This window comes from Eubalaena glacialis, chromosome 1 (genome assembly GCF_028564815.1).
Source record: "Eubalaena glacialis isolate mEubGla1 chromosome 1, mEubGla1.1.hap2.+ XY, whole genome shotgun sequence".
In the NCBI taxonomy this organism is placed as follows: domain Eukaryota; kingdom Metazoa; phylum Chordata; class Mammalia; order Artiodactyla; family Balaenidae; genus Eubalaena; species Eubalaena glacialis.
The window spans coordinates 137,764,094-137,836,182 of NC_083716.1; positions in this window are offsets into that span (position 1 = coordinate 137,764,094).

Consider the following 72,089-nt stretch of genomic DNA (forward strand, 5'->3'; position numbering starts at 1 on the left):
ATCATATTGGGTATGCCTTTTTCCACTAACCTGTCAGCATTCATTGTTTGTAGAATTTTACGGATGGCATTTTGAATATTGGGTGGCGAAATCTGTAGTTTGGATTTGCATCCAAGCAATAATTCCTGATATTGAGCTTTTATCCATGTTCTTCTGTTTTTCAAATCACAGAGTGAGTAACACTTACCTCTTCAAACTGTTTTCTTGAAAAGTTTTCCGTGTTGTGAACTTTCTTGGCCATTCCCTACCCCAGGACATTTTTTGAGGGCAGGAGTCATTTACAGCCCTGCAGTCCTTGTGAATATTAGTGACCATTAGCAGTAGATTTAAAGCTGCTGTTTGATGAAACGGCCTTAGGGTGGCAGCATTTCTACGTTGCCAAGTCTGCTTGCTAGGGAAACAGAACCTTGCAGCAAGTTGTGCTTTTAGGTTGCAGATTAGAGTGGAATGTGCCAGGACAGACCCCCATAAGTTTTAGCCTCCTTAATTCTTGTTTGTGTCTTTAAGTTGTAGTTTTTATCAGAGCAAGTTTGATTGAAAAATGTCTTTTGTTCTAGGTGTAAAGAATCTTGTTCATTTACACATATACATATATCTATTGATCTTTGGGTCCTTTTCCATGTAGGTTATTACAGAGTGTTGAGTGACCACTCTTGGTATTCCGTAGGTCTTTGGGGATGATATATTTTATATGTATTAGTATATGTTTGTTAACCCCAATATCCTAATTTATCCATTCCTCACACCTTTTCTTTGTCTTAACCATAAGTTTGTCTTCTCAATCTGAGATTGTCTTTCTCTGGGGAAATATGTTCATTTTTACGAATTTTCAGATAACATAAGTGATATCCTAGGATATTTGTCCTTCGCATTCTGACTTACTTCACGTTGTGTGATTATCTCTAGGCTCATGTGTGGTGCTGCCTGTGCCATTCTTTTATTTTTTTTCGTGAGTAATATTCCATTCTGTCCATATACCACTTCTTCTTTGTCCATTCATGTGTTTATGGACCTTTGTTTTGCTTCCATGTCTTGGCTATTTCAATATTGCTGCAGTGCACATTTGCCTGCCTCTGTCTTTCCGATTCTGGTGGTCTTAGATTATAGGCCCAAAAGGTGCCCTGCCGCATCATATGGTAGCTCAGTTTTTCCCTGTTAAAGCAGCTCCATTCAGTGTTCGTTAGTGCTGTTACCACTTTACATCCCAGCAGCAGCTAGAAGGTACACAGTTGTCTAAAATCCCTTCAGCATTTATAGTTTGTAGACTTTTTGCTGATGGTCATTTGACTGGTGTGAGCTGAAAGCTTTTTGGAGGTTGGAGTTGCATGTGGCTACTAATTCCTTATACTGAGCTTTAGGCATGTCATGTTTTTTTCTTTACCTTTTTTTTTAAAAGAGTGAGTACAACTTCCCTCTTCACATTGACTTCTTGAAAAATTTGTCATGTGTTGAATTTTCTTGCCTATTCCCTACCCCAGGGCATTTCTTGAGGGCAGGTGTTATTTACCGCCCTGCAGTCCTTGTGACTCTTCAGCAACCATTAGCACTGGACTTAAAGCTGCTGTTGTGGGAAACAGCCACAAGGCGGCAGCATTATTACGTTCTCAACTCTTGTTACTAGGGCAACAGAGTCTTCCTGGAGGTAGTGTTCCGAGGTTGTAAATTAGAGTGGAACGTGCTGGGACAAGCCCCCGGAAGTTTATGTCTCCTTACTTAGGTTTGTTTTTTAAAGTTAATTTCTATTTCTTATCGGAGTAAATTTGATTAGAGTGCTGTGATTGTCTGGCTGTACAGAATCTGCTCAATGATTCATACATATGTCTGTTCATCTTCGGATCCTGTTACCATGTATGTTATTACAGAATGTTGAGTAGACCTCCCTTGCTATTTGGTAGGTGTTTTTCATTATATATTTTATATGTACTGGTGATTATATAATTCATATAATTTATATGTTATATGTTTATATACATTTCACATACATTAGTATATGTATGTTAGCCGCATAATCCTAATTTATCCATCCTCCCACCTTTCGTTTTGGTGAACCATTAGCTTGTTTTATAAGTCTGTGAGTGTCTTTTTCGGTGGAAATATGTTCATTGGTAGCAATCTTAGGATAACATGTATAAATGATATCATAGGATATTTGTCATTCCCTTTTGACTTACTTAACAGAATATGATTATTTCTAGGCTCATCTCTAGTCCTGAAAATGGCATTGTTCATTTTTTTCCCGAAGCTACTATTCCATTCGGTACGTATACCTCTTCTTCTTTGTCCATTTTTCTGTTGATGGACATTTTGTTTGCTTGCATGTCTTGGCTATTGTAAATATTGCAGCAGTGCATGTTTGCCTGTGTGTGCCTTTCCGATTCTGGTCTTCTTAGGGTATAGGCCCATTAGGGGATCGGCCGCATCCTATGGTAGCTCAGTTTTTACCTTTTAAATGCAGCTCCATTCTGTTCTCATGACTAGCTCTTACCAGTTTACATCCAACCAACATCATATTGGGTATGCCTTTTTCCACTAACCTGTCAGCATTCATTGTTTGTAGAATTTTACGGATGGCATTTTGAATATTGGGTGGTGAAATCTATAGTTTGGATTTGCATCCAAGCAATAATTCCTGATATTGAGCTTTTATCCATGTTCTTCTGTTTTTCAAATCACAGAGTGAGTAACACTTACCTCTTCAAACTGTTTTCTTGAAAAGTTTTCCGTGTTGTGAACTTTCTTGGCCATTCCCTACCCCAGGACAATTTTTGAGGGCAGGAGTCATTTACAGCCCTGCAGTCCTTGTGAATATTAGTGACCATTAGCAGTAGATTTAAAGCTGCTGTTTGATGAAACGGCCTTAGGGTGGCAGCATTTCTACGTTGCCAAGTCTGCTTGCTAGGGAAACAGAACCTTGCAGCAAGTTGTGCTTTTAGGTTGCAGATTAGAGTGGAATGTGCCAGGACAGACCCCCATAAGTTTTAGCCTCCTTAATTCTTGTTTGTGTCTTTAAGTTGTAGTTTTTATCAGAGCAAGTTTGATTGAAAAATGTCTTTTGTTCTAGGTGTAAAGAATCTTGTTCATTTACACATATACATATATCTATTGATCTTTGGGTCCTTTTCCATGTAGGTTATTACAGAGTGTTGAGTGACCACTCTTGGTATTCCGTAGGTCTTTGGGGATGATATATTTTATATGTATTAGTATATGTTTGTTAACCCCAATATCCTAATTTATCCATTCCTCACACCTTTTCTTTGTCTTAACCATAAGTTTGTCTTCTCAATCTGAGATTGTCTTTCTCTGGGGAAATATGTTCATTTTTACGAATTTTCAGATAACATAAGTGATATCCTAGGATATTTGTCCTTCGCATTCTGACTTACTTCACGTTGTGTGATTATCTCTAGGCTCATGTGTGGTGCTGCCTGTGCCATTCTTTTATTTTTTTTCGTGAGTAATATTCCATTCTGTCCATATACCACTTCTTCTTTGTCCATTCATGTGTTTATGGACCTTTGTTTTGCTTCCATGTCTTGGCTATTTCAATATTGCTGCAGTGCACATTTGCCTGCCTCTGTCTTTCCGATTCTGGTGGTCTTAGATTATAGGCCCAGAAGGTGCCCTGCCGCATCATATGGTAGCTCAGTTATTCCCTGTTAAAGCAGCTCCATTCAGTGTTCGTTAGTGGTGTTACCACTTTACATCCCAGCAGCAGCTAGAAGGTACAGAGTTGTCTAAAATCCCTTCCGAATTTATAGTTTGTAGACTTTTTGCTGATGGTCATTTGACTGGTGTGAGCTGAAAGCTTTTTGGAGGTTGGAGTTGCATGTGGTTACTAATTCCTTATACTGAGCTTTAGGCCTGTCTTGTTTTTTTCTTTACCTTTTTTTGTAAAAGTGTGAGTACAACTTCACTCTTCACATTGACTTCCTGAAAAATTTGTCATGTGTTGAATTTTCTTACCTATTCCCTACCCCAGTGCATTTTTTGAGGGCAGGTGTTATTTACTGCCCTGCAGTCCTTGTGGCTCTTAAGCAACCATTAGCACTGGATTTAAAGCTGCTGTTGTGGGAAACAGCCACAAGGCAGCAGCATTATTACGTTCTCAACTCTTGTTACTAGGGCAACAGAATCTTCCTGGAGGTAGTGTTCCGAGGTTGTAAATTAGAGTGGAATGTGCTGAGACGAGTCCCCAGAAATTTATGTCTCCTTACTTAGGTTTGTTATTTAAAGTTAATTTCTATTTCTTATCGGAGTAAATTTGATTAGAGTGTTGTGATTGGCTGGCTGTACAGAATCGCTCAATGATTCATACATATGTGTGTTCATCTTCGGATCCTGTTACCATGTATGTTATTACAGAATATTGAATAGACCTCCCTTCCTATTTGGTAGGTGTTTTGTCATTATATATTTTATGTGTATTGGTGATTATATAATTCATATAGTTTATATGTTATATGATTATATATATTTCACATACGTTAGTATATGTATGTTAGCCCCATAATCCTAATTTATCCATCCTCCCACCTTTCGTTTTGGTGAACCATTAGTTTGTTTTATAAGTCTGTGAGTGTCTTTTTCTGTGGAAATATGTTCATTGGTACCAATCTTAAGATAACATGTATAAATGATATCATAGGATATTTGTCATTCCCTTTTGACTTACTTAACCAAATATGATTATTTCTAGGGTCATCTGTAGTCCTGAAAACGGCATTGTTCATTTTTTCCCCGAGGCTACCATTCCATTCGGTACGTATACCACGTCTTCTTTGTCCATTTATCTGTTGATGGACATTTTGTTTGCTTGCATGTCTTGGCTATTGTAAATATTGCTGCAGTGCATGTTTGCCTGTCTGTGCCTTTCCTATTCTGGTCTCCTGAGGGTATAGGCCCATTAGGGGATATGCCGCATCATATGGTAGCTCAGTTTTTACCTTTTAAATGCAGCTCCATTCTGTTCTCATGACTAGCTCTTACCAGTTTACATCCAACCAACAGCATATTGGGTATGCCTTTCTCCACTAACCCGTCAGCATTCATTGTTTGTAGACTTTTTACGGATGGCATTTTGAATATTGGGTGGCGAAAACTGTTTGTAGTTTGCATTTGCATGCAACCAATAATTCCTGGTTTTGAGCTTTTATCCATGTTCTTCTGTTTTTTAAATCACCGAGTGAGTAACACTTACCTCTTCAAACTGTTTTCTTGAAAAGTTTTCCGTGTTGTGAACTTTCTTGGCCATTCCCTACCCCAGGACATTTTTTGAGGGCAGGAGTCATTTACAGCCCTGCAGTCCTTGTGAATATTAGTGACCATTAGCAGTAGATTTAAAGCTGCTGTTTGATGAAACGGCCGTAGGGTGGCAGCATTTCTACGTGGCCAAGTCTGCTTGCTAGGGAGACAGAACCTTGCAGCAAGTTGTGCTTTTAGGTTGCAGATTAGAGTGGAATGAGCCAGGACAAACCCCCATAAGTTTTAGCCTCCTTAATTCTTGTTTGTGTCTGTAAGTTGTAGTTTTTATCAGAGCAAGTTTGATTGAAAAATGTCTTTGGTTCTAGGTGTACAGAATCTTGTTCATTTACACATATACATATATCTATTGATCTTTGGGTCCTTTTCCATGTAGGTTATTACAGAGTGTTGAGTAGACCACTCTTGGTATTCCATAGGTCTTTGGGGATGATATATTTTATATGTATTAGTATATGTTTGTTAACCCCAATATCCTAATTTATCCATTCCTCACACCTTTTCTTTGGCTTAACCATAAGTTTGTCTTCTCAATCTGAGATTGTGTTTCTCTGGGGAAATATGTTCATTTTTAAGAATTTTCAGATAACATAATTGATATCCTAGGATATTTGTCTTTCGCATTCTGACTTACTACACGTTGTGTGATTATCTCTAGGCTCATATGTGGTGCTGCCTGTGCCATTCTTTTATTTTTTTTCCTGAGTAATATTCCATTCTGTCCATATACCACTTCTTCTTTGTCCATTCATGTGTTCATGGACCTTTGTTTTGCTTCCATGTCTTGGCTATTTCAATATTGCTGCAGTGCACATTTGCCTGCCTCTGTCTTTCCGATTCTGGTGGTCTTAGATTATAGGCCCAAAAGGTGCCCTGCCGCATCATATGGTAGCTCAGTTTTTCCCTGTTAAAGCAGCTCCATTCAGTGTTCGTTAGTGCTGTTACCACTTTACATCCCAGCAGCAGCTAGAAGGTACACAGTTGTCTAAAATCCCTTCAGCATTTATAGTTTGTAGACTTTTTGCTGATGGTCATTTGACTGGTGTGAGCTGAAAGCTTTTTGGAGGTTGGAGTTGCATGTGGCTACTAATTCCTTATACTGAGCTTTAGGCATGTCATGTTTTTTTCTTTACCTTTTTTTTTAAACGAGTGAGTACAACTTCCCTCTTCACATTGACTTCTTGAAAAATTTGTCATGTGTTGAATTTTCTTGCCTATTCCCTACCCCAGGGCATTTCTTGAGGGCAGGTGTTATTTACCGCCCTGCAGTCCTTGTGACTCTTAAGCAACCATTAGCACTGGACTTAAAGCTGCTGTTGTGGGAAACAGCCACAAGGCGGCAGCATTATTACGTTCTCAACTCTTGTTACTAGGGCAACAGAGTCTTCCTGGAGGTAGTGTTCCGAGGTTGTAAATTAGAGTGGAACGTGCTGGGACAAGCCCCCGGAAGTTTATGTCTCCTTACTTAGGTTTGTTTTTTAAAGTTAATTTCTATTTCTTATCGGAGTAAATTTGATTAGAGTGCTGTGATTGTCTGGCTGTACATAATCTGCTCAATGATTCATACATATGTCTGTTCATCTTCGGATCCTGTTACCATGTATGTTATTACAGAATGTTGAGTAGACCTCCCTTGCTATTTGGTAGGTGTTTTGTCATTATATATTTTATATGTACTGGTGATTATATAATTCATATAATTTATATGTTATATGTTTATATACATTTCACATACATTAGTATATGTATGTTAGCCACATAATCCTAATTTATCCATCCTCCCACCTTTCGTTTTGGTGAACCATTAGCTTGTTTTATAAGTCTGTGAGTGTCTTTTTCGGTGGAAATATGTTCATTGGTAGCAATCTTAGGATAACATGTATAAATGATATCATAGGATATTTGTCATTCCCTTTTGACTTACTTAACCTAATATGATTATTTCTAGGCTCATCTGTAGTCCTGCAAACGGCATTGTTCATTTTTTTCCCGAAGCTACTATTCCATTCGGTACGTATACCTCTTCTTCTTTGTCCATTTTTCTGTTGATGGACATTTTGTTTGCTTGCATGTCTTGGCTATTGTAAATATTGCAGCAGTGCATGTTTGCCTGTGTGTGCCTTTCCGATTCTGGTCTTCTTAGGGTATAGGCCCATTAGGGGATCGGCTGCATCCTATGGTAGCTCAGTTTTTACCTTTTAAATGCAGCTCCATTCTGTTCTCATGACTAGCTCTTACCAGTTTACATCCAACCAACATCATATTGGGTATGCCTTTTTCCACTAACCTGTCAGCATTCATTGTTTGTAGAATTTTACGGATGGCATTTTGAATATTGGGTGGCGAAATCTGTAGTTTGGATTTGCATCCAAGCAATAATTCCTGATATTGAGCTTTTATCCATGTTCTTCTGTTTTTCAAATCACAGAGTGAGTAACACTTACCTCTTCAAACTGTTTTCTTGAAAAGTTTTCCGTGTTGTGAACTTTCTTGGCCATTCCCTACCCCAGGACATTTTTTGAGGGCAGGAGTCATTTACAGCCCTGCAGTCCTTGTGAATATTAGTGACCATTAGCAGTAGATTTAAAGCTGCTGTTTGATGAAACGGCCTTAGGGTGGCAGCATTTCTACGTTGCCAAGTCTGCTTGCTAGGGAAACAGAACCTTGCAGCAAGTTGTGCTTTTAGGTTGCAGATTAGAGTGGAATGTGCCAGGACAGACCCCCATAAGTTTTAGCCTCCTTAATTCTTGTTTGTGTCTTTAAGTTGTAGTTTTTATCAGAGCAAGGTTGATTGAAAAATGTCTTTGGTTCTAGGTGTAAAGAATCTTGTTCATTTACACATATACATATATCTATTGATCTTTGGGTCCTTTTCCATGTAGGTTATTACAGAGTGTTGAGTGACCACTCTTGGTATTCCGTAGGTCTTTGGGGATGATATATTTTATATGTATTAGTATATGTTTGTTAACCCCAATATCCTAATTTATCCATTCCTCACACCTTTTCTTTGGCTTAACCATAAGTTTGTCTTCTCAATCTGAGATTGTCTTTCTCTGGGGAAATATGTTCATTTTTACGAATTTTCAGATAACATAAGTGATATCCTAGGATATTTGTCCTTCGCATTCTGACTTACTTCACGTTGTGTGATTATCTCTAGGCTCATGTGTGGTGCTGCCTGTGCCATTCTTTTATTTTTTTTCGTGAGTAATATTCCATTCTGTCCATATACCACTTCTTCTTTGTCCATTCATGTGTTTATGGACCTTTGTTTTGCTTCCATGTCTTGGCTATTTCAATATTGCTGCAGTGCACATTTGCCTGCCTCTGTCTTTCCGATTCTGGTGGTCTTAGATTATAGGCCCAAAAGGTGCCCTGCCGCATCATATGGTAGCTCAGTTATTCCCTGTTAAAGCAGCTCCATTCAGTGTTCGTTAGTGCTGTTACCACTTTACATCCCAGCAGCAGCTAGAAGGTACAGAGTTGTCTAAAATCCCTTCAGCATTTATAGTTTGTAGACTTTTTGCTGATGGTCATTTGACTGGTGTGAGCTGAAAGCTTTTTGGAGGTTGGAGTTGCATGTGGTTACTAATTCCTTATACTGAGCTTTAGGCATGTCTTGTTTTTTTCTTTACCTTTTTTTGTAAAAGTGTGAGTACAACTTCACTCTTCACATTGACTTCCTGAAAAATTTGTCATGTGTTGAATTTTCTTACCTATTCCCTACCCCAGTGCATTTTTTGAGGGCAGGTGTTATTTACCGCCCTGCAGTCCTTGTGGCTCTTAAGCAACCATTAGCACTGGATTTAAAGCTGCTGTTGTGGGAAACAGCCACAAGGCGGCAGCATTATTACGTTCTCAACTCTTGTTACTAGGGCAACAGAGTCTTCCTGGAGGTAGTGTTCCGAGGTTGTAAATTAGAGTGGAACGTGCTGGGACAAGCCCCCGGAAGTTTATGTCTCCTTACTTAGGTTTGTTTTTTAAAGTTAATTTCTATTTCTTATCGGAGTAAATTTGATTAGAGTGCTGTGATTGTCTGGCTGTACAGAATCTGCTCAATGATTCATACATATGTCTGTTCATCTTCGGATCCTGTTACCATGTATGTTATTACAGAATGTTGAGTAGACCTCCCTTGCTATTTGGTAGGTGTTTTGTCATTATATATTTTATATGTACTGGTGATTATATAATTCATATAATTTATATGTTATATGTTTATATACATTTCACATACATTAGTATATGTATGTTAGCCACATAATCCTAATTTATCCATCCTCCCACCTTTCGTTTTGGTGAACCATTAGCTTGTTTTATAAGTCTGTGAGTGTCTTTTTCGGTGGAAATATGTTCATTGGTAGCAATCTTAGGATAACATGTATAAATGATATCATAGGATATTTGTCATTCCCTTTTGACTTACTTAACCTAATATGATTATTTCTAGGCTCATCTGTAGTCCTGCAAACGGCATTGTTCATTTTTTTCCCGAAGCTACTATTCCATTCGGTACGTATACCTCTTCTTCTTTGTCCATTTTTCTGTTGATGGACATTTTGTTTGCTTGCATGTCTTGGCTATTGTAAATATTGCAGCAGTGCATGTTTGCCTGTGTGTGCCTTTCCGATTCTGGTCTTCTTAGGGTATAGGCCCATTAGGGGATCGGCCGCATCCTATGGTAGCTCAGTTTTTACCTTTTAAATGCAGCTCCATTCTGTTCTCATGACTAGCTCTTACCAGTTTACATCCAACCAACATCATATTGGGTATGCCTTTTTCCACTAACCTGTCAGCATTCATTGTTTGTAGAATTTTACGGATGGCATTTTGAATATTGGGTGGCGAAATCTGTAGTTTGGATTTGCATCCAAGCAATAATTCCTGATATTGAGCTTTTATCCATGTTCTTCTGTTTTTCAAATCACAGAGTGAGTAACACTTACCTCTTCAAACTGTTTTCTTGAAAAGTTTTCCGTGTTGTGAACTTTCTTGGCCATTCCCTACCCCAGGACATTTTTTGAGGGCAGGAGTCATTTACAGCCCTGCAGTCCTTGTGAATATTAGTGACCATTAGCAGTAGATTTAAAGCTGCTGTTTGATGAAACGGCCTTAGGGTGGCAGCATTTCTACGTTGCCAAGTCTGCTTGCTAGGGAAACAGAACCTTGCAGCAAGTTGTGCTTTTAGGTTGCAGATTAGAGTGGAATGTGCCAGGACAGACCCCCATAAGTTTTAGCCTCCTTAATTCTTGTTTGTGTCTTTAAGTTGTAGTTTTTATCAGAGCAAGTTTGATTGAAAAATGTCTTTTGTTCTAGGTGTAAAGAATCTTGTTCATTTACACATATACATATATCTATTGATCTTTGGGTCCTTTTCCATGTAGGTTATTACAGAGTGTTGAGTGACCACTCTTGGTATTCCGTAGGTCTTTGGGGATGATATATTTTATATGTATTAGTATATGTTTGTTAACCCCAATATCCTAATTTATCCATTCCTCACACCTTTTCTTTGGCTTAACCATAAGTTTGTCTTCTCAATCTGAGATTGTCTTTCTCTGGGGAAATATGTTCATTTTTACGAATTTTCAGATAACATAAGTGATATCCTAGGATATTTGTCCTTCGCATTCTGACTTACTTCACGTTGTGTGATTATCTCTAGGCTCATGTGTGGTGCTGCCTGTGCCATTCTTTTATTTTTTTTCGTGAGTAATATTCCATTCTGTCCATATACCACTTCTTCTTTGTCCATTCATGTGTTTATGGACCTTTGTTTTGCTTCCATGTCTTGGCTATTTCAATATTGCTGCAGTGCACATTTGCCTGCCTCTGTCTTTCCGATTCTGGTGGTCTTAGATTATAGGCCCAGAAGGTGCCCTGCCGCATCATATGGTAGCTCAGTTATTCCCTGTTAAAGCAGCTCCATTCAGTGTTCGTTAGTGGTGTTACCACTTTACATCCCAGCAGCAGCTAGAAGGTACAGAGTTGTCTAAAATCCCTTCCGAATTTATAGTTTGTAGACTTTTTGCTGATGGTCATTTGACTGGTGTGAGCTGAAAGCTTTTTGGAGGTTGGAGTTGCATGTGGTTACTAATTCCTTATACTGAGCTTTAGGCCTGTCTTGTTTTTTTCTTTACCTTTTTTTGTAAAAGTGTGAGTACAACTTCACTCTTCACATTGACTTCCTGAAAAATTTGTCATGTGTTGAATTTTCTTACCTATTCCCTACCCCAGTGCATTTTTTGAGGGCAGGTGTTATTTACTGCCCTGCAGTCCTTGTGGCTCTTAAGCAACCATTAGCACTGGATTTAAAGCTGCTGTTGTGGGAAACAGCCACAAGGCGGCAGCATTATTACGTTCTCAACTCTTGTTACTAGGGCAACAGAATCTTCCTGGAGGTAGTGTTCCGAGGTTGTAAATTAGAGTGGAATGTGCTGAGACGAGTCCCCAGAAATTTATGTCTCCTTACTTAGGTTTGTTATTTAAAGTTAATTTCTATTTCTTATCGGAGTAAATTTGATTAGAGTGTTGTGATTGTCTGGCTGTACAGAATCGCTCAATGATTCATACATATGTGTGTTCATCTTCGGATCCTGTTACCATGTATGTTATTACAGAATATTGAGTAGACCTCCCTTCCTATTTGGTAGGTGTTTTGTCATTATATATTTTATGTGTATTGGTGATTATATAATTCATATAGTTTATATGTTATATGATTATATATATTTCACATACGTTAGTATATGTATGTTAGCCCCATAATCCTAATTTATCCATCCTCCCACCTTTCGTTTTGGTGAACCATTAGTTTGTTTTATAAGTCTGTGAGTGTCTTTTTCTGTGGAAATATGTTCATTGGTACCAATCTTAAGATAACATGTATAAATGATATCATAGGATATTTGTCATTCCCTTTTGACTTACTTAACCAAATATGATTATTTCTAGGGTCATCTGTAGTCCTGAAAACGGCATTGTTCATTTTTTCCCCGAGGCTACCATTCCATTCGGTACGTATACCACGTCTTCTTTGTCCATTTATCTGTTGATGGACATTTTGTTTGCTTGCATGTCTTGGCTATTGTAAATATTGCAGCAGTGCATGTTTGCCTGTGTGTGCCTTTCCTATTCTGGTCTTCTTAGGGTATAGGCCCATTAGGGGATCGGCCGCATCCTATGGTAGCTCAGTTTTTACCTTTTAAATGCAGCTCCATTCTGTTCTCATGACTAGCTCTTACCAGTTTACATCCAACCAACATCATATTGGGTATGCCTTTTTCCACTAACCTGTCAGCATTCATTGTTTGTAGAATTTTACGGATGGCATTTTGAATATTGGGTGGCGAAATCTGTAGTTTGGATTTGCATCCAAGCAATAATTCCTGATATTGAGCTTTTATCCATGTTCTTCTGTTTTTCAAATCACAGAGTGAGTAACACTTACCTCTTCAAACTGTTTTCTTGAAAAGTTTTCCGTGTTGTGAACTTTCTTGGCCATTCCCTACCCCAGGACATTTTTTGAGGGCAGGAGTCATTTACAGCCCTGCAGTCCTTGTGAATATTAGTGACCATTAGCAGTAGATTTAAAGCTGCTGTTTGATGAAACGGCCTTAGGGTGGCAGCATTTCTACGTTGCCAAGTCTGCTTGCTAGGGAAACAGAACCTTGCAGCAAGTTGTGCTTTTAGGTTGCAGATTAGAGTGGAATGTGCCAGGACAGACCCCCATAAGTTTTAGCCTCCTTAATTCTTGTTTGTGTCTTTAAGTTGTAGTTTTTATCAGAGCAAGTTTGATTGAAAAATGTCTTTTGTTCTAGGTGTAAAGAATCTTGTTCATTTACACATATACATATATCTATTGATCTTTGGGTCCTTTTCCATGTAGGTTATTACAGAGTGTTGAGTGACCACTCTTGGTATTCCGTAGGTCTTTGGGGATGATATATTTTATATGTATTAGTATATGTTTGTTAACCCCAATATCCTAATTTATCCATTCCTCACACCTTTTCTTTGTCTTAACCATAAGTTTGTCTTCTCAATCTGAGATTGTCTTTCTCTGGGGAAATATGTTCATTTTTACGAATTTTCAGATAACATAAGTGATATCCTAGGATATTTGTCCTTCGCATTCTGACTTACTTCACGTTGTGTGATTATCTCTAGGCTCATGTGTGGTGCTGCCTGTGCCATTCTTTTATTTTTTTTCGTGAGTAATATTCCATTCTGTCCATATACCACTTCTTCTTTGTCCATTCATGTGTTTATGGACCTTTGTTTTGCTTCCATGTCTTGGCTATTTCAATATTGCTGCAGTGCACATTTGCCTGCCTCTGTCTTTCCGATTCTGGTGGTCTTAGATTATAGGCCCAAAAGGTGCCCTGCCGCATCATATGGTAGCTCAGTTTTTCCCTGTTAAAGCAGCTCCATTCAGTGTTCGTTAGTGCTGTTACCACTTTACATCCCAGCAGCAGCTAGAAGGTACACAGTTGTCTAAAATCCCTTCAGCATTTATAGTTTGTAGACTTTTTGCTGATGGTCATTTGACTGGTGTGAGCTGAAAGCTTTTTGGAGGTTGGAGTTGCATGTGGCTACTAATTCCTTATACTGAGCTTTAGGCATGTCATGTTTTTTTCTTTACCTTTTTTTTTAAAAGAGTGAGTACAACTTCCCTCTTCACATTGACTTCTTGAAAAATTTGTCATGTGTTGAATTTTCTTGCCTATTCCCTACCCCAGGGCATTTCTTGAGGGCAGGTGTTATTTACCGCCCTGCAGTCCTTGTGACTCTTCAGCAACCATTAGCACTGGACTTAAAGCTGCTGTTGTGGGAAACAGCCACAAGGCGGCAGCATTATTACGTTCTCAACTCTTGTTACTAGGGCAACAGAGTCTTCCTGGAGGTAGTGTTCCGAGGTTGTAAATTAGAGTGGAACGTGCTGGGACAAGCCCCCGGAAGTTTATGTCTCCTTACTTAGGTTTGTTTTTTAAAGTTAATTTCTATTTCTTATCGGAGTAAATTTGATTAGAGTGCTGTGATTGTCTGGCTGTACAGAATCTGCTCAATGATTCATACATATGTCTGTTCATCTTCGGATCCTGTTACCATGTATGTTATTACAGAATGTTGAGTAGACCTCCCTTGCTATTTGGTAGGTGTTTTTCATTATATATTTTATATGTACTGGTGATTATATAATTCATATAATTTATATGTTATATGTTTATATACATTTCACATACATTAGTATATGTATGTTAGCCGCATAATCCTAATTTATCCATCCTCCCACCTTTCGTTTTGGTGAACCATTAGCTTGTTTTATAAGTCTGTGAGTGTCTTTTTCGGTGGAAATATGTTCATTGGTAGCAATCTTAGGATAACATGTATAAATGATATCATAGGATATTTGTCATTCCCTTTTGACTTACTTAACAGAATATGATTATTTCTAGGCTCATCTGTAGTCCTGCAAACGGCATTGTTCATTTTTTTCCCGAAGCTACTATTCCATTCGGTACGTATACCTCTTCTTCTTTGTCCATTTTTCTGTTGATGGACATTTTGTTTGCTTGCATGTCTTGGCTATTGTAAATATTGCAGCAGTGCATGTTTGCCTGTGTGTGCCTTTCCGATTCTGCTCTTCTTAGGGTATAGGCCCATTAGGGGATCGGCCGCATCCTATGGTAGCTCAGTTTTTACCTTTTAAATGCAGCTCCATTCTGTTCTCATGACTAGCTCTTACCAGTTTACATCCAACCAACATCATATTGGGTATGCCTTTTTCCACTAACCTGTCAGCATTCATTGTTTGTAGAATTTTACGGATGGCATTTTGAATATTGGGTGGCGAAATCTGTAGTTTGGATTTGCATCCAAGCAATAATTCCTGATATTGAGCTTTTATCCATGTTCTTCTGTTTTTCAAATCACAGAGTGAGTAACACTTACCTCTTCAAACTGTTTTCTTGAAAAGTTTTCCGTGTTGTGAACTTTCTTGGCCATTCCCTACCCCAGGACATTTTTTGAGGGCAGGAGTCATTTACAGCCCTGCAGTCCTTGTGAATATTAGTGACCATTAGCAGTAGATTTAAAGCTGCTGTTTGATGAAACGGCCTTAGGGTGGCAGCATTTCTACGTTGCCAAGTCTGCTTGCTAGGGAAACAGAACCTTGCAGCAAGTTGTGCTTTTAGGTTGCAGATTAGAGTGGAATGTGCCAGGAGAGACCCCCATAAGTTTTAGCCTCCTTAATTCTTGTTTGTGTCTTTAAGTTGTAGTTTTTATCAGAGCAAGTTTGATTGAAAAATGTCTTTTGTTCTAGGTGTAAAGAATCTTGTTCATTTACACATATACATATATCTATTGATCTTTGGGTCCTTTTCCATGTAGGTTATTACAGAGTGTTGAGTGACCACTCTTGGTATTCCGTAGGTCTTTGGGGATGATATATTTTATATGTATTAGTATATGTTTGTTAACCCCAATATCCTAATTTATCCATTCCTCACACCTTTTCTTTGGCTTAACCATAAGTTTGTCTTCTCAATCTGAGATTGTCTTTCTCTGGGGAAATATGTTCATTTTTACGAATTTTCAGATAACATAAGTGATATCCTAGGATATTTGTCCTTCGCATTCTGACTTACTTCACGTTGTGTGATTATCTCTAGGCTCATGTGTGGTGCTGCCTGTGCCATTCTTTTATTTTTTTTCGTGAGTAATATTCCATTCTGTCCATATACCACTTCTTCTTTGTCCATTCATGTGTTTATGGACCTTTGTTTTGCTTCCATGTCTTGGCTATTTCAATATTGCTGCAGTGCACATTTGCCTGCCTCTGTCTTTCCGATTCTGGTGGTCTTAGATTATAGGCCCAGAAGGTGCCCTGCCGCATCATATGGTAGCTCAGTTATTCCCTGTTAAAGCAGCTCCATTCAGTGTTCGTTAGTGGTGTTACCACTTTACATCCCAGCAGCAGCTAGAAGGTACAGAGTTGTCTAAAATCCCTTCCGAATTTATAGTTTGTAGACTTTTTGCTGATGGTCATTTGACTGGTGTGAGCTGAAAGCTTTTTGGAGGTTGGAGTTGCATGTGGTTACTAATTCCTTATACTGAGCTTTAGGCCTGTCTTGTTTTTTTCTTTACCTTTTTTTGTAAAAGTGTGAGTACAACTTCACTCTTCACATTGACTTCCTGAAAAATTTGTCATGTGTTGAATTTTCTTACCTATTCCCTACCCCAGTGCATTTTTTGAGGGCAGGTGTTATTTACTGCCCTGCAGTCCTTGTGGCTCTTAAGCAACCATTAGCACTGGATTTAAAGCTGCTGTTGTGGGAAACAGCCACAAGGCAGCAGCATTATTACGTTCTCAACTCTTGTTACTAGGGCAACAGAATCTTCCTGGAGGTAGTGTTCCGAGGTTGTAAATTAGAGTGGAATGTGCTGAGACGAATCCCCAGAAATTTATGTCTCCTTACTTAGGTTTGTTATTTAAAGTTAATTTCTATTTCTTATCGGAGTAAATTTGATTAGAGTGTTGTGATTGTCTGGCTGTACAGAATCGCTCAATGATTCATACATATGTGTGTTCATCTTCGGATCCTGTTACCATGTATGTTATTACAGAATATTGAGTAGACCTCCCTTCCTATTTGGTAGGTGTTTTGTCATTATATATTTTATGTGTATTGGTGATTATATAATTCATATAGTTTATATGTTATATGATTATATATATTTCACATACGTTAGTATATGTATGTTAGCCCCATAATCCTAATTTATCCATCCTCCCACCTTTCGTTTTGGTGAACCATTAGTTTGTTTTATAAGTCTGTGAGTGTCTTTTTCTGTGGAAATATGTTCATTGGTACCAATCTTAAGATAACATGTATAAATGATATCATAGGATATTTGTCATTCCCTTTTGACTTACTTAACCAAATATGATTATTTCTAGGGTCATCTGTAGTCCTGAAAACGGCATTGTTCATTTTTTCCCCGAGGCTACCATTCCATTCGGTACGTATACCACGTCTTCTTTGTCCATTTATCTGTTGATGGACATTTTGTTTGCTTGCATGTCTTGGCTATTGTAAATATTGCTGCAGTGCATGTTTGCCTGTGTGTGCCTTTCCTATTCTGGTCTTCTTAGGGTATAGGCCCATTAGGGGATCGGCCGCATCCTATGGTAGCTCAGTTTTTACCTTTTAAATGCAGCTCCATTCTGTTCTCATGACTAGCTCTTACCAGTTTACATCCAACCAACATCATATTGGGTATGCCTTTTTCCACTAACCTGTCAGCATTCATTGTTTGTAGAATTTTACGGATGGCATTTTGAATATTGGGTGGCGAAATCTGTAGTTTGGATTTGCATCCAAGCAATAATTCCTGATATTGAGCTTTTATCCATGTTCTTCTGTTTTTCAAATCACAGAGTGAGTAACACTTACCTCTTCAAACTGTTTTCTTGAAAAGTTTTCCGTGTTGTGAACTTTCTTGGCCATTCCCTACCCCAGGACATTTTTTGAGGGCAGGAGTCATTTACAGCCCTGCAGTCCTTGTGAATATTAGTGACCATTAGCAGTAGATTTAAAGCTGCTGTTTGATGAAACGGCCTTAGGGTGGCAGCATTTCTACGTTGCCAAGTCTGCTTGCTAGGGAAACAGAACCTTGCAGCAAGTTGTGCTTTTAGGTTGCAGATTAGAGTGGAATGTGCCAGGACAGACCCCCATAAGTTTTAGCCTCCTTAATTCTTGTTTGTGTCTTTAAGTTGTAGTTTTTATCAGAGCAAGTTTGATTGAAAAATGTCTTTTGTTCTAGGTGTAAAGAATCTTGTTCATTTACACATATACATATATCTATTGATCTTTGGGTCCTTTTCCATGTAGGTTATTACAGAGTGTTGAGTGACCACTCTTGGTATTCCGTAGGTCTTTGGGGATGATATATTTTATATGTATTAGTATATGTTTGTTAACCCCAATATCCTAATTTATCCATTCCTCACACCTTTTCTTTGGCTTAACCATAAGTTTGTCTTCTCAATCTGAGATTGTCTTTCTCTGGGGAAATATGTTCATTTTTACGAATTTTCAGATAACATAAGTGATATCCTAGGATATTTGTCCTTCGCATTCTGACTTACTTCACGTTGTGTGATTATCTCTAGGCTCATGTGTGGTGCTGCCTGTGCCATTCTTTTATTTTTTTTCGTGAGTAATATTCCATTCTGTCCATATACCACTTCTTCTTTGTCCATTCATGTGTTTATGGACCTTTGTTTTGCTTCCATGTCTTGGCTATTTCAATATTGCTGCAGTGCACATTTGCCTGCCTCTGTCTTTCCGATTCTGGTGGTCTTAGATTATAGGCCCAGAAGGTGCCCTGCCGCATCATATGGTAGCTCAGTTATTCCCTGTTAAAGCAGCTCCATTCAGTGTTCGTTAGTGGTGTTACCACTTTACATCCCAGCAGCAGCTAGAAGGTACAGAGTTGTCTAAAATCCCTTCCGAATTTATAGTTTGTAGACTTTTTGCTGATGGTCATTTGACTGGTGTGAGCTGAAAGCTTTTTGGAGGTTGGAGTTGCATGTGGTTACTAATTCCTTATACTGAGCTTTAGGCCTGTCTTGTTTTTTTCTTTACCTTTTTTTGTAAAAGTGTGAGTACAACTTCACTCTTCACATTGACTTCCTGAAAAATTTGTCATGTGTTGAATTTTCTTACCTATTCCCTACCCCAGTGCATTTTTTGAGGGCAGGTGTTATTTACTGCCCTGCAGTCCTTGTGGCTCTTAAGCAACCATTAGCACTGGATTTAAAGCTGCTGTTGTGGGAAACAGCCACAAGGCGGCAGCATTATTACGTTCTCAACTCTTGTTACTAGGGCAACAGAATCTTCCTGGAGGTAGTGTTCCGAGGTTGTAAATTAGAGTGGAATGTGCTGAGACGAGTCCCCAGAAATTTATGTCTCCTTACTTAGGTTTGTTATTTAAAGTTAATTTCTATTTCTTATCGGAGTAAATTTGATTAGAGTGTTGTGATTGTCTGGCTGTACAGAATCGCTCAATGATTCATACATATGTGTGTTCATCTTCGGATCCTGTTACCATGTATGTTATTACAGAATATTGAGTAGACCTCCCTTCCTATTTGGTAGGTGTTTTGTCATTATATATTTTATGTGTATTGGTGATTATATAATTCATATAGTTTATATGTTATATGATTATATATATTTCACATACGTTAGTATATGTATGTTAGCCCCATAATCCTAATTTATCCATCCTCCCACCTTTCGTTTTGGTGAACCATTAGTTTGTTTTATAAGTCTGTGAGTGTCTTTTTCTGTGGAAATATGTTCATTGGTACCAATCTTAAGATAACATGTATAAATGATATCATAGGATATTTGTCATTCCCTTTTGACTTACTTAACCAAATATGATTATTTCTAGGGTCATCTGTAGTCCTGAAAACGGCATTGTTCATTTTTTCCCCGAGGCTACCATTCCATTCGGTACGTATACCACGTCTTCTTTGTCCATTTATCTGTTGATGGACATTTTGTTTGCTTGCATGTCTTGGCTATTGTAAATATTGCAGCAGTGCATGTTTGCCTGTGTGTGCCTTTCCTATTCTGGTCTTCTTAGGGTATAGGCCCATTAGGGGATCGGCCGCATCCTATGGTAGCTCAGTTTTTACCTTTTAAATGCAGCTCCATTCTGTTCTCATGACTAGCTCTTACCAGTTTACATCCAACCAACATCATATTGGGTATGCCTTTTTCCACTAACCTGTCAGCATTCATTGTTTGTAGAATTTTACGGATGGCATTTTGAATATTGGGTGGCGAAATCTGTAGTTTGGATTTGCATCCAAGCAATAATTCCTGATATTGAGCTTTTATCCATGTTCTTCTGTTTTTCAAATCACAGAGTGAGTAACACTTACCTCTTCAAACTGTTTTCTTGAAAAGTTTTCCGTGTTGTGAACTTTCTTGGCCATTCCCTACCCCAGGACATTTTTTGAGGGCAGGAGTCATTTACAGCCCTGCAGTCCTTGTGAATATTAGTGACCATTAGCAGTAGATTTAAAGCTGCTGTTTGATGAAACGGCCTTAGGGTGGCAGCATTTCTACGTTGCCAAGTCTGCTTGCTAGGGAAACAGAACCTTGCAGCAAGTTGTGCTTTTAGGTTGCAGATTAGAGTGGAATGTGCCAGGACAGACCCCCATAAGTTTTAGCCTCCTTAATTCTTGTTTGTGTCTTTAAGTTGTAGTTTTTATCAGAGCAAGTTTGATTGAAAAATGTCTTTTGTTCTAGGTGTAAAGAATCTTGTTCATTTACACATATACATATATCTATTGATCTTTGGGTCCTTTTCCATGTAGGTTATTACAGAGTGTTGAGTGACCACTCTTGGTATTCCGTAGGTCTTTGGGGATGATATATTTTATATGTATTAGTATATGTTTGTTAACCCCAATATCCTAATTTATCCATTCCTCACACCTTTTCTTTGTCTTAACCATAAGTTTGTCTTCTCAATCTGAGATTGTCTTTCTCTGGGGAAATATGTTCATTTTTACGAATTTTCAGATAACATAAGTGATATCCTAGGATATTTGTCCTTCGCATTCTGACTTACTTCACGTTGTGTGATTATCTCTAGGCTCATGTGTGGTGCTGCCTGTGCCATTCTTTTATTTTTTTTCGTGAGTAATATTCCATTCTGTCCATATACCACTTCTTCTTTGTCCATTCATGTGTTTATGGACCTTTGTTTTGCTTCCATGTCTTGGCTATTTCAATATTGCTGCAGTGCACATTTGCCTGCCTCTGTCTTTCCGATTCTGGTGGTCTTAGATTATAGGCCCAAAAGGTGCCCTGCCGCATCATATGGTAGCTCAGTTTTTCCCTGTTAAAGCAGCTCCATTCAGTGTTCGTTAGTGCTGTTACCACTTTACATCCCAGCAGCAGCTAGAAGGTACACAGTTGTCTAAAATCCCTTCAGCATTTATAGTTTGTAGACTTTTTGCTGATGGTCATTTGACTGGTGTGAGCTGAAAGCTTTTTGGAGGTTGGAGTTGCATGTGGCTACTAATTCCTTATACTGAGCTTTAGGCATGTCATGTTTTTTTCTTTACCTTTTTTTTTAAAAGAGTGAGTACAACTTCCCTCTTCACATTGACTTCTTGAAAAATTTGTCATGTGTTGAATTTTCTTGCCTATTCCCTACCCCAGGGCATTTCTTGAGGGCAGGTGTTATTTACCGCCCTGCAGTCCTTGTGACTCTTCAGCAACCATTAGCACTGGACTTAAAGCTGCTGTTGTGGGAAACAGCCACAAGGCGGCAGCATTATTACGTTCTCAACTCTTGTTACTAGGGCAACAGAGTCTTCCTGGAGGTAGTGTTCCGAGGTTGTAAATTAGAGTGGAACGTGCTGGGACAAGCCCCCGGAAGTTTATGTCTCCTTACTTAGGTTTGTTTTTTAAAGTTAATTTCTATTTCTTATCGGAGTAAATTTGATTAGAGTGCTGTGATTGTCTGGCTGTACAGAATCTGCTCAATGATTCATACATATGTCTGTTCATCTTCGGATCCTGTTACCATGTATGTTATTACAGAATGTTGAGTAGACCTCCCTTGCTATTTGGTAGGTGTTTTTCATTATATATTTTATATGTACTGGTGATTATATAATTCATATAATTTATATGTTATATGTTTATATACATTTCACATACATTAGTATATGTATGTTAGCCGCATAATCCTAATTTATCCATCCTCCCACCTTTCGTTTTGGTGAACCATTAGCTTGTTTTATAAGTCTGTGAGTGTCTTTTTCGGTGGAAATATGTTCATTGGTAGCAATCTTAGGATAACATGTATAAATGATATCATAGGATATTTGTCATTCCCTTTTGACTTACTTAACAGAATATGATTATTTCTAGGCTCATCTGTAGTCCTGCAAACGGCATTGTTCATTTTTTTCCCGAAGCTACTATTCCATTCGGTACGTATACCTCTTCTTCTTTGTCCATTTTTCTGTTGATGGACATTTTGTTTGCTTGCATGTCTTGGCTATTGTAAATATTGCAGCAGTGCATGTTTGCCTGTGTGTGCCTTTCCGATTCTGCTCTTCTTAGGGTATAGGCCCATTAGGGGATCGGCCGCATCCTATGGTAGCTCAGTTTTTACCTTTTAAATGCAGCTCCATTCTGTTCTCATGACTAGCTCTTACCAGTTTACATCCAACCAACATCATATTGGGTATGCCTTTTTCCACTAACCTGTCAGCATTCATTGTTTGTAGAATTTTACGGATGGCATTTTGAATATTGGGTGGCGAAATCTGTAGTTTGGATTTGCATCCAAGCAATAATTCCTGATATTGAGCTTTTATCCATGTTCTTCTGTTTTTCAAATCACAGAGTGAGTAACACTTACCTCTTCAAACTGTTTTCTTGAAAAGTTTTCCGTGTTGTGAACTTTCTTGGCCATTCCCTACCCCAGGACATTTTTTGAGGGCAGGAGTCATTTACAGCCCTGCAGTCCTTGTGAATATTAGTGACCATTAGCAGTAGATTTAAAGCTGCTGTTTGATGAAACGGCCTTAGGGTGGCAGCATTTCTACGTTGCCAAGTCTGCTTGCTAGGGAAACAGAACCTTGCAGCAAGTTGTGCTTTTAGGTTGCAGATTAGAGTGGAATGTGCCAGGAGAGACCCCCATAAGTTTTAGCCTCCTTAATTCTTGTTTGTGTCTTTAAGTTGTAGTTTTTATCAGAGCAAGTTTGATTGAAAAATGTCTTTTGTTCTAGGTGTAAAGAATCTTGTTCATTTACACATATACATATATCTATTGATCTTTGGGTCCTTTTCCATGTAGGTTATTACAGAGTGTTGAGTGACCACTCTTGGTATTCCGTAGGTCTTTGGGGATGATATATTTTATATGTATTAGTATATGTTTGTTAACCCCAATATCCTAATTTATCCATTCCTCACACCTTTTCTTTGGCTTAACCATAAGTTTGTCTTCTCAATCTGAGATTGTCTTTCTCTGGGGAAATATGTTCATTTTTACGAATTTTCAGATAACATAAGTGATATCCTAGGATATTTGTCCTTCGCATTCTGACTTACTTCACGTTGTGTGATTATCTCTAGGCTCATGTGTGGTGCTGCCTGTGCCATTCTTTTATTTTTTTTCGTGAGTAATATTCCATTCTGTCCATATACCACTTCTTCTTTGTCCATTCATGTGTTTATGGACCTTTGTTTTGCTTCCATGTCTTGGCTATTTCAATATTGCTGCAGTGCACATTTGCCTGCCTCTGTCTTTCCGATTCTGGTGGTCTTAGATTATAGGCCCAGAAGGTGCCCTGCCGCATCATATGGTAGCTCAGTTATTCCCTGTTAAAGCAGCTCCATTCAGTGTTCGTTAGTGGTGTTACCACTTTACATCCCAGCAGCAGCTAGAAGGTACAGAGTTGTCTAAAATCCCTTCCGAATTTATAGTTTGTAGACTTTTTGCTGATGGTCATTTGACTGGTGTGAGCTGAAAGCTTTTTGGAGGTTGGAGTTGCATGTGGTTACTAATTCCTTATACTGAGCTTTAGGCCTGTCTTGTTTTTTTCTTTACCTTTTTTTGTAAAAGTGTGAGTACAACTTCACTCTTCACATTGACTTCCTGAAAAATTTGTCATGTGTTGAATTTTCTTACCTATTCCCTACCCCAGTGCATTTTTTGAGGGCAGGTGTTATTTACTGCCCTGCAGTCCTTGTGGCTCTTAAGCAACCATTAGCACTGGATTTAAAGCTGCTGTTGTGGGAAACAGCCACAAGGCAGCAGCATTATTACGTTCTCAACTCTTGTTACTAGGGCAACAGAATCTTCCTGGAGGTAGTGTTCCGAGGTTGTAAATTAGAGTGGAATGTGCTGAGACGAGTCCCCAGAAATTTATGTCTCCTTACTTAGGTTTGTTATTTAAAGTTAATTTCTATTTCTTATCGGAGTAAATTTGATTAGAGTGTTGTGATTGTCTGGCTGTACAGAATCGCTCAATGATTCATACATATGTGTGTTCATCTTCGGATCCTGTTACCATGTATGTTATTACAGAATATTGAGTAGACCTCCCTTCCTATTTGGTAGGTGTTTTGTCATTATATATTTTATGTGTATTGGTGATTATATAATTCATATAGTTTATATGTTATATGATTATATATATTTCACATACGTTAGTATATGTATGTTAGCCCCATAATCCTAATTTATCCATCCTCCCACCTTTCGTTTTGGTGAACCATTAGTTTGTTTTATAAGTCTGTGAGTGTCTTTTTCTGTGGAAATATGTTCATTGGTACCAATCTTAAGATAACATGTATAAATGATATCATAGGATATTTGTCATTCCCTTTTGACTTACTTAACCAAATATGATTATTTCTAGGGTCATCTGTAGTCCTGAAAACGGCATTGTTCATTTTTTCCCCGAGGCTACCATTCCATTCGGTACGTATACCACGTCTTCTTTGTCCATTTATCTGTTGATGGACATTTTGTTTGCTTGCATGTCTTGGCTATTGTAAATATTGCTGCAGTGCATGTTTGCCTGTGTGTGCCTTTCCTATTCTGGTCTTCTTAGGGTATAGGCCCATTAGGGGATCGGCCGCATCCTATGGTAGCTCAGTTTTTACCTTTTAAATGCAGCTCCATTCTGTTCTCATGACTAGCTCTTACCAGTTTACATCCAACCAACATCATATTGGGTATGCCTTTTTCCACTAACCTGTCAGCATTCATTGTTTGTAGAATTTTACGGATGGCATTTTGAATATTGGGTGGCGAAATCTGTAGTTTGGATTTGCATCCAAGCAATAATTCCTGATATTGAGCTTTTATCCATGTTCTTCTGTTTTTCAAATCACAGAGTGAGTAACACTTACCTCTTCAAACTGTTTTCTTGAAAAGTTTTCCGTGTTGTGAACTTTCTTGGCCATTCCCTACCCCAGGACATTTTTTGAGGGCAGGAGTCATTTACAGCCCTGCAGTCCTTGTGAATATTAGTGACCATTAGCAGTAGATTTAAAGCTGCTGTTTGATGAAACGGCCTTAGGGTGGCAGCATTTCTACGTTGCCAAGTCTGCTTGCTAGGGAAACAGAACCTTGCAGCAAGTTGTGCTTTTAGGTTGCAGATTAGAGTGGAATGTGCCAGGACAGACCCCCATAAGTTTTAGCCTCCTTAATTCTTGTTTGTGTCTTTAAGTTGTAGTTTTTATCAGAGCAAGTTTGATTGAAAAATGTCTTTTGTTCTAGGTGTAAAGAATCTTGTTCATTTACACATATACATATATCTATTGATCTTTGGGTCCTTTTCCATGTAGGTTATTACAGAGTGTTGAGTGACCACTCTTGGTATTCCGTAGGTCTTTGGGGATGATATATTTTATATGTATTAGTATATGTTTGTTAACCCCAATATCCTAATTTATCCATTCCTCATACCTTTTCTTTGTCTTAACCATAAGTTTGTCTTCTCAATCTGAGATTGTCTTTCTCTGGGGAAATATGTTCATTTTTACGAATTTTCAGATAACATAAGTGATATCCTAGGATATTTGTCCTTCGCATTCTGACTTACTTCACGTTGTGTGATTATCTCTAGGCTCATGTGTGGTGCTGCCTGTGCCATTCTTTTATTTTTTTTCGTGAGTAATATTCCATTCTGTCCATATACCACTTCTTCTTTGTCCATTCATGTGTTTATGGACCTTTGTTTTGCTTCCATGTCTTGGCTATTTCAATATTGCTGCAGTGCACATTTGCCTGCCTCTGTCTTTCCGATTCTGGTGGTCTTAGATTATAGGCCCAAAAGGTGCCCTGCCGCATCATATGGTAGCTCAGTTTTTCCCTGTTAAAGCAGCTCCATTCAGTGTTCGTTAGTGCTGTTACCACTTTACATCCCAGCAGCAGCTAGAAGGTACACAGTTGTCTAAAATCCCTTCAGCATTTATAGTTTGTAGACTTTTTGCTGATGGTCATTTGACTGGTGTGAGCTGAAAGCTTTTTGGAGGTTGGAGTTGCATGTGGCTACTAATTCCTTATACTGAGCTTTAGGCATGTCATGTTTTTTTCTTTACCTTTTTTTTTAAAAGAGTGAGTACAACTTCCCTCTTCACATTGACTTCTTGAAAAATTTGTCATGTGTTGAATTTTCTTGCCTATTCCCTACCCCAGGGCATTTCTTGAGGGCAGGTGTTATTTACCGCCCTGCAGTCCTTGTGACTCTTAAGCAACCATTAGCACTGGACTTAAAGCTGCTGTTGTGGGAAACAGCCACAAGGCGGCAGCATTATTACGTTCTCAACTCTTGTTACTAGGGCAACAGAGTCTTCCTGGAGGTAGTGTTCCGAGGTTGTAAATTAGAGTGGAACGTGCTGGGACAAGCCCCCGGAAGTTTATGTCTCCTTACTTAGGTTTGTTTTTTAAAGTTAATTTCTATTTCTTATCGGAGTAAATTTGATTAGAGTGCTGTGATTGTCTGGCTGTACAGAATCTGCTCAATGATTCATACATATGTCTGTTCATCTTCGGATCCTGTTACCATGTATGTTATTACAGAATGTTGAGTAGACCTCCCTTGCTATTTGGTAGGTGTTTTTCATTATATATTTTATATGTACTGGTGATTATATAATTCATATAATTTATATGTTATATGTTTATATACATTTCACATACATTAGTATATGTATGTTAGCCGCATAATCCTAATTTATCCATCCTCCCACCTTTCGTTTTGGTGAACCATTAGCTTGTTTTATAAGTCTGTGAGTGTCTTTTTCGGTGGAAATATGTTCATTGGTAGCAATCTTAGGATAACATGTATAAATGATATCATAGGATATTTGTCATTCCCTTTTGACTTACTTAACAGAATATGATTATTTCTAGGCTCATCTCTACTCCTGAAAACGGCATTGTTCATTTTTTTCCCAAAGCTACTATTCCATTCGGTACGTATACCTCTTCTTCTTTGTCCATTTTTCTGTTGATGGACATTTTGTTTGCTTGCATGTCTTGGCTATTGTAAATATTGCAGCAGTGCATGTTTGCCTGTGTGTGCCTTTCCGATTCTGGTCTTCTTAGGGTATAGGCCCATTAGGGGATCGGCCGCATCCTATGGTAGCTCAGTTTTTACCTTTTAAATGCAGCTCCATTCTGTTCTCATGACTAGCTCTTACCAGTTTACATCCAACCAACATCATATTGGGTATGCCTTTTTCCACTAACCTGTCAGCATTCATTGTTTGTAGAATTTTACGGATGGCATTTTGAATATTGGGTGGCGAAATCTGTAGTTTGGATTTGCATCCAAGCAATAATTCCTGATATTGAGCTTTTATCCATGTTCTTCTGTTTTTCAAATCACAGAGTGAGTAACACTTACCTCTTCAAACTGTTTTCTTGAAAAGTTTTCCGTGTTGTGAACTTTCTTGGCCATTCCCTACCCCAGGACATTTTTTGAGGGCAGGAGTCATTTACAGCCCTGCAGTCCTTGTGAATATTAGTGACCATTAGCAGTAGATTTAAAGCTGCTGTTTGATGAAACGGCCTTAGGGTGGCAGCATTTCTACGTTGCCAAGTCTGCTTGCTAGGGAAACAGAACCTTGCAGCAAGTTGTGCTTTTAGGTTGCAGATTAGAGTGGAATGTGCCAGGAGAGACCCCCATAAGTTTTAGCCTCCTTAATTCTTGTTTGTGTCTTTAAGTTGTAGTTTTTATCAGAGCAAGTTTGATTGAAAAATGTCTTTTGTTCTAGGTGTAAAGAATCTTGTTCATTTACACATATACATATATCTATTGATCTTTGGGTCCTTTTCCATGTAGGTTATTACAGAGTGTTGAGTGACCACTCTTGGTATTCCGTAGGTCTTTGGGGATGATATATTTTATATGTATTAGTATATGTTTGTTAACCCCAATATCCTAATTTATCCATTCCTCACACCTTTTCTTTGGCTTAACCATAAGTTTGTCTTCTCAATCTGAGATTGTCTTTCTCTGGGGAAATATGTTCATTTTTACGAATTTTCAGATAACATAAGTGATATCCTAGGATATTTGTCCTTCGCATTCTGACTTACTTCACGTTGTGTGATTATCTCTAGGCTCATGTGTGGTGCTGCCTGTGCCATTCTTTTATTTTTTTTCGTGAGTAATATTCCATTCTGTCCATATACCACTTCTTCTTTGTCCATTCATGTGTTTATGGACCTTTGTTTTGCTTCCATGTCTTGGCTATTTCAATATTGCTGCAGTGCACATTTGCCTGCCTCTGTCTTTCCGATTCTGGTGGTCTTAGATTATAGGCCCAAAAGGTGCCCTGCCGCATCATATGGTAGCTCAGTTTTTCCCTGTTAAAGCAGCTCCATTCAGTGTTCGTTAGTGCTGTTACCACTTTACATCCCAGCAGCAGCTAGAAGGTACACAGTTGTCTAAAATCCCTTCAGCATTTATAGTTTGTAGACTTTTTGCTGATGGTCATTTGACTGGTGTGAGCTGAAAGCTTTTTGGAGGTTGGAGTTGCATGTGGCTACTAATTCCTTATACTGAGCTTTAGGCATGTCATGTTTTTTTCTTTACCTTTTTTTTTAAAAGAGTGAGTACAACTTCCCTCTTCACATTGACTTCTTGAAAAATTTGTCATGTGTTGAATTTTCTTGCCTATTCCCTACCCCAGGGCATTTCTTGAGGGCAGGTGTTATTTACCGCCCTGCAGTCCTTGTGACTCTTAAGCAACCATTAGCACTGGACTTAAAGCTGCTGTTGTGGGAAACAGCCACAAGGCGGCAGCATTATTACGTTCTCAACTCTTGTTACTAGGGCAACAGAGTCTTCCTGGAGGTAGTGTTCCGAGGTTGTAAATTAGAGTGGAACGTGCTGGGACAAGCCCCCGGAAGTTTATGTCTCCTTACTTAGGTTTGTTTTTTAAAGTTAATTTCTATTTCTTATCGGAGTAAATTTGATTAGAGTGCTGTGATTGTCTGGCTGTACAGAATCTGCTCAATGATTCATACATATGTCTGTTCATCTTCGGATCCTGTTACCATGTATGTTATTACAGAATGTTGAGTAGACCTCCCTTGCTATTTGGTAGGTGTTTTTCATTATATATTTTATATGTACTGGTGATTATATAATTCATATAATTTATATGTTATATGTTTATATACATTTCACATACATTAGTATATGTATGTTAGCCGCATAATCCTAATTTATCCATCCTCCCACCTTTCGTTTTGGTGAACCATTAGCTTGTTTTATAAGTCTGTGAGTGTCTTTTTCGGTGGAAATATGTTCATTGGTAGCAATCTTAGGATAACATGTATAAATGATATCATAGGATATTTGTCATTCCCTTTTGACTTACTTAACAGAATATGATTATTTCTAGGCTCATCTCTAGTCCTGAAAACGGCATTGTTCATTTTTTTCCCGAAGCTACTATTCCATTCGGTACGTATACCTCTTCTTCTTTGTCCATTTTTCTGTTGATGGACATTTTGTTTGCTTGCATGTCTTGGCTATTGTAAATATTGCAGCAGTGCATGTTTGCCTGTGTGTGCCTTTCCGATTCTGGTCTTCTTAGGGTATAGGCCCATTTAGGGGATCGGCCGCATCCTATGGTAGCTCAGTTTTTACCTTTTAAATGCAGCTCCATTCTGTTCTCATGACTAGCTCTTACCAGTTTACATCCAACCAACATCATATTGGGTATGCCTTTTTCCACTAACCTGTCAGCATTCATTGTTTGTAGAATTTTACGGATGGCATTTTGAATATTGGGTGGTGAAATCTATAGTTTGGATTTGCATCCAAGCAATAATTCCTGATATTGAGCTTTTATCCATGTTCTTCTGTTTTTCAAATCACAGAGTGAGTAACACTTACCTCTTCAAACTGTTTTCTTGAAAAGTTTTCCGTGTTGTGAACTTTCTTGGCCATTCCCTACCCCAGGACATTTTTTGAGGGCAGGAGTCATTTACAGCCCTGCAGTCCTTGTGAATATTAGTGACCATTAGCAGTAGATTTAAAGCTGCTGTTTGATGAAACGGCCTTAGGGTGGCAGCATTTCTACGTTGCCAAGTCTGCTTGCTAGGGAAACAGAACCTTGCAGCAAGTTGTGCTTTTAGGTTGCAGATTAGAGTGGAATGTGCCAGGACAGACCCCCATAAGTTTTAGCCTCCTTAATTCTTGTTTGTGTCTTTAAGTTGTAGTTTTTATCAGAGCAAGTTTGATTGAAAAATGTCTTTTGTTCTAGGTGTAAAGAATCTTGTTCATTTACACATATACATATATCTATTGATCTTTGGGTCCTTTTCCATGTAGGTTATTACAGAGTGTTGAGTGACCACTCTTGGTATTCCGTAGGTCTTTGGGGATGATATATTTTATATGTATTAGTATATGTTTGTTAACCCCAATATCCTAATTTATCCATTCCTCACACCTTTTCTTTGGCTTAACCATAAGTTTGTCTTCTCAATCTGAGATTGTCTTTCTCTGGGGAAATATGTTCATTTTTACGAATTTTCAGATAACATAAGTGATATCCTAGGATATTTGTCCTTCGCATTCTGACTTACTTCACGTTGTGTGATTATCTCTAGGCTCATGTGTGGTGCTGCCTGTGCCATTCTTTTATTTTTTTTCGTGAGTAATATTCCATTCTGTCCATATACCACTTCTTCTTTGTCCATTCATGTGTTTATGGACCTTTGTTTTGCTTCCATGTCTTGGCTATTTCAATATTGCTGCAGTGCACATTTGCCTGCCTCTGTCTTTCCGATTCTGGTGGTCTTAGATTATAGGCCCAAAAGGTGCCCTGCCGCATCATATGGTAGCTCAGTTATTCCCTGTTAAAGCAGCTCCATTCAGTGTTCGTTAGTGGTGTTACCACTTTACATCCCAGCAGCAGCTAGAAGGTACAGAGTTGTCTAAAATCCCTTCAGCATTTATAGTTTGTAGACTTTTTGCTGATGGTCATTTGACTGGTGTGAGCTGAAAGCTTTTTGGAGGTTGGAGTTGCATGTGGTTACTAATTCCTTATACTGAGCTTTAGGCATGTCTTGTTTTTTTCTTTACCTTTTTTTGTAAAAGTGTGAGTACAACTTCACTCTTCACATTGACTTCCTGAAAAATTTGTCATGTGTTGAATTTTCTTACCTATTCCCTACCCCAGTGCATTTTTTGAGGGCAGGTGTTATTTACCGCCCTGCAGTCCTTGTGGCTCTTAAGCAACCATTAGCACTGGATTTAAAGCTGCTGTTGTGGGAAACAGCCACAAGGCGGCAGCATTATTACGTTCTCAACTCTTGTTACTAGGGCAACAGAGTCTTCCTGGAGGTAGTGTTCCGAGGTTGTAAATTAGAGTGGAACGTGCTGGGACAAGCCCCCGGAAGTTTATGTCTCCTTACTTAGGTTTGTTTTTTAAAGTTAATTTCTATTTCTTATCGGAGTAAATTTGATTAGAGTGCTGTGATTGTCTGGCTGTACAGAATCTGCTCAATGATTCATACATATGTCTGTTCATCTTCGGATCCTGTTACCATGTATGTTATTACAGAATGTTGAGTAGACCTCCCTTGCTATTTGGTAGGTGTTTTGTCATTATATATTTTATATGTACTGGTGATTATATAATTCATATAATTTATATGTTATATGTTTATATACATTTCACATACGTTAGTATATGTATGTTAGCCACATAATCCTAATTTATCCATCCTCCCACCTTTCGTTTTGGTGAACCATTAGCTTGTTTTATAAGTCTGTGAGTGTCTTTTTCGGTGGAAATATGTTCATTGGTATCAATCTTAGGATAACATGTATAAATGATATCATAGGATATTTGTCATTCCCTTTTGACTTACTTAACCTAATATGATTATTTCTAGGCTCATCTGTAGTCCTGCAAACGGCATTGTTCATTTTTTTCCCGAAGCTACTATTCCATTCGGTACGTATACCTCTTCTTCTTTGTCCATTTTTCTGTTGATGGACATTTTGTTTGCTTGCATGTCTTGGCTATTGTAAATATTGCAGCAGTGCATGTTTGCCTGTGTGTGCCTTTCCGATTCTGGTCTTCTTAGGGTATAGGCCCATTAGGGGATCGGCCGCATCCTATGGTAGCTCAGTTTTTACCTTTTAAATGCAGCTCCATTCTGTTCTCATGACTAGCTCTTACCAGTTTACATCCAACCAACATCATATTGGGTATGCCTTTTTCCACTAACCTGTCAGCATTCATTGTTTGTAGAATTTTACGGATGGCATTTTGAATATTGGGTGGCGAAATCTGTAGTTTGGATTTGCATCCAAGCAATAATTCCTGATATTGAGCTTTTATCCATGTTCTTCTGTTTTTCAAAGCACAGAGTGAGTAACACTTACCTCTTCAAACTGTTTTCTTGAAAAGTTTTCCGTGTTGTGAACTTTCTTGGCCATTCCCTACCCCAGGACATTTTTTGAGGGCAGGAGTCATTTACAGCCCTGCAGTCCTTGTGAATATTAGTGACCATTAGCAGTAGATTTAAAGCTGCTGTTTGATGAAACGGCCTTAGGGTGGCAGCATTTCTACGTTGCCAAGTCTGCTTGCTAGGGAAACAGAACCTTGCAGCAAGTTGTGCTTTTAGGTTGCAGATTAGAGTGGAATGTGCCAGGACAGACCCCCATAAGTTTTAGCCTCCTTAATTCTTGTTTGTGTCTTTAAGTTGTAGTTTTTATCAGAGCAAGGTTGATTGAAAAATGTCTTTGGTTCTAGGTGTAAAGAATCTTGTTCATTTACACATATACATATATCTATTGATCTTTGGGTCCTTTTCCATGTAGGTTATTACAGAGTGTTGAGTGACCACTCTTGGTATTCCGTAGGTCTTTGGGGATGATATATTTTATATGTATTAGTATATGTTTGTTAACCCCAATATCCTAATTTATCCATTCCTCACACCTTTTCTTTGTCTTAACCATAAGTTTGTCTTCTCAATCTGAGATTGTCTTTCTCTGGGGAAATATGTTCATTTTTACGAATTTTCAGATAACATAAGTGATATCCTAGGATATTTGTCCTTCGCATTCTGACTTACTTCACGTTGTGTGATTATCTCTAGGCTCATGTGTGGTGCTGCCTGTGCCATTCTTTTATTTTTTTTCGTGAGTAATATTCCATTCTGTCCATATACCACTTCTTCTTTGTCCATTCATGTGTTTATGGACCTTTGTTTTGCTTCCATGTCTTGGCTATTTCAATATTGCTGCAGTGCACATTTGCCTGCCTCTGTCTTTCCGATTCTGGTGGTCTTAGATTATAGGCCCAAAAGGTGCCCTGCCGCATCATATGGTAGCTCAGTTTTTCCCTGTTAAAGCAGCTCCATTCAGTGTTCGTTAGTGCTGTTACCACTTTACATCCCAGCAGCAGCTAGAAGGTACACAGTTGTCTAAAATCCCTTCAGCATTTATAGTTTGTAGACTTTTTGCTGATGGTCATTTGACTGGTGTGAGCTGAAAGCTTTTTGGAGGTTGGAGTTGCATGTGGCTACTAATTCCTTATACTGAGCTTTAGGCATGTCATGTTTTTTTCTTTACCTTTTTTTTTAAAAGAGTGAGTACAACTTCCCTCTTCACATTGACTTCTTGAAAAATTTGTCATGTGTTGAATTTTCTTGCCTATTCCCTACCCCAGGGCATTTCTTGAGGGCAGGTGTTATTTACCGCCCTGCAGTCCTTGTGACTCTTAAGCAACCATTAGCACTGGACTTAAAGCTGCTGTTGTGGGAAACAGCCACAAGGCGGCAGCATTATTACGTTCTCAACTCTTGTTACTAGGGCAACAGAGTCTTCCTGGAGGTAGTGTTCCGAGGTTGTAAATTAGAGTGGAACGTGCTGGGACAAGCCCCCGGAAGTTTATGTCTCCTTACTTAGGTTTGTTTTTTAAAGTTAATTTCTATTTCTTATCGGAGTAAATTTGATTAGAGTGCTGTGATTGTCTGGCTGTACAGAATCTGCTCAATGATTCATACATATGTCTGTTCATCTTCGGATCCTGTTACCATGTATGTTATTACAGAATGTTGAGTAGACCTCCCTTGCTATTTGGTAGGTGTTTTGTCATTATATATTTTATATGTACTGGTGATTATATAATTCATATAATTTATATGTTATATGTTTATATACATTTCACATACATTAGTATATGTATGTTAGCCACATAATCCTAATTTATCCATCCTCCCACCTTTCGTTTTGGTGAACCATTAGCTTGTTTTATAAGTCTGTGAGTGTCTTTTTCGGTGGAAATATGTTCATTGGTAGCAATCTTAGGATAACATGTATAAATGATATCATAGGATATTTGTCATTCCCTTTTGACTTACTTAACCTAATATGATTATTTCTAGGCTCATCTGTAGTCCTGCAAACGGCATTGTTCATTTTTTTCCCGAAGCTACTATTCCATTCGGTACGTATACCTCTTCTTCTTTGTACATTTTTCTGTTGATGGACATTTTGTTTGCTTGCATGTCTTGGCTATTGTAAATATTGCAGCAGTGCATGTTTGCCTGTGTGTGCCTTTCCGATTCTGGTCTTCTTAGGGTATAGGCCCATTAGGGGATCGGCCGCATCCTATGGTAGCTCAGTTTTTACCTTTTAAATGCAGCTCCATTCTGTTCTCATGACTAGCTCTTACCAGTTTACATCCAACCAACATCATATTGGGTATGCCTTTTTCCACTAACCTGTCAGCATTCATTGTTTGTAGAATTTTACGGATGGCATTTTGAATATTGGGTGGTGAAATCTGTAGTTTGGATTTGCATCCAAGCAATAATTCCTGATATTGAGCTTTTATCCATGTTCTTCTGTTTTTCAAATCACAGAGTGAGTAACACTTACCTCTTCAAACTGTTTTCTTGAAAAGTTTTCCGTGTTGTGAACTTTCTTGGCCATTCCCTACCCCAGGACATTTTTTGAGGGCAGGAGTCATTTACAGCCCTGCAGTCCTTGTGAATATTAGTGACCATTAGCAGTAGATTTAAAGCTGCTGTTTGATGAAACGGCCTTAGGGTGGCAGCATTTCTACGTTGCCAAGTCTGCTTGCTAGGGAAACAGAACCTTGCAGCAAGTTGTGCTTTTAGGTTGCAGATTAGAGTGGAATGTGCCAGGACAGACCCCCATAAGTTTTAGCCTCCTTAATTCTTGTTTGTGTCTTTAAGTTGTAGTTTTTATCAGAGCAAGTTTGATTGAAAAATGTCTTTTGTTCTAGGTGTAAAGAATCTTGTTCATTTACACATATACATATATCTATTGATCTTTGGGTCCTTTTCCATGTAGGTTATTACAGAGTGTTGAGTGACCACTCTTGGTATTCCGTAGGTCTTTGGGGATGATATATTTTATATGTATTAGTATATGTTTGTTAACCCCAATATCCTAATTTATCCATTCCTCACACCTTTTCTTTGGCTTAACCATAAGTTTGTCTTCTCAATCTGAGATTGTCTTTCTCTGGGGAAATATGTTCATTTTTACGAATTTTCAGATAACATAAGTGATATCCTAGGATATTTGTCCTTTGCATTCTGACTTCACGTTGTGTGATTATCTCTAGGCTCATGTGTGGTGCTGCCTGTGCCATTCTTTTATTTTTTTTCGTGAGTAATATTCCATTCTGTCCATATACCACTTCTTCTTTGTCCATTCATGTGTTTATGGACCTTTGTTTTGCTTCCATGTCTTGGCTATTTCAATATTGCTGCAGTGCACATTTGCCTGCCTCTGTCTTTCCGATTCTGGTGGTCTTAGATTATAGGCCCAGAAGGTGCCCTGCCGCATCATATGGTAGCTCAGTTATTCCCTGTTAAAGCAGCTCCATTCAGTGTTCGTTAGTGGTGTTACCACTTTACATCCCAGCAGCAGCTAGAAGGTACAGAGTTGTCTAAAATCCCTTCCGAATTTATAGTTTGTAGACTTTTTGCTGATGGTCATTTGACTGGTGTGAGCTGAAAGCTTTTTGGAGGTTGGAGTTGCATGTGGTTACTAATTCCTTATACTGAGCTTTAGGCCTGTCTTGTTTTTTTCTTTACCTTTTTTTGTAAAAGTGTGAGTACAACTTCACTCTTCACATTGACTTCCTGAAAAATTTGTCATGTGTTGAATTTTCTTACCTATTCCCTACCCCAGTGCATTTTTTGAGGGCAGGTGTTATTTACTGCCCTGCAGTCCTTGTGGCTCTTAAGCAACCATTAGCACTGGATTTAAAGCTGCTGTTGTGGGAAACAGCCACAAGGCGGCAGCATTATTACGTTCTCAACTCTTGTTACTAGGGCAACAGAATCTTCCTGGAGGTAGTGTTCCGAGGTTGTAAATTAGAGTGGAATGTGCTGAGACGAGTCCCCAGAAATTTATGTCTCCTTACTTAGGTTTGTTATTTAAAGTTAATTTCTATTTCTTATCGGAGTAAATTTGATTAGAGTGTTGTGATTGTCTGGCTGTACAGAATCGCTCAATGATTCATACATATGTGTGTTCATCTTCGGATCCTGTTACCATGTATGTTATTACAGAATATTGAGTAGACCTCCCTTCCTATTTGGTAGGTGTTTTGTCGTTATATATTTTATGTGTATTGGTGATTATATAATTCATATAGTTTATATGTTATATTATTATATATATTTCACATACATTAGTATATGTATGTTAGCCCCATAATCCTAATTTATCCATCCTCCCACCTTTCGTTTTGGTTAACCATTAGTTTGTTTTATAAGTCTGTGAGTGTCTTTTTCTGTGGAAATATGTTCATTGGTAGCAATCTTAAGATAACATGTATAAATGATATCATAGGATATTTGTCATTCCCTTTTGACTCACTTAACCAAATATGATTATTTCTAGGGTCATCTGTAGTCCTGAAAACGGCATTGTTCATTTTTTTCCTGAGGCTACCATTCCATTCGGTACGTATACCACGTCTTCTTTGTCCATTTATCTGTTGATGGACATTTTGTTTGCTTGCATGTCTTGGCTATTGTAAATATTGCTGCAGTGCATGTTTGCCTGTGTGTGCCTTTCCTATTCTGGTCTTCTTAGGGTATAGGCCCATTAGGGGATCGGCCGCATCCTATGGTAGCTCAGTTTTTACCTTTTAAATGCAGCTCCATTCTGTTCTCATGACTAGCTCTTACCAGTTTACATCCAACCAACATCATATTGGGTATGCCTTTTTCCACTAACCTGTCAGCATTCATTGTTTGTAGAATTTTACGGATGGCATTTTGAATATTGGGTGGCGAAATCTGTAGTTTGGATTTGCATCCAAGCAATAATTCCTGATATTGAGCTTTTATCCATGTTCTTCTGTTTTTCAAATCACAGAGTGAGTAACACTTACCTCTTCAAACTGTTTTCTTGAAAAGTTTTCCGTGTTGTGAACTTTCTTGGCCATTCCCTACCCCAGGACATTTTTTGAGGGCAGGAGTCATTTACAGCCCTGCAGTCCTTGTGAATATTAGTGACCATTAGCAGTAGATTTAAAGCTGCTGTTTGATGAAACGGCCTTAGGGTGGCAGCATTTCTACGTTGCCAAGTCTGCTTGCTAGGGAAACAGAACCTTGCAGCAAGTTGTGCTTTTAGGTTGCAGATTAGAGTGGAATGTGCCAGGACAGACCCCCATAAGTTTTAGCCTCCTTAATTCTTGTTTGTGTCTTTAAGTTGTAGTTTTTATCAGAGCAAGTTTGATTGAAAAATGTCTTTTGTTCTAGGTGTAAAGAATCTTGTTCATTTACACATATACATATATCTATTGATCTTTGGGTCCTTTTCCATGTAGGTTATTACAGAGTGTTGAGTGACCACTCTTGGTATTCCGTAGGTCTTTGGGGATGATATATTTTATATGTATTAGTATATGTTTGTTAACCCCAATATCCTAATTTATCCATTCCTCACACCTTTTCTTTGTCTTAACCATAAGTTTGTCTTCTCAATCTGAGATTGTCTTTCTCTGGGGAAATATGTTCATTTTTACGAATTTTCAGATAACATAAGTGATATCCTAGGATATTTGTCCTTCGCATTCTGACTTACTTCACGTTGTGTGATTATCTCTAGGCTCATGTGTGGTGCTGCCTGTGCCATTCTTTTATTTTTTTTCGTGAGTAATATTCCATTCTGTCCATATACCACTTCTTCTTTGTCCATTCATGTGTTTATGGACCTTTGTTTTGCTTCCATGTCTTGGCTATTTCAATATTGCTGCAGTGCACATTTGCCTGCCTCTGTCTTTCCGATTCTGGTGGTCTTAGATTATAGGCCCAAAAGGTGCCCTGCCGCATCATATGGTAGCTCAGTTTTTCCCTGTTAAAGCAGCTCCATTCAGTGTTCGTTAGTGGTGTTACCACTTTACATCCCAGCAGCAGCTAGAAGGTACACAGTTGTCTAAAATCCCTTCAGCATTTATAGTTTGTAGACTTTTTGCTGATGGTCATTTGACTGGTGTGAGCTGAAAGCTTTTTGGAGGTTGGAGTTGCATGTGGCTACTAATTCCTTATACTGAGCTTTAGGCATGTCATGTTTTTTTCTTTACCTTTTTTTTTAAAAGAGTGAGTACAACTTCCCTCTTCACATTGACTTCTTGAAAAATTTGTCATGTGTTGAATTTTCTTGCCTATTCCCTACCCCAGGGCATTTCTTGAGGGCAGGTGTTATTTACCGCCCTGCAGTCCTTGTGACTCTTAAGCAACCATTAGCACTGGACTTAAAGCTGCTGTTGTGGGAAACAGCCACAAGGCGGCAGCATTATTACGTTCTCAACTCTTGTTACTAGGGCAACAGAGTCTTCCTGGAGGTAGTGTTCCGAGGTTGTAAATTAGAGTGGAACGTGCTGGGACAAGCCCCCGGAAGTTTATGTCTCCTTACTTAGGTTTGTTTTTTAAAGTTAATTTCTATTTCTTATCGGAGTAAATTTGATTAGAGTGCTGTGATTGTCTGGCTGTACAGAATCTGCTCAATGATTCATACATATGTCTGTTCATCTTCGGATCCTGTTACCATGTATGTTATTACAGAATGTTGAGTAGACCTCCCTTGCTATTTGGTAGGTGTTTTGTCATTATATATTTTATATGTACTGGTGATTATATAATTCATATAATTTATATGTTATATGTTTATATACATTTCACATACATTAGTATATGTATGTTAGCCACATAATCCTAATTTATCCATCCTCCCACCTTTCGTTTTGGTGAACCATTAGCTTGTTTTATAAGTCTGTGAGTGTCTTTTTCGGTGGAAATATGTTCATTGGTAGCAATCTTAGGATAACATGTATAAATGATATCATAGGATATTTGTCATTCCCTTTTGACTTACTTAACCTAATATGATTATTTCTAGGCTCATCTGTAGTCCTGCAAACGGCATTGTTCATTTTTTTCCCGAAGCTACTATTCCATTCGGTACGTATACCTCTTCTTCTTTGTACATTTTTCTGTTGATGGACATTTTGTTTGCTTGCATGTCTTGGCTATTGTAAATATTGCAGCAGTGCATGTTTGCCTGTGTGTGCCTTTCCGATTCTGGTCTTCTTAGGGTATAGGCCCATTAGGGGATCGGCCGCATCCTATGGTAGCTCAGTTTTTACCTTTTAAATGCAGCTCCATTCTGTTCTCATGACTAGCTCTTACCAGTTTACATCCAACCAACATCATATTGGGTATGCCTTTTTCCACTAACCTGTCAGCATTCATTGTTTGTAGAATTTTACGGATGGCATTTTGAATATTGGGTGGTGAAATCTGTAGTTTGGATTTGCATCCAAGCAATAATTCCTGATATTGAGCTTTTATCCATGTTCTTCTGTTTTTCAAATCACAGAGTGAGTAACACTTACCTCTTCAAACTGTTTTCTTGAAAAGTTTTCCGTGTTGTGAACTTTCTTGGCCATTCCCTACCCCAGGACATTTTTTGAGGGCAGGAGTCATTTACAGCCCTGCAGTCCTTGTGAATATTAGTGACCATTAGCAGTAGATTTAAAGCTGCTGTTTGATGAAACGGCCTTAGGGTGGCAGCATTTCTACGTTGCCAAGTCTGCTTGCTAGGGAAACAGAACCTTGCAGCAAGTTGTGCTTTTAGGTTGCAGATTAGAGTGGAATGTGCCAGGACAGACCCCCATAAGTTTTAGCCTCCTTAATTCTTGTTTGTGTCTTTAAGTTGTAGTTTTTATCAGAGCAAGTTTGATTGAAAAATGTCTTTTGTTCTAGGTGTAAAGAATCTTGTTCATTTACACATATACATATATCTATTGATCTTTGGGTCCTTTTCCATGTAGGTTATTACAGAGTGTTGAGTGACCACTCTTGGTATTCCGTAGGTCTTTGGGGATGATATATTTTATATGTATTAGTATATGTTTGTTAACCCCAATATCCTAATTTATCCATTCCTCACACCTTTTCTTTGGCTTAACCATAAGTTTGTCTTCTCAATCTGAGATTGTCTTTCTCTGGGGAAATATGTTCATTTTTACGAATTTTCAGATAACATAAGTGATATCCTAGGATATTTGTCCTTTGCATTCTGACTTCACGTTGTGTGATTATCTCTAGGCTCATGTGTGGTGCTGCCTGTGCCATTCTTTTATTTTTTTTCCTGAGTAATATTCCATTCTGTCCATATACCACTTCTTCTTTGTCCATTCATGTGTTTATGGACCTTTGTTTTGCTTCCATGTCTTGGCTATTTCAATATTGCTGCAGTGCACATTTGCCTGCCTCTGTCTTTCCGATTCTGGTGGTCTTAGATTATAGGCCCAGAAGGTGCCCTGCCGCATCATATGGTAGCTCAGTTATTCCCTGTTAAAGCAGCTCCATTCAGTGTTCGTTAGTGGTGTTACCACTTTACATCCCAGCAGCAGCTAGAAGGTACAGAGTTGTCTAAAATCCCTTCAGCATTTATAGTTTGTAGACTTTTTGCTGATGGTCATTTGACTGGTGTGAGCTGAAAGCTTTTTGGAGGTTGGAGTTGCATGTGGTTACTAATTCCTTATACTGAGCTTTAGGCCTGTCTTGTTTTTTTCTTTACCTTTTTTTGTAAAAGTGTGAGTACAACTTCACTCTTCACATTGACTTCCTGAAAAATTTGTCATGTGTTGAATTTTCTTACCTATTCCCTACCCCAGTGCATTTTTTGAGGGCAGGTGTTATTTACTGCCCTGCAGTCCTTGTGGCTCTTAAGCAACCATTAGCACTGGATTTAAAGCTGCTGTTGTGGGAAACAGCCACAAGGCGGCAGCATTATTACGTTCTCAACTCTTGTTACTAGGGCAACAGAATCTTCCTGGAGGTAGTGTTCCGAGGTTGTAAATTAGAGTGGAATGTGCTGAGACGAGTCCCCAGAAATTTATGTCTCCTTACTTAGGTTTGTTATTTAAAGTTAATTTCTATTTCTTATCGGAGTAAATTTGATTAGAGTGTTGTGATTGTCTGGCTGTACAGAATCGCTCAATGATTCATACATATGTGTGTTCATCTTCGGATCCTGTTACCATGTATGTTATTACAGAATATTGAGTAGACCTCCCTTCCTATTTGGTAGGTGTTTTGTCGTTATATATTTTATGTGTATTGGTGATTATATAATTCATATAGTTTATATGTTATATTATTATATATATTTCACATACATTAGTATATGTATGTTAGCCCCATAATCCTAATTTATCCATCCTCCCACCTTTCGTTTTGGTTAACCATTAGTTTGTTTTATAAGTCTGTGAGTGTCTTTTTCTGTGGAAATATGTTCATTGGTAGCAATCTTAAGATAACATGTATAAATGATATCATAGGATATTTGTCATTCCCTTTTGACTCACTTAACCAAATATGATTATTTCTAGGGTCATCTGTAGTCCTGAAAACGGCATTGTTCATTTTTTTCCTGAGGCTACCATTCCATTCGGTACGTATACCACGTCTTCTTTGTCCATTTATCTGTTGATGGACATTTTGTTTGCTTGCATGTCTTGGCTATTGTAAATATTGCTGCAGTGCATGTTTGCCTGTGTGTGCCTTTCCTATTCTGGTCTTCTTAGGGTATAGGCCCATTAGGGGATCGGCCGCATCCTATGGTAGCTCAGTTTTTACCTTTTAAATGCAGCTCCATTCTGTTCTCATGACTAGCTCTTACCAGTTTACATCCAACCAACATCATATTGGGTATGCCTTTTTCCACTAACCTGTCAGCATTCATTGTTTGTAGAATTTTACGGATGGCATTTTGAATATTGGGTGGCGAAATCTGTAGTTTGGATTTGCATCCAAGCAATAATTCCTGATATTGAGCTTTTATCCATGTTCTTCTGTTTTTCAAATCACAGAGTGAGTAACACTTACCTCTTCAAACTGTTTTCTTGAAAAGTTTTCCGTGTTGTGAACTTTCTTGGCCATTCCCTACCCCAGGACATTTTTTGAGGGCAGGAGTCATTTACAGCCCTGCAGTCCTTGTGAATATTAGTGACCATTAGCAGTAGATTTAAAGCTGCTGTTTGATGAAACGGCCTTAGGGTGGCAGCATTTCTACGTTGCCAAGTCTGCTTGCTAGGGAAACAGAACCTTGCAGCAAGTTGTGCTTTTAGGTTGCAGATTAGAGTGGAATGTGCCAGGACAGACCCCCATAAGTTTTAGCCTCCTTAATTCTTGTTTGTGTCTTTAAGTTGTAGTTTTTATCAGAGCAAGTTTGATTGAAAAATGTCTTTTGTTCTAGGTGTAAAGAATCTTGTTCATTTACACATATACATATATCTATTGATCTTTGGGTCCTTTTCCATGTAGGTTATTACAGAGTGTTGAGTGACCACTCTTGGTATTCCGTAGGTCTTTGGGGATGATATATTTTATATGTATTAGTATATGTTTGTTAACCCCAATATCCTAATTTATCCATTCCTCACACCTTTTCTTTGGCTTAACCATAAGTTTGTCTTCTCAATCTGAGATTGTCTTTCTCTGGGGAAATATGTTCATTTTTACGAATTTTCAGATAACATAAGTGATATCCTAGGATATTTGTCCTTCGCATTCTGACTTACTTCACGTTGTGTGATTATCTCTAGGCTCATGTGTGGTGCTGCCTGTGCCATTCTTTTATTTTTTTTCGTGAGTAATATTCCATTCTGTCCATATACCACTTCTTCTTTGTCCATTCATGTGTTTATGGACCTTTGTTTTGCTTCCATGTCTTGGCTATTTCAATATTGCTGCAGTGCACATTTGCCTGCCTCTGTCTTTCCGATTCTGGTGGTCTTAGATTATAGGCCCAAAAGGTGCCCTGCCGCATCATATGGTAGCTCAGTTTTTCCCTGTTAAAGCAGCTCCATTCAGTGTTCGTTAGTGGTGTTACCACTTTACATCCCAGCAGCAGCTAGAAGGTACACAGTTGTCTAAAATCCCTTCAGCATTTATAGTTTGTAGACTTTTTGCTGATGGTCATTTGACTGGTGTGAGCTGAAAGCTTTTTGGAGGTTGGAGTTGCATGTGGCTACTAATTCCTTATACTGAGCTTTAGGCATGTCATGTTTTTTTCTTTACCTTTTTTTTTAAAAGAGTGAGTACAACTTCCCTCTTCACATTGACTTCTTGAAAAATTTGTCATGTGTTGAATTTTCTTGCCTATTCCCTACCCCAGGGCATTTCTTGAGGGCAGGTGTTATTTACCGCCCTGCAGTCCTTGTGACTCTTAAGCAACCATTAGCACTGGACTTAAAGCTGCTGTTGTGGGAAACAGCCACAAGGCGGCAGCATTATTACGTTCTCAACTCTTGTTACTAGGGCAACAGAGTCTTCCTGGAGGTAGTGTTCCGAGGTTGTAAATTAGAGTGGAACGTGCTGGGACAAGCCCCCGGAAGTTTATGTCTCCTTACTTAGGTTTGTTTTTTAAAGTTAATTTCTATTTCTTATCGGAGTAAATTTGATTAGAGTGCTGTGATTGTCTGGCTGTACAGAATCTGCTCAATGATTCATACATATGTCTGTTCATCTTCGGATCCTGTTACCATGTATGTTATTACAGAATGTTGAGTAGACCTCCCTTGCTATTTGGTAGGTGTTTTGTCATTATATATTTTATATGTACTGGTGATTATATAATTCATATAATTTATATGTTATATGTTTATATACATTTCACATACATTAGTATATGTATGTTAGCCACATAATCCTAATTTATCCATCCTCCCACCTTTCGTTTTGGTGAACCATTAGCTTGTTTTATAAGTCTGTGAGTGTCTTTTTCGGTGGAAATATGTTCATTGGTAGCAATCTTAGGATAACATGTATAAATGATATCATAGGATATTTGTCATTCCCTTTTGACTTACTTAACCTAATATGATTATTTCTAGGCTCATCTGTAGTCCTGCAAACGGCATTGTTCATTTTTTTCCCGAAGCTACTATTCCATTCGGTACGTATACCTCTTCTTCTTTGTACATTTTTCTGTTGATGGACATTTTGTTTGCTTGCATGTCTTGGCTATTGTAAATATTGCAGCAGTGCATGTTTGCCTGTGTGTGCCTTTCCGATTCTGGTCTTCTTAGGGTATAGGCCCATTAGGGGATCGGCCGCATCCTATGGTAGCTCAGTTTTTACCTTTTAAATGCAGCTCCATTCTGTTCTCATGACTAGCTCTTACCAGTTTACATCCAACCAACATCATATTGGGTATGCCTTTTTCCACTAACCTGTCAGCATTCATTGTTTGTAGAATTTTACGGATGGCATTTTGAATATTGGGTGGCGAAATCTGTAGTTTGGATTTGCATCCAAGCAATAATTCCTGATATTGAGCTTTTATCCATGTTCTTCTGTTTTTCAAATCACAGAGTGAGTAACACTTACCTCTTCAAACTGTTTTCTTGAAAAGTTTTCCGTGTTGTGAACTTTCTTGGCCATTCCCTACCCCAGGACATTTTTTGAGGGCAGGAGTCATTTACAGCCCTGCAGTCCTTGTGAATATTAGTGACCATTAGCAGTAGATTTAAAGCTGCTGTTTGATGAAACGGCCTTAGGGTGGCAGCATTTCTACGTTGCCAAGTCTGCTTGCTAGGGAAACAGAACCTTGCAGCAAGTTGTGCTTTTAGGTTGCAGATTAGAGTGGAATGTGCCAGGACAGACCCCCATAAGTTTTAGCCTCCTTAATTCTTGTTTGTGTCTTTAAGTTGTAGTTTTTATCAGAGCAAGTTTGATTGAAAAATGTCTTTTGTTCTAGGTGTAAAGAATCTTGTTCATTTACACATATACATATATCTATTGATCTTTGGGTCCTTTTCCATGTAGGTTATTACAGAGTGTTGAGTGACCACTCTTGGTATTCCGTAGGTCTTTGGGGATGATATATTTTATATGTATTAGTATATGTTTGTTAACCCCAATATCCTAATTTATCCATTCCTCACACCTTTTCTTTGGCTTAACCATAAGTTTGTCTTCTCAATCTGAGATTGTCTTTCTCTGGGGAAATATGTTCATTTTTACGAATTTTCAGATAACATAAGTGATATCCTAGGATATTTGTCCTTTGCATTCTGACTTCACGTTGTGTGATTATCTCTAGGCTCATGTGTGGTGCTGCCTGTGCCATTCTTTTATTTTTTTTCCTGAGTAATATTCCATTCTGTCCATATACCACTTCTTCTTTGTCCATTCATGTGTTTATGGACCTTTGTTTTGCTTCCATGTCTTGGCTATTTCAATATTGCTGCAGTGCACATTTGCCTGCCTCTGTCTTTCCGATTCTGGTGGTCTTAGATTATAGGCCCAGAAGGTGCCCTGCCGCATCATATGGTAGCTCAGTTATTCCCTGTTAAAGCAGCTCCATTCAGTGTTCGTTAGTGGTGTTACCACTTTACATCCCAGCAGCAGCTAGAAGGTACAGAGTTGTCTAAAATCCCTTCAGCATTTATAGTTTGTAGACTTTTTGCTGATGGTCATTTGACTGGTGTGAGCTGAAAGCTTTTTGGAGGTTGGAGTTGCATGTGGTTACTAATTCCTTATACTGAGCTTTAGGCCTGTCTTGTTTTTTTCTTTACCTTTTTTTGTAAAAGTGTGAGTACAACTTCACTCTTCACATTGACTTCCTGAAAAATTTGTCATGTGTTGAATTTTCTTACCTATTCCCTACCCCAGTGCATTTTTTGAGGGCAGGTGTTATTTACTGCCCTGCAGTCCTTGTGGCTCTTAAGCAACCATTAGCACTGGATTTAAAGCTGCTGTTGTGGGAAACAGCCACAAGGCGGCAGCATTATTACGTTCTCAACTCTTGTTACTAGGGCAACAGAATCTTCCTGGAGGTAGTGTTCCGAGGTTGTAAATTAGAGTGGAATGTGCTGAGACGAGTCCCCAGAAATTTATGTCTCCTTACTTAGGTTTGTTATTTAAAGTTAATTTCTATTTCTTATCGGAGTAAATTTGATTAGAGTGTTGTGATTGTCTGGCTGTACAGAATCGCTCAATGATTCATACATATGTGTGTTCATCTTCGGATCCTGTTACCATGTATGTTATTACAGAATATTGAGTAGACCTCCCTTCCTATTTGGTAGGTGTTTTGTCGTTATATATTTTATGTGTATTGGTGATTATATAATTCATATAGTTTATATGTTATATTATTATATATATTTCACATACATTAGTATATGTATGTTAGCCCCATAATCCTAATTTATCCATCCTCCCACCTTTCGTTTTGGTTAACCATTAGTTTGTTTTATAAGTCTGTGAGTGTCTTTTTCTGTGGAAATATGTTCATTGGTAGCAATCTTAAGATAACATGTATAAATGATATCATAGGATATTTGTCATTCCCTTTTGACTCACTTAACCAAATATGATTATTTCTAGGGTCATCTGTAGTCCTGAAAACGGCATTGTTCATTTTTTTCCTGAGGCTACCATTCCATTCGGTACGTATACCACGTCTTCTTTGTCCATTTATCTGTTGATGGACATTTTGTTTGCTTGCATGTCTTGGCTATTGTAAATATTGCTGCAGTTCATGTTTGCCTGTGTGTGCCTTTCCTATTCTGGTCTTCTTAGGGTATAGGCCCATTAGGGGATCGGCCGCATCCTATGGTAGCTCAGTTTTTACCTTTTAAATGCAGCTCCATTCTGTTCTCATGACTAGCTCTTACCAGTTTACATCCAACCAACATCATATTGGGTATGCCTTTTTCCACTAACCTGTCAGCATTCATTGTTTGTAGAATTTTACGGATGGCATTTTGAATATTGGGTGGCGAAATCTGTAGTTTGGATTTGCATCCAAGCAATAATTCCTGATATTGAGCTTTTATCCATGTTCTTCTGTTTTTCAAATCACAGAGTGAGTAACACTTACCTCTTCAAACTGTTTTCTTGAAAAGTTTTCCGTGTTGTGAACTTTCTTGGCCATTCCCTACCCCAGGACATTTTTTGAGGGCAGGAGTCATTTACAGCCCTGCAGTCCTTGTGAATATTAGTGACCATTAGCAGTAGATTTAAAGCTGCTGTTTGATGAAACGGCCTTAGGGTGGCAGCATTTCTACGTTGCCAAGTCTGCTTGCTAGGGAAACAGAACCTTGCAGCAAGTTGTGCTTTTAGGTTGCAGATTAGAGTGGAATGTGCCAGGACAGACCCCCATAAGTTTTAGCCTCCTTAATTCTTGTTTGTGTCTTTAAGTTGTAGTTTTTATCAGAGCAAGTTTGATTGAAAAATGTCTTTTGTTCTAGGTGTAAAGAATCTTGTTCATTTACACATATACATATATCTATTGATCTTTGGGTCCTTTTCCATGTAGGTTATTACAGAGTGTTGAGTGACCACTCTTGGTATTCCGTAGGTCTTTGGGGATGATATATTTTATATGTATTAGTATATGTTTGTTAACCCCAATATCCTAATTTATCCATTCCTCACACCTTTTCTTTGTCTTAACCATAAGTTTGTCTTCTCAATCTGAGATTGTCTTTCTCTGGGGAAATATGTTCATTTTTACGAATTTTCAGATAACATAAGTGATATCCTAGGATATTTGTCCTTCGCATTCTGACTTACTTCACGTTGTGTGATTATCTCTAGGCTCATGTGTGGTGCTGCCTGTGCCATTCTTTTATTTTTTTTCGTGAGTAATATTCCATTCTGTCCATATACCACTTCTTCTTTGTCCATTCATGTGTTTATGGACCTTTGTTTTGCTTCCATGTCTTGGCTATTTCAATATTGCTGCAGTGCACATTTGCCTGCCTCTGTCTTTCCGATTCTGGTGGTCTTAGATTATAGGCCCAAAAGGTGCCCTGCCGCATCATATGGTAGCTCAGTTTTTCCCTGTTAAAGCAGCTCCATTCAGTGTTCGTTAGTGGTGTTACCACTTTACATCCCAGCAGCAGCTAGAAGGTACACAGTTGTCTAAAATCCCTTCAGCATTTATAGTTTGTAGACTTTTTGCTGATGGTCATTTGACTGGTGTGAGCTGAAAGCTTTTTGGAGGTTGGAGTTGCATGTGGCTACTAATTCCTTATACTGAGCTTTAGGCATGTCATGTTTTTTTCTTTACCTTTTTTTTTAAAAGAGTGAGTACAACTTCCCTCTTCACATTGACTTCTTGAAAAATTTGTCATGTGTTGAATTTTCTTGCCTATTCCCTACCCCAGGGCATTTCTTGAGGGCAGGTGTTATTTACCGCCCTGCAGTCCTTGTGACTCTTAAGCAACCATTAGCACTGGACTTAAAGCTGCTGTTGTGGGAAACAGCCACAAGGCGGCAGCATTATTACGTTCTCAACTCTTGTTACTAGGGCAACAGAGTCTTCCTGGAGGTAGTGTTCCGAGGTTGTAAATTAGAGTGGAACGTGCTGGGACAAGCCCCCGGAAGTTTATGTCTCCTTACTTAGGTTTGTTTTTTAAAGTTAATTTCTATTTCTTATCGGAGTAAATTTGATTAGAGTGCTGTGATTGTCTGGCTGTACAGAATCTGCTCAATGATTCATACATATGTCTGTTCATCTTCGGATCCTGTTACCATGTATGTTATTACAGAATGTTGAGTAGACCTCCCTTGCTATTTGGTAGGTGTTTTTCATTATATATTTTATATGTATTGGTGATTATATAATTCATATAATTTATATGTTATATGTTTATATACATTTCACATACATTAGTATATGTATGTTAGCCGCATAATCCTAATTTATCCATCCTCCCACCTTTCGTTTTGGTGAACCATTAGCTTGTTTTATAAGTCTGTGAGTGTCTTTTTCGGTGGAAATATGTTCATTGGTAGCAATCTTAGGATAACATGTATAAATGATATCATAGGATATTTGTCATTCCCTTTTGACTTACTTAACAGAATATGATTATTTCTAGGCTCATCTCTAGTCCTGAAAACGGCATTGTTCATTTTTTTCCCGAAGCTACTATTCCATTCGGTACGTATACCTCTTCTTCTTTGTCCATTTTTCTGTTGATGGACATTTTGTTTGCTTGCATGTCTTGGCTATTGTAAATATTGCAGCAGTGCATGTTTGCCTGTGTGTGCCTTTCCGATTCTGGTCTTCTTAGGGTATAGGCCCATTAGGGGATCGGCCGCATCCTATGGTAGCTCAGTTTTTACCTTTTAAATGCAGCTCCATTCTGTTCTCATGACTAGCTCTTACCAGTTTACATCCAACCAACATCATATTGGGTATGCCTTTTTCCACTAACCTGTCAGCATTCATTGTTTGTAGAATTTTACGGATGGCATTTTGAATATTGGGTGGTGAAATCTATAGTTTGGATTTGCATCCAAGCAATAATTCCTGATATTGAGCTTTTATCCATGTTCTTCTGTTTTTCAAATCACAGAGTGAGTAACACTTACCTCTTCAAACTGTTTTCTTGAAAAGTTTTCCGTGTTGTGAACTTTCTTGGCCATTCCCTACCCCAGGACATTTTTTGAGGGCAGGAGTCATTTACAGCCCTGCAGTCCTTGTGAATATTAGTGACCATTAGCAGTAGATTTAAAGCTGCTGTTTGATGAAACGGCCTTAGGGTGGCAGCATTTCTACGTTGCCAAGTCTGCTTGCTAGGGAAACAGAACCTTGCAGCAAGTTGTGCTTTTAGGTTGCAGATTAGAGTGGAATGTGCCAGGAGAGACCCCCATAAGTTTTAGCCTCCTTAATTCTTGTTTGTGTCTTTAAGTTGTAGTTTTTATCAGAGCAAGTTTGATTGAAAAATGTCTTTTGTTCTAGGTGTAAAGAATCTTGTTCATTTACACATATACATATATCTATTGATCTTTGGGTCCTTTTCCATGTAGGTTATTACAGAGTGTTGAGTGACCACTCTTGGTATTCCGTAGGTCTTTGGGGATGATATATTTTATATGTATTAGTATATGTTTGTTAACCCCAATATCCTAATTTATCCATTCCTCACACCTTTTCTTTGGCTTAACCATAAGTTTGTCTTCTCAATCTGAGATTGTCTTTCTCTGGGGAAATATGTTCATTTTTACGAATTTTCAGATAACATAAGTGATATCCTAGGATATTTGTCCTTCGCATTCTGACTTACTTCACGTTGTGTGATTATCTCTAGGCTCATGTGTGGTGCTGCCTGTGCCATTCTTTTATTTTTTTTTCGTGAGTAATATTCCATTCTGTCCATATACCACTTCTTCTTTGTCCATTCATGTGTTTATGGACCTTTGTTTTGCTTCCATGTCTTGGCTATTTCAATATTGCTGCAGTGCACATTTGCCTGCCTCTGTCTTTCCGATTCTGGTGGTCTTAGATTATAGGCCCAGAAGGTGCCCTGCCGCATCATATGGTAGCTCAGTTTTTCCCTGTTAAAGCAGCTCCATTCAGTGTTCGTTAGTGCTGTTACCACTTTACATCCCAGCAGCAGCTAGAAGGTACACAGTTGTCTAAAATCCCTTCAGCATTTATAGTTTGTAGACTTTTTGCTGATGGTCATTTGACTGGTGTGAGCTGAAAGCTTTTTGGAGGTTGGAGTTGCATGTGGCTACTAATTCCTTATACTGAGCTTTAGGCATGTCATGTTTTTTTCTTTACCTTTTTTTTTAAAAGAGTGAGTACAACTTCCCTCTTCACATTGACTTCTTGAAAAATTTGTCATGTGTTGAATTTTCTTGCCTATTCCCTACCCCAGGGCATTTCTTGAGGGCAGGTGTTATTTACCGCCCTGCAGTCCTTGTGACTCTTAAGCAACCATTAGCACTGGACTTAAAGCTGCTGTTGTGGGAAACAGCCACAAGGCGGCAGCATTATTACGTTCTCAACTCTTGTTACTAGGGCAACAGAGTCTTCCTGGAGGTAGTGTTCCGAGGTTGTAAATTAGAGTGGAACGTGCTGGGACAAGCCCCCGGAAGTTTATGTCTCCTTACTTAGGTTTGTTTTTTAAAGTTAATTTCTATTTCTTATCGGAGTAAATTTGATTAGAGTGTTGTGATTGTCTGGCTGTACAGAATCGCTCAATGATTCATACATATGTGTGTTCATCTTCGGATCCTGTTACCATGTATGTTATTACAGAATATTGAGTAGACCTCCCTTCCTATTTGGTAGGTGTTTTGTCATTATATATTTTATGTGTATTGGTGATTATATAATTCATATAGTTTATATGTTATATGATTATATATATTTCACATACGTTAGTATATGTATGTTAGCCCCATAATCCTAATTTATCCATCCTCCCACCTTTCGTTTTGGTGAACCATTAGTTTGTTTTATAAGTCTGTGAGTGTCTTTTTCTGTGGAAATATGTTCATTGGTACCAATCTTAAGATAACATGTATAAATGATATCATAGGATATTTGTCATTCCCTTTTGACTTACTTAACCAAATATGATTATTTCTAGGGTCATCTGTAGTCCTGAAAACGGCATTGTTCATTTTTTCCCCGAGGCTACCATTCCATTCGGTACGTATACCACGTCTTCTTTGTCCATTTATCCGTTGATGGACATTTTGTTTGCTTGCATGTCTTGGCTATTGTAAATATTGCTGCAGTGCATGTTTGCCTGTGTGTGCCTTTCCTATTCTGGTCTTCTTAGGGTATAGGCCCATTAGGGGATCGGCCGCATCCTATGGTAGCTCAGTTTTTACCTTTTAAATGCAGCTCCATTCTGTTCTCATGACTAGCTCTTACCAGTTTACATCCAACCAACATCATATTGGGTATGCCTTTTTCCACTAACCTGTCAGCATTCATTGTTTGTAGAATTTTACGGATGGCATTTTGAATATTGGGTGGCGAAATCTGTAGTTTGGATTTGCATCCAAGCAATAATTCCTGATATTGAGCTTTTATCCATGTTCTTCTGTTTTTCAAATCACAGAGTGAGTAACACTTACCTCTTCAAACTGTTTTCTTGAAAAGTTTTCCGTGTTGTGAACTTTCTTGGCCATTCCCTACCCCAGGACATTTTTTGAGGGCAGGAGTCATTTACAGCCCTGCAGTCCTTGTGAATATTAGTGACCATTAGCAGTAGATTTAAAGCTGCTGTTTGATGAAACGGCCTTAGGGTGGCAGCATTTCTACGTTGCCAAGTCTGCTTGCTAGGGAAACAGAACCTTGCAGCAAGTTGTGCTTTTAGGTTGCAGATTAGAGTGGAATGTGCCAGGACAGACCCCCATAAGTTTTAGCCTCCTTAATTCTTGTTTGTGTCTTTAAGTTGTAGTTTTTATCAGAGCAAGTTTGATTGAAAAATGTCTTTTGTTCTAGGTGTAAAGAATCTTGTTCATTTACACATATACATATATCTATTGATCTTTGGGTCCTTTTCCATGTAGGTTATTACAGAGTGTTGAGTGACCACTCTTGGTATTCCGTAGGTCTTTGGGGATGATATATTTTATATGTATTAGTATATGTTTGTTAACCCCAATATCCTAATTTATCCATTCCTCACACCTTTTCTTTGTCTTAACCATAAGTTTGTCTTCTCAATCTGAGATTGTCTTTCTCTGGGGAAATATGTTCATTTTTACGAATTTTCAGATAACATAAGTGATATCCTAGGATATTTGTCCTTCGCATTCTGACTTACTTCACGTTGTGTGATTATCTCTAGGCTCATGTGTGGTGCTGCCTGTGCCATTCTTTTATTTTTTTTCGTGAGTAATATTCCATTCTGTCCATATACCACTTCTTCTTTGTCCATTCATGTGTTTATGGACCTTTGTTTTGCTTCCATGTCTTGGCTATTTCAATATTGCTGCAGTGCACATTTGCCTGCCTCTGTCTTTCCGATTCTGGTGGTCTTAGATTATAGGCCCAAAAGGTGCCCTGCCGCATCATATGGTAGCTCAGTTTTTCCCTGTTAAAGCAGCTCCATTCAGTGTTCGTTAGTGGTGTTACCACTTTACATCCCAGCAGCAGCTAGAAGGTACACAGTTGTCTAAAATCCCTTCAGCATTTATAGTTTGTAGACTTTTTGCTGATGGTCATTTGACTGGTGTGAGCTGAAAGCTTTTTGGAGGTTGGAGTTGCATGTGGCTACTAATTCCTTATACTGAGCTTTAGGCATGTCATGTTTTTTTCTTTACCTTTTTTTTTAAAAGAGTGAGTACAACTTCCCTCTTCACATTGACTTCCTGAAAAATTTGTCATGTGTTGAATTTTCTTGCCTATTCCCTACCCCAGGGCATTTCTTGAGGGCAGGTGTTATTTACCGCCCTGCAGTCCTTGTGACTCTTAAGCAACCATTAGCACTGGACTTAAAGCTGCTGTTGTGGGAAACAGCCACAAGGCGGCAGCATTATTACGTTCTCAACTCTTGTTACTAGGGCAACAGAGTCTTCCTGGAGGTAGTGTTCCGAGGTTGTAAATTAGAGTGGAACGTGCTGGGACAAGCCCCCGGAAGTTTATGTCTCCTTACTTAGGTTTGTTTTTTAAAGTTAATTTCTATTTCTTATCGGAGTAAATTTGATTAGAGTGCTGTGATTGTCTGGCTGTACAGAATCTGCTCAATGATTCATACATATGTCTGTTCATCTTCGGATCCTGTTACCATGTATGTTATTACAGAATGTTGAGTAGACCTCCCTTGCTATTTGGTAGGTGTTTTTCATTATATATTTTATATGTATTGGTGATTATATAATTCATATAATTTATATGTTATATGTTTATATACATTTCACATACATTAGTATATGTATGTTAGCCGCATAATCCTAATTTATCCATCCTCCCACCTTTCGTTTTGGTGAACCATTAGCTTGTTTTATAAGTCTGTGAGTGTCTTTTTCGGTGGAAATATGTTCATTGGTAGCAATCTTAGGATAACATGTATAAATGATATCATAGGATATTTGTCATTCCCTTTTGACTTACTTAACAGAATATGATTATTTCTAGGCTCATCTCTAGTCCTGAAAACGGCATTGTTCATTTTTTTCCCGAAGCTACTATTCCATTCGGTACGTATACCTCTTCTTCTTTGTCCATTTTTCTGTTGATGGACATTTTGTTTGCTTGCATGTCTTGGCTATTGTAAATATTGCAGCAGTGCATGTTTGCCTGTGTGTGCCTTTCCGATTCTGGTCTTCTTAGGGTATAGGCCCATTAGGGGATCGGCCGCATCCTATGGTAGCTCAGTTTTTACCTTTTAAATGCAGCTCCATTCTGTTCTCATGACTAGCTCTTACCAGTTTACATCCAACCAACATCATATTGGGTATGCCTTTTTCCACTAACCTGTCAGCATTCATTGTTTGTAGAATTTTACGGATGGCATTTTGAATATTGGGTGGTGAAATCTATAGTTTGGATTTGCATCCAAGCAATAATTCCTGATATTGAGCTTTTATCCATGTTCTTCTGTTTTTCAAATCACAGAGTGAGTAACACTTACCTCTTCAAACTGTTTTCTTGAAAAGTTTTCCGTGTTGTGAACTTTCTTGGCCATTCCCTACCCCAGGACATTTTTTGAGGGCAGGAGTCATTTACAGCCCTGCAGTCCTTGTGAATATTAGTGACCATTAGCAGTAGATTTAAAGCTGCTGTTTGATGAAACGGCCTTAGGGTGGCAGCATTTCTACGTTGCCAAGTCTGCTTGCTAGGGAAACAGAACCTTGCAGCAAGTTGTGCTTTTAGGTTGCAGATTAGAGTGGAATGTGCCAGGAGAGACCCCCATAAGTTTTAGCCTCCTTAATTCTTGTTTGTGTCTTTAAGTTGTAGTTTTTATCAGAGCAAGTTTGATTGAAAAATGTCTTTTGTTCTAGGTGTAAAGAATCTTGTTCATTTACACATATACATATATCTATTGATCTTTGGGTCCTTTTCCATGTAGGTTATTACAGAGTGTTGAGTGACCACTCTTGGTATTCCGTAGGTCTTTGGGGATGATATATTTTATATGTATTAGTATATGTTTGTTAACCCCAATATCCTAATTTATCCATTCCTCACACCTTTTCTTTGGCTTAACCATAAGTTTGTCTTCTCAATCTGAGATTGTCTTTCTCTGGGGAAATATGTTCATTTTTACGAATTTTCAGATAACATAAGTGATATCCTAGGATATTTGTCCTTCGCATTCTGACTTACTTCACGTTGTGTGATTATCTCTAGGCTCATGTGTGGTGCTGCCTGTGCCATTCTTTTATTTTTTTTTCGTGAGTAATATTCCATTCTGTCCATATACCACTTCTTCTTTGTCCATTCATGTGTTTATGGACCTTTGTTTTGCTTCCATGTCTTGGCTATTTCAATATTGCTGCAGTGCACATTTGCCTGCCTCTGTCTTTCCGATTCTGGTGGTCTTAGATTATAGGCCCAGAAGGTGCCCTGCCGCATCATATGGTAGCTCAGTTTTTCCCTGTTAAAGCAGCTCCATTCAGTGTTCGTTAGTGCTGTTACCACTTTACATCCCAGCAGCAGCTAGAAGGTACACAGTTGTCTAAAATCCCTTCAGCATTTATAGTTTGTAGACTTTTTGCTGATGGTCATTTGACTGGTGTGAGCTGAAAGCTTTTTGGAGGTTGGAGTTGCATGTGGCTACTAATTCCTTATACTGAGCTTTAGGCATGTCATGTTTTTTTCTTTACCTTTTTTTTTAAAAGAGTGAGTACAACTTCCCTCTTCACATTGACTTCTTGAAAAATTTGTCATGTGTTGAATTTTCTTGCCTATTCCCTACCCCAGGGCATTTCTTGAGGGCAGGTGTTATTTACCGCCCTGCAGTCCTTGTGACTCTTAAGCAACCATTAGCACTGGACTTAAAGCTGCTGTTGTGGGAAACAGCCACAAGGCGGCAGCATTATTACGTTCTCAACTCTTGTTACTAGGGCAACAGAGTCTTCCTGGAGGTAGTGTTCCGAGGTTGTAAATTAGAGTGGAACGTGCTGGGACAAGCCCCCGGAAGTTTATGTCTCCTTACTTAGGTTTGTTTTTTAAAGTTAATTTCTATTTCTTATCGGAGTAAATTTGATTAGAGTGTTGTGATTGTCTGGCTGTACAGAATCGCTCAATGATTCATACATATGTGTGTTCATCTTCGGATCCTGTTACCATGTATGTTATTACAGAATATTGAGTAGACCTCCCTTCCTATTTGGTAGGTGTTTTGTCATTATATATTTTATGTGTATTGGTGATTATATAATTCATATAGTTTATATGTTATATGATTATATATATTTCACATACGTTAGTATATGTATGTTAGCCCCATAATCCTAATTTATCCATCCTCCCACCTTTCGTTTTGGTGAACCATTAGTTTGTTTTATAAGTCTGTGAGTGTCTTTTTCTGTGGAAATATGTTCATTGGTACCAATCTTAAGATAACATGTATAAATGATATCATAGGATATTTGTCATTCCCTTTTGACTTACTTAACCAAATATGATTATTTCTAGGGTCATCTGTAGTCCTGAAAACGGCATTGTTCATTTTTTCCCCGAGGCTACCATTCCATTCGGTACGTATACCACGTCTTCTTTGTCCATTTATCCGTTGATGGACATTTTGTTTGCTTGCATGTCTTGGCTATTGTAAATATTGCTGCAGTGCATGTTTGCCTGTGTGTGCCTTTCCTATTCTGGTCTTCTTAGGGTATAGGCCCATTAGGGGATCGGCCGCATCCTATGGTAGCTCAGTTTTTACCTTTTAAATGCAGCTCCATTCTGTTCTCATGACTAGCTCTTACCAGTTTACATCCAACCAACATCATATTGGGTATGCCTTTTTCCACTAACCTGTCAGCATTCATTGTTTGTAGAATTTTACGGATGGCATTTTGAATATTGGGTGGCGAAATCTGTAGTTTGGATTTGCATCCAAGCAATAATTCCTGATATTGAGCTTTTATCCATGTTCTTCTGTTTTTCAAATCACAGAGTGAGTAACACTTACCTCTTCAAACTGTTTTCTTGAAAAGTTTTCCGTGTTGTGAACTTTCTTGGCCATTCCCTACCCCAGGACATTTTTTGAGGGCAGGAGTCATTTACAGCCCTGCAGTCCTTGTGAATATTAGTGACCATTAGCAGTAGATTTAAAGCTGCTGTTTGATGAAACGGCCTTAGGGTGGCAGCATTTCTACGTTGCCAAGTCTGCTTGCTAGGGAAACAGAACCTTGCAGCAAGTTGTGCTTTTAGGTTGCAGATTAGAGTGGAATGTGCCAGGACAGACCCCCATAAGTTTTAGCCTCCTTAATTCTTGTTTGTGTCTTTAAGTTGTAGTTTTTATCAGAGCAAGTTTGATTGAAAAATGTCTTTTGTTCTAGGTGTAAAGAATCTTGTTCATTTACACATATACATATATCTATTGATCTTTGGGTCCTTTTCCATGTAGGTTATTACAGAGTGTTGAGTGACCACTCTTGGTATTCCGTAGGTCTTTGGGGATGATATATTTTATATGTATTAGTATATGTTTGTTAACCCCAATATCCTAATTTATCCATTCCTCACACCTTTTCTTTGTCTTAACCATAAGTTTGTCTTCTCAATCTGAGATTGTCTTTCTCTGGGGAAATATGTTCATTTTTACGAATTTTCAGATAACATAAGTGATATCCTAGGATATTTGTCCTTCGCATTCTGACTTACTTCACGTTGTGTGATTATCTCTAGGCTCATGTGTGGTGCTGCCTGTGCCATTCTTTTATTTTTTTTCGTGAGTAATATTCCATTCTGTCCATATACCACTTCTTCTTTGTCCATTCATGTGTTTATGGACCTTTGTTTTGCTTCCATGTCTTGGCTATTTCAATATTGCTGCAGTGCACATTTGCCTGCCTCTGTCTTTCCGATTCTGGTGGTCTTAGATTATAGGCCCAAAAGGTGCCCTGCCGCATCATATGGTAGCTCAGTTTTTCCCTGTTAAAGCAGCTCCATTCAGTGTTCGTTAGTGCTGTTACCACTTTACATCCCAGCAGCAGCTAGAAGGTACACAGTTGTCTAAAATCCCTTCAGCATTTATAGTTTGTAGACTTTTTGCTGATGGTCATTTGACTGGTGTGAGCTGAAAGCTTTTTGGAGGTTGGAGTTGCATGTGGCTACTAATTCCTTATACTGAGCTTTAGGCATGTCATGTTTTTTTCTTTACCTTTTTTTTTAAAAGAGTGAGTACAACTTCCCTCTTCACATTGACTTCCTGAAAAATTTGTCATGTGTTGAATTTTCTTGCCTATTCCCTACCCCAGGGCATTTCTTGAGGGCAGGTGTTATTTACCGCCCTGCAGTCCTTGTGACTCTTAAGCAACCATTAGCACTGGACTTAAAGCTGCTGTTGTGGGAAACAGCCACAAGGCGGCAGCATTATTACGTTCTCAACTCTTGTTACTAGGGCAACAGAGTCTTCCTGGAGGTAGTGTTCCGAGGTTGTAAATTAGAGTGGAACGTGCTGGGACAAGCCCCCGGAAGTTTATGTCTCCTTACTTAGGTTTGTTATTTAAAGTTAATTTCTATTTCTTATCGGAGTAAATTTGATTAGAGTGTTGTGATTGTCTGGCTGTACAGAATCGCTCAATGATTCATACATATGTGTGTTCATCTTCGGATCCTGTTACCATGTATGTTATTACAGAATATTGAGTAGACCTCCCTTCCTATTTGGTAGGTGTTTTGTCGTTATATATTTTATGTGTATTGGTGATTATATAATTCATATAGTTTATATGTTATATGATTATATATATTTCACATACGTTAGTATATGTATGTTAGCCCCATAATCCTAATTTATCCATCCTCCCACCTTTCGTTTTGGTGAACCATTAGTTTGTTTTATAAGTCTGTGAGTGTCTTTTTCTGTGGAAATATGTTCATTGGTACCAATCTTAAGATAACATGTATAAATGATATCATAGGATATTTGTCATTCCCTTTTGACTTACTTAACCAAATATGATTATTTCTAGGGTCATCTGTAGTCCTGAAAACGGCATTGTTCATTTTTTCCCCGAGGCTACCATTCCATTCGGTACGTATACCACGTCTTCTTTGTCCATTTATCTGTTGATGGACATTTTGTTTGCTTGCATGTCTTGGCTATTGTAAATATTGCTGCAGTGCATGTTTGCCTGTCTGTGCCTTTCCTATTCTGGTCTCCTGAGGGTATAGGCCCATTAGGGGATATGCCGCATCATATGGTAGCTCAGTTTTTACCTTTTAAATGCAGCTCCATTCTCTTCTCATGACTAGCTCTTACCAGTTTACATCCAACCAACAGCATATTGGGTATGCCTTTCTCCACTAACCCGTCAGCATTCATTGTTTGTAGACTTTTTACGGATGGCATTTTGAATATTGGGTGGCGAAAACTGTTTGTAGTTTGCATTTGCATGCAACCAATAATTCCTGGTATTGAGCTTTTATCCATGTTCTTCTGTTTTTTAAATCACCGAGTGAGTAACACTTACCTCTTCAAACTGTTTTCTTGAAAAGTTTTCCGTGTTGTGAACTTTCTTGGCCATTCCCTACCCCAGGACATTTTTTGAGGGCAGGAGTCATTTACAGCCCTGCAGTCCTTGTGAATATTAGTGACCATTAGCAGTAGATTTAAAGCTGCTGTTTGATGAAACGGCCGTAGGGTGGCAGCATTTCTACGTGGCCAAGTCTGCTTGCTAGGGAGACAGAACCTTGCAGCAAGTTGTGCTTTTAGGTTGCAGATTAGAGTGGAATGAGCCAGGACAAACCCCCATAAGTTTTAGCCTCCTTAATTCTTGTTTGTGTCTGTAAGTTGTAGTTTTTATCAGAGCAAGTTTGATTGAAAAATGTCTTTGGTTCTAGGTGTACAGAATCTTGTTCATTTACACATATACATATATCTATTGATCTTTGGGTCCTTTTCCATGTAGGTTATTACAGAGTGTTGAGTAGACCACTCTTGGTATTCCATAGGTCTTTGGGGATGATATATTTTTTATGTATTAGTATATGTTTGTTAACCCCAATATCCTAATTTATCCATTCCTCACACCTTTTCTTTGGCTTAACCATAAGTTTGTCTTCTCAATCTGAGATTGTGTTTCTCTGGGGAAATATGTTCATATTTAAGAATTTTCAGATAACATAATTGATATCCTAGGATATTTGTCTTTCGCATTCTGACTTACTACACGTTGTGTGATTATCTCTAGGCTCATATGTGGTGCTGCCTGTGCCATTCTTTTATTTTTTTTCCTGAGTAATATTCCATTCTGTCCATATACCACTTCTTCTTTGTCCATTCATGTGTTCATGGACCTTTGTTTTGCTTCCATGTCTTGGCTATTTCAATATTGCTGCAGTGCACATTTGCCTGCCTCTGTCTTTCCGATTCTGGTGGTCTTAGATTATAGGCCCAAAAGGTGCCCTGCCGCATCATATGGTAGCTCAGTTTTTCCCTGTTAAAGCAGCTCCATTCAGTGTTCGTTAGTGCTGTTACCACTTTACATCCCAGCAGCAGCTAGAAGGTACACAGTTGTCTAAAATCCCTTCAGCATTTATAGTTTGTAGACTTTTTGCTGATGGTCATTTGACTGGTGTGAGCTGAAAGCTTTTTGGAGGTTGGAGTTGCATGTGGCTACTAATTCCTTATACTGAGCTTTAGGCATGTCATGTTTTTTTCTTTACCTTTTTTTTAAAAGAGTGAGTACAACTTCCCTCTTCACATTGACTTCTTGAAAAATTTGTCATGTGTTGAATTTTCTTGCCTATTCCCTACCCCAGGGCATTTCTTGAGGGCAGGTGTTATTTACCGCCCTGCAGTCCTTGTGACTCTTAAGCAACCATTAGCACTGGACTTAAAGCTGCTGTTGTGGGAAACAGCCACAAGGCGGCAGCATTATTACGTTCTCAACTCTTGTTACTAGGGCAACAGAGTCTTCCTGGAGGTAGTGTTCCGAGGTTGTAAATTAGAGTGGAACGTGCTGGGACAATCCCCCGGAAGTTTATGTCTCCTTACTTAGGTTTGTTTTTTAAAGTTAATTTCTATTTCTTATCGGAGTAAATTTGATTAGCGTGCTGTGATTGTCTGGCTGTACAGAATCTGCTCAATGATTCATACATATGTCTGTTCATCTTCGGATCCTGTTACCATGTATGTTATTACAGAATGTTGAGTAGACCTCCCTTGCTATTTGGTAGGTGTTTTGTCATTATATATTTTATATGTACTGGTGATTATATAATTCATATAATTTATATGTTATATGTTTATATACATTTCACATACATTAGTATATGTATGTTAGCCCCATAATCCTAATTTATCCATCCTCCCACCTTTCGTTTTGGTGAACCATTAGCTTGTTTTATAAGTCTGTGAGTGTCTTTTTCGGTGGAAATATGTTCATTGGTAGCAATCTTAGGATAACATGTATAAATGATATCATAGGATATTTGTCATTCCCTTTTGACTTACTTAACCTAATATGATTATTTCTAGGCTCATCTGTAGTCCTGCAAACGGCATTGTTCATTTTTTTCCCGAAGCTACTATTCCATTCGGTACGTATACCTCTTCTTCTTTGTCCATTTTTCTGTTGATGGACATTTTGTTTGCTTGCATGTCTTGGCTATTGTAAATATTGCAGCAGTGCATGTTTGCCTGTGTGTGCCTTTCCGATTCTGGTCTTCTTAGGGTATAGGCCCATTAGGGGATCGGCTGCATCCTATGGTAGCTCAGTTTTTACCTTTTAAATGCAGCTCCATTCTGTTCTCATGACTAGCTCTTACCAGTTTACATCCAACCAACATCATATTGGGTATGCCTTTTTCCACTAACCTGTCAGCATTCATTGTTTGTAGAATTTTACGGATGGCATTTTGAATATTGGGTGGCGAAATCTGTAGTTTGGATTTGCATCCAAGCAATAATTCCTGATATTGAGCTTTTATCCATGTTCTTCTGTTTTTCAAATCACAGAGTGAGTAACACTTACCTCTTCAAACTGTTTTCTTGAAAAGTTTTCCGTGTTGTGAACTTTCTTGGCCATTCCCTACCCCAGGACATTTTTTGAGGGCAGGAGTCATTTACAGCCCTGCAGTCCTTGTGAATATTAGTGACCATTAGCAGTAGATTTAAAGCTGCTGTTTGATGAAACGGCCTTAGGGTGGCAGCATTTCTACGTTGCCAAGTCTGCTTGCTAGGGAAACAGAACCTTGCAGCAAGTTGTGCTTTTAGGTTGCAGATTAGAGTGGAATGTGCCAGGACAGACCCCCATAAGTTTTAGCCTCCTTAATTCTTGTTTGTGTCTTTAAGTTGTAGTTTTTATCAGAGCAAGTTTGATTGAAAAATGTCTTTTGTTCTAGGTGTAAAGAATCTTGTTCATTTACACATATACATATATCTATTGATCTTTGGGTCCTTTTCCATGTAGGTTATTACAGAGTGTTGAGTGACCACTCTTGGTATTCCGTAGGTCTTTGGGGATGATATATTTTATATGTATTAGTATATGTTTGTTAACCCCAATATCCTAATTTATCCATTCCTCACACCTTTTCTTTGTCTTAACCATAAGTTTGTCTTCTCAATCTGAGATTGTCTTTCTCTGGGGAAATATGTTCATTTTTACGAATTTTCAGATAACATAAGTGATATCCTAGGATATTTGTCCTTCGCATTCTGACTTACTTCACGTTGTGTGATTATCTCTAGGCTCATGTGTGGTGCTGCCTGTGCCATTCTTTTATTTTTTTTCGTGAGTAATATTCCATTCTGTCCATATACCACTTCTTCTTTGTCCATTCATGTGTTTATGGACCTTTGTTTTGCTTCCATGTCTTGGCTATTTCAATATTGCTGCAGTGCACATTTGCCTGCCTCTGTCTTTCCGATTCTGGTGGTCTTAGATTATAGGCCCAAAAGGTGCCCTGCCGCATCATATGGTAGCTCAGTTATTCCCTGTTAAAGCAGCTCCATTCAGTGTTCGTTAGTGCTGTTACCACTTTACATCCCAGCAGCAGCTAGAAGGTACAGAGTTGTCTAAAATCCCTTCAGCATTTATAGTTTGTAGACTTTTTGCTGATGGTCATTTGACTGGTGTGAGCTGAAAGCTTTTTGGAGGTTGGAGTTGCATGTGGTTACTAATTCCTTATACTGAGCTTTAGGCATGTCTTGTTTTTTTCTTTACCTTTTTTTGTAAAAGTGTGAGTACAACTTCACTCTTCACATTGACTTCCTGAAAAATTTGTCATGTGTTGAATTTTCTTACCTATTCCCTACCCCAGTGCATTTTTTGAGGGCAGGTGTTATTTACCGCCCTGCAGTCCTTGTGGCTCTTAAGCAACCATTAGCACTGGATTTAAAGCTGCTGTTGTGGGAAACAGCCACAAGGCGGCAGCATTATTACGTTCTCAACTCTTGTTACTAGGGCAACAGAGTCTTCCTGGAGGTAGTGTTCCGAGGTTGTAAATTAGAGTGGAACGTGCTGGGACAAGCCCCCGGAAGTTTATGTCTCCTTACTTAGGTTTGTTTTTTAAAGTTAATTTCTATTTCTTATCGGAGTAAATTTGATTAGAGTGCTGTGATTGTCTGGCTGTACAGAATCTGCTCAATGATTCATACATATGTCTGTTCATCTTCGGATCCTGTTACCATGTATGTTATTACAGAATGTTGAGTAGACCTCCCTTGCTATTTGGTAGGTGTTTTGTCATTATATATTTTATATGTACTGGTGATTATATAATTCATATAATTTATATGTTATATGTTTATATACATTTCACATACATTAGTATATGTATGTTAGCCACATAATCCTAATTTATCCATCCTCCCACCTTTCGTTTTGGTGAACCATTAGCTTGTTTTATAAGTCTGTGAGTGTCTTTTTCGGTGGAAATATGTTCATTGGTAGCAATCTTAGGATAACATGTATAAATGATATCATAGGATATTTGTCATTCCCTTTTGACTTACTTAACCTAATATGATTATTTCTAGGCTCATCTGTAGTCCTGCAAACGGCATTGTTCATTTTTTTCCCGAAGCTACTATTCCATTCGGTACGTATACCTCTTCTTCTTTGTCCATTTTTCTGTTGATGGACATTTTGTTTGCTTGCATGTCTTGGCTATTGTAAATATTGCAGCAGTGCATGTTTGCCTGTGTGTGCCTTTCCGATTCTGGTCTTCTTAGGGTATAGGCCCATTAGGGGATCGGCCGCATCCTATGGTAGCTCAGTTTTTACCTTTTAAATGCAGCTCCATTCTGTTCTCATGACTAGCTCTTACCAGTTTACATCCAACCAACATCATATTGGGTATGCCTTTTTCCACTAACCTGTCAGCATTCATTGTTTGTAGAATTTTACGGATGGCATTTTGAATATTGGGTGGCGAAATCTGTAGTTTGGATTTGCATCCAAGCAATAATTCCTGATATTGAGCTTTTATCCATGTTCTTCTGTTTTTCAAAGCACAGAGTGAGTAACACTTACCTCTTCAAACTGTTTTCTTGAAAAGTTTTCCGTGTTGTGAACTTTCTTGGCCATTCCCTACCCCAGGACATTTTTTGAGGGCAGGAGTCATTTACAGCCCTGCAGTCCTTGTGAATATTAGTGACCATTAGCAGTAGATTTAAAGCTGCTGTTTGATGAAACGGCCTTAGGGTGGCAGCATTTCTACGTTGCCAAGTCTGCTTGCTAGGGAAACAGAACCTTGCAGCAAGTTGTGCTTTTAGGTTGCAGATTAGAGTGGAATGTGCCAGGACAGACCCCCATAAGTTTTAGCCTCCTTAATTCTTGTTTGTGTCTTTAAGTTGTAGTTTTTATCAGAGCAAGTTTGATTGAAAAATGTCTTTTGTTCTAGGTGTAAAGAATCTTGTTCATTTACACATATACATATATCTATTGATCTTTGGGTCCTTTTCCATGTAGGTTATTACAGAGTGTTGAGTGACCACTCTTGGTATTCCGTAGGTCTTTGGGGATGATATATTTTATATGTATTAGTATATGTTTGTTAACCCCAATATCCTAATTTATCCATTCCTCACACCTTTTCTTTGTCTTAACCATAAGTTTGTCTTCTCAATCTGAGATTGTCTTTCTCTGGGGAAATATGTTCATTTTTACGAATTTTCAGATAACATAAGTGATATCCTAGGATATTTGTCCTTCGCATTCTGACTTACTTCACGTTGTGTGATTATCTCTAGGCTCATGTGTGGTGCTGCCTGTGCCATTCTTTTATTTTTTTTCGTGAGTAATATTCCATTCTGTCCATATACCACTTCTTCTTTGTCCATTCATGTGTTTATGGACCTTTGTTTTGCTTCCATGTCTTGGCTATTTCAATATTGCTGCAGTGCACATTTGCCTGCCTCTGTCTTTCCGATTCTGGTGGTCTTAGATTATAGGCCCAAAAGGTGCCCTGCCGCATCATATGGTAGCTCAGTTATTCCCTGTTAAAGCAGCTCCATTCAGTGTTCGTTAGTGCTGTTACCACTTTACATCCCAGCAGCAGCTAGAAGGTACAGAGTTGTCTAAAATCCCTTCAGCATTTATAGTTTGTAGACTTTTTGCTGATGGTCATTTGACTGGTGTGAGCTGAAAGCTTTTTGGAGGTTGGAGTTGCATGTGGTTACTAATTCCTTATACTGAGCTTTAGGCATGTCTTGTTTTTTTCTTTACCTTTTTTTGTAAAAGTGTGAGTACAACTTCACTCTTCACATTGACTTCCTGAAAAATTTGTCATGTGTTGAATTTTCTTACCTATTCCCTACCCCAGTGATTTTTTGAGGGCAGGTGTTATTTACCGCCCTGCAGTCCTTGTGGCTCTTAAGCAACCATTAGCACTGGATTTAAAGCTGCTGTTGTGGGAAACAGCCACAAGGCGGCAGCATTATTACGTTCTCAACTCTTGTTACTAGGGCAACAGAATCTTCCTGGAGGTAGTGTTCCGAGGTTGTAAATTAGAGTGGAATGTGCTGAGACGAGTCCCCAGAAATTTATGTCTCCTTACTTAGGTTTGTTATTTAAAGTTAATTTCTATTTCTTATCGGAGTAAATTTGATTAGAGTGTTGTGATTGTCTGCCTGTACAGAATCGCTCAATGATTCATACATATGTGTGTTCATCTTCGGATCCTGTTACCATGTATGTTATTACAGAATATTGAGTAGACCTCCCTTCCTATTTGGTAGGTGTTTTGTCGTTATATATTTTATGTGTATTGGTGATTATATAATTCATATAGTTTATATGTTATATGATTATATATATTTCACATACATTAGTATATGTATGTTAGCCCCATAATCCTAATTTATCCATCCTCCCACCTTTCGTTTTGGTTAACCATTAGTTTGTTTTATAAGTCTGTGAGTGTCTTTTTCTGTGGAAATATGTTCATTGGTAGCAATCTTAAGATAACATGTATAAATGATATCATAGGATATTTGTCATTCCCTTTTGACTCACTTAACCAAATATGATTATTTCTAGGGTCATCTGTAGTCCTGAAAACGGCATTGTTCATTTTTTTCCTGAGGCTACCATTCCATTCGGTACGTATACCACGTCTTCTTTGTCCATTTATCTGTTGATGGACATTTTGTTTGCTTGCATGTCTTGGCTATTGTAAATATTGCTGCAGTGCATGTTTGCCTGTGTGTGCCTTTCCTATTCTGGTCTTCTTAGGGTATAGGCCCATTAGGGGATCGGCCGCATCCTATGGTAGCTCAGTTTTTACCTTTTAAATGCAGCTCCATTCTGTTCTCATGACTAGCTCTTACCAGTTTACATCCAACCAACATCATATTGGGTATGCCTTTTTCCACTAACCTGTCAGCATTCATTGTTTGTAGAATTTTACGGATGGCATTTTGAATATTGGGTGGCGAAATCTGTAGTTTGGATTTGCATCCAAGCAATAATTCCTGATATTGAGCTTTTATCCATGTTCTTCTGTTTTTCAAAGCACAGAGTGAGTAACACTTACCTCTTCAAACTGTTTTCTTGAAAAGTTTTCCGTGTTGTGAACTTTCTTGGCCATTCCCTACCCCAGGACATTTTTTGAGGGCAGGAGTCATTTACAGCCCTGCAGTCCTTGTGAATATTAGTGACCATTAGCAGTAGATTTAAAGCTGCTGTTTGATGAAACGGCCTTAGGGTGGCAGCATTTCTACGTTGCCAAGTCTGCTTGCTAGGGAAACAGAACCTTGCAGCAAGTTGTGCTTTTAGGTTGCAGATTAGAGTGGAATGTGCCAGGACAGACCCCCATAAGTTTTAGCCTCCTTAATTCTTGTTTGTGTCTTTAAGTTGTAGTTTTTATCAGAGCAAGTTTGATTGAAAAATGTCTTTTGTTCTAGGTGTAAAGAATCTTGTTCATTTACACATATACATATATCTATTGATCTTTGGGTCCTTTTCCATGTAGGTTATTACAGAGTGTTGAGTGACCACTCTTGGTATTCCGTAGGTCTTTGGGGATGATATATTTTATATGTATTAGTATATGTTTGTTAACCCCAATATCCTAATTTATCCATTCCTCACACCTTTTCTTTGTCTTAACCATAAGTTTGTCTTCTCAATCTGAGATTGTCTTTCTCTGGGGAAATATGTTCATTTTTACGAATTTTCAGATAACATAAGTGATATCCTAGGATATTTGTCCTTCGCATTCTGACTTACTTCACGTTGTGTGATTATCTCTAGGCTCATGTGTGGTGCTGCCTGTGCCATTCTTTTATTTTTTTTCGTGAGTAATATTCCATTCTGTCCATATACCACTTCTTCTTTGTCCATTCATGTGTTTATGGACCTTTGTTTTGCTTCCATGTCTTGGCTATTTCAATATTGCTGCAGTGCACATTTGCCTGCCTCTGTCTTTCCGATTCTGGTGGTCTTAGATTATAGGCCCAAAAGGTGCCCTGCCGCATCATATGGTAGCTCAGTTATTCCCTGTTAAAGCAGCTCCATTCAGTGTTCGTTAGTGCTGTTACCACTTTACATCCCAGCAGCAGCTAGAAGGTACAGAGTTGTCTAAAATCCCTTCAGCATTTATAGTTTGTAGACTTTTTGCTGATGGTCATTTGACTGGTGTGAGCTGAAAGCTTTTTGGAGGTTGGAGTTGCATGTGGTTACTAATTCCTTATACTGAGCTTTAGGCATGTCTTGTTTTTTTCTTTACCTTTTTTTGTAAAAGTGTGAGTACAACTTCACTCTTCACATTGACTTCCTGAAAAATTTGTCATGTGTTGAATTTTCTTACCTATTCCCTACCCCAGTGATTTTTTGAGGGCAGGTGTTATTTACCGCCCTGCAGTCCTTGTGGCTCTTAAGCAACCATTAGCACTGGATTTAAAGCTGCTGTTGTGGGAAACAGCCACAAGGCGGCAGCATTATTACGTTCTCAACTCTTGTTACTAGGGCAACAGAATCTTCCTGGAGGTAGTGTTCCGAGGTTGTAAATTAGAGTGGAATGTGCTGAGACGAGTCCCCAGAAATTTATGTCTCCTTACTTAGGTTTGTTATTTAAAGTTAATTTCTATTTCTTATCGGAGTAAATTTGATTAGAGTGTTGTGATTGTCTGCCTGTACAGAATCGCTCAATGATTCATACATATGTGTGTTCATCTTCGGATCCTGTTACCATGTATGTTATTACAGAATATTGAGTAGACCTCCCTTCCTATTTGGTAGGTGTTTTGTCGTTATATATTTTATGTGTATTGGTGATTATATAATTCATATAGTTTATATGTTATATGATTATATATATTTCACATACATTAGTATATGTATGTTAGCCCCATAATCCTAATTTATCCATCCTCCCACCTTTCGTTTTGGTTAACCATTAGTTTGTTTTATAAGTCTGTGAGTGTCTTTTTCTGTGGAAATATGTTCATTGGTAGCAATCTTAAGATAACATGTATAAATGATATCATAGGATATTTGTCATTCCCTTTTGACTCACTTAACCAAATATGATTATTTCTAGGGTCATCTGTAGTCCTGAAAACGGCATTGTTCATTTTTTTCCTGAGGCTACCATTCCATTCGGTACGTATACCACGTCTTCTTTGTCCATTTATCTGTTGATGGACATTTTGTTTGCTTGCATGTCTTGGCTATTGTAAATATTGCTGCAGTGCATGTTTGCCTGTGTGTGCCTTTCCTATTCTGGTCTTCTTAGGGTATAGGCCCATTAGGGGATCGGCCGCATCCTATGGTAGCTCAGTTTTTACCTTTTAAATGCAGCTCCATTCTGTTCTCATGACTAGCTCTTACCAGTTTACATCCAACCAACATCATATTGGGTATGCCTTTTTCCACTAACCTGTCAGCATTCATTGTTTGTAGAATTTTACGGATGGCATTTTGAATATTGGGTGGCGAAATCTGTAGTTTGGATTTGCATCCAAGCAATAATTCCTGATATTGAGCTTTTATCCATGTTCTTCTGTTTTTCAAATCACAGAGTGAGTAACACTTACCTCTTCAAACTGTTTTCTTGAAAAGTTTTCCGTGTTGTGAACTTTCTTGGCCATTCCCTACCCCAGGACATTTTTTGAGGGCAGGAGTCATTTACAGCCCTGCAGTCCTTGTGAATATTAGTGACCATTAGCAGTAGATTTAAAGCTGCTGTTTGATGAAACGGCCTTAGGGTGGCAGCATTTCTACGTTGCCAAGTCTGCTTGCTAGGGAAACAGAACCTTGCAGCAAGTTGTGCTTTTAGGTTGCAGATTAGAGTGGAATGTGCCAGGACAGACCCCCATAAGTTTTAGCCTCCTTAATTCTTGTTTGTGTCTTTAAGTTGTAGTTTTTATCAGAGCAAGTTTGATTGAAAAATGTCTTTTGTTCTAGGTGTAAAGAATCTTGTTCATTTACACATATACATATATCTATTGATCTTTGGGTCCTTTTCCATGTAGGTTATTACAGAGTGTTGAGTGACCACTCTTGGTATTCCGTAGGTCTTTGGGGATGATATATTTTATATGTATTAGTATATGTTTGTTAACCCCAATATCCTAATTTATCCATTCCTCACACCTTTTCTTTGTCTTAACCATAAGTTTGTCTTCTCAATCTGAGATTGTCTTTCTCTGGGGAAATATGTTCATTTTTACGAATTTTCAGATAACATAAGTGATATCCTAGGATATTTGTCCTTCGCATTCTGACTTACTTCACGTTGTGTGATTATCTCTAGGCTCATGTGTGGTGCTGCCTGTGCCATTCTTTTATTTTTTTTCGTGAGTAATATTCCATTCTGTCCATATACCACTTCTTCTTTGTCCATTCATGTGTTTATGGACCTTTGTTTTGCTTCCATGTCTTGGCTATTTCAATATTGCTGCAGTGCACATTTGCCTGCCTCTGTCTTTCCGATTCTGGTGGTCTTAGATTATAGGCCCAAAAGGTGCCCTGCCGCATCATATGGTAGCTCAGTTTTTCCCTGTTAAAGCAGCTCCATTCAGTGTTCGTTAGTGCTGTTACCACTTTACATCCCAGCAGCAGCTAGAAGGTACACAGTTGTCTAAAATCCCTTCAGCATTTATAGTTTGTAGACTTTTTGCTGATGGTCATTTGACTGGTGTGAGCTGAAAGCTTTTTGGAGGTTGGAGTTGCATGTGGCTACTAATTCCTTATACTGAGCTTTAGGCATGTCATGTTTTTTTCTTTACCTTTTTTTTTAAAAGAGTGAGTACAACTTCCCTCTTCACATTGACTTCCTGAAAAATTTGTCATGTGTTGAATTTTCTTGCCTATTCCCTACCCCAGGGCATTTCTTGAGGGCAGGTGTTATTTACCGCCCTGCAGTCCTTGTGACTCTTAAGCAACCATTAGCACTGGACTTAAAGCTGCTGTTGTGGGAAACAGCCACAAGGCGGCAGCATTATTACGTTCTCAACTCTTGTTACTAGGGCAACAGAGTCTTCCTGGAGGTAGTGTTCCGAGGTTGTAAATTAGAGTGGAACGTGCTGGGACAAGCCCCCGGAAGTTTATGTCTCCTTACTTAGGTTTGTTTTTTAAAGTTAATTTCTATTTCTTATCGGAGTAAATTTGATTAGAGTGTTGTGATTGTCTGGCTGTACAGAATCGCTCAATGATTCATACATATGTGTGTTCATCTTCGGATCCTGTTACCATGTATGTTATTACAGAATATTGAGTAGACCTCCCTTCCTATTTGGTAGGTGTTTTGTCGTTATATATTTTATGTGTATTGGTGATTATATAATTCATATAGTTTATATGTTATATGATTATAT